Genomic DNA, 60,948 nt, shown 5'->3' with positions numbered 1-60,948 from the left:
ACAAACTCAGAATGAACTCACCACCAGAGGTGACTATAAAAATTCAGGTCACCGTATCTAAACACCTATGCAATCCTTCTCATGTGCAATTGTCTAGAACAGGCTGTCATCAAAAGCTGCCTGTTTGCATCTGCACAGATAGTTCCAGGCTGTTTCCATCATGCAGGGACTGAACAACCTTGAACTTGCACCACCGAAGTAAACATGGGCAGGATGGTACCAAAAAGCTATTCATCTCCTCCAAACAGAGCCCTAGAAATTTCTGATGACCTGATTTTCACACTTTGTTCTTCTTCAGAGATAAAGCAGACGGAGGCTAAGGAATCAGAGTTTCTCTAGATAAGAAAGACCTGTGGTTCTGCATCAGAGCCCGCATCCACCCACCCTGTCCAGCGTACCCTTTGGGGAGCAGCCATGGCCAATGCAGCCAGCAGAGCCCCTCTTCAGGTGATGTCTGGTATTTACTGCCAGTGTGAAGAGTTCTTCATCTTCTTACCACTGCTTAGAAGTTCACTTTTGCTCAGAAGCACAGGGGTTTGTAGACAGCCCTTCTCAGTCTCACAGATACTCTCAGGGGTAAATGCTGGATTTCAGCGTTACTCACCTCGAATTTGGGTTTGAATCTTGTTAACTTAACTGGTTTTGGTGAAACCCCTCTGCTAATGAGTGACCCCATGCCAGGACCTGTCCTCTGGACCTCAGTCTTGCCACGTCAAAGTCAAGACTTCCTTGGTTTCCAAAACAGAGTGGGAATAGTCCTGGTTTGTTTGACACCCGAGCTGCTCCCTGGCATTGCTTGGGTCAGCTCTAGCTGCTACAGAACACATCCCTGCCTGTACCTCTCCCAATAAATTCAGTGCAGACATTAGAGTTTCAGCTGTGCCCAAGCTCTCTGGCTTTCATAACAGGGATGCACTTTACAGTAATAACACAAGGAAAAACACTTGAGCTTATGCACACTTGACTCTCTGCATCCTCACCACCAGCTGTAGGATATTGGCAGTGTCATTGGATGTACGATGCTATAAAGGATCAGGTACAGTCCACGGCCCAGAACTTGACAAGGGAAAAGCTTTGGGATGATGCACAGGATGGGGGGTTTAACCTGTCTGAAGAGTGTAGGCGCAAGGACATGAGCCATCAATGTGCACTCACAGCCCAGAACCCACCCGTGCCCTGGGCTGCAGCCAGAGCAGGGGGGGCAGCAGGGCCAGGGAGGGGATTCTCCCCCTCTGCTCCGCTCTGGGGAGACCCCCCTGCAGTGCTGGGGCCAGCTCGGGGGCCCCCAACAGCAGAAGGACACGGAGCTGCTCGAGCGGGGCCAGAGGAGGCCACGGAGATGCTGGGGGGGCTGGAGCAGCTCCCCTGGGAGGCCGGGCTGAGAGAGTTGGGGGGGTTCAGCCTGGAGAAGAGAAGGCTCCGGGGAGCCCTTCGAGTGGCCTCCCAGGGCTTAAAAGGGGGGACAGGAGAGGTGGGGGGGGACTCTGGGTCAGGGGGGTGTGGGGGTAGGATGAGGGGTAATGGTTTTAAACTGAAAAAGGGTAGATTTGAATTAGATGTAAGGAAGAAATTCTTCCCTGTGCGGGGGGTGAGGCGCTGGCCCAGGGTGCCCAGAGCAGCTGTGGCTGCCCCCTCCCTGGAAGGGTTCAAGGCCAGGTTGGACGGGGCTGGGAGCCCCCTGGGCTGGGGGAATGGGCCCTGCCCGGGGCAGGGGGGTTGGGACTGGATGATCTTTAAGGTCCCTTCCAACCCAAACCAGTCTGTGATTTAAGGAAAGCTCAGATAGCAGCACAGGTTGGGACTCATGCTCGGAATTAAAAATGCATATAGCCCAATAAAGGGGGTTGCACTGGCATGTTGGTTTCTGTCCTGTCAGTGCAGGCAGCAGAGCCTGGAAATCAGGAACTCTCATTATCACAGAGGTGCAGCCAAAACACTGAGGAAGCTGGGAACGGGAATAATAAAGCAGCAGATGAAAGACAACGAGTCACCTGTATCGGGGCTGTCAGAGGGCTGGAGGGGGCTGTGAAAGCTCCTTTTTTTTGGGCTGGGTACAGGGATTGAACATGCTTGGAAACATCCCAAAGTGACCCACAACGTCGTATAATCCAACCGTGAATTGCTGCAACTAGGGGTGGGGATTTGAGTAAGGAGGGAGAAGGAGTTCCTGAGAGGTGTGCGGGGAGGATGCTGATCTAAAGACTGTCCCTTCTGCCGCGTACAGGGAGCTGCTCCAGTGCAGAGGAAGAGAAATGGTAACTGGGATCCTTGGTGTGCTGGCCGAGCCTCCGCCGGGGAGCGGAGTTGCCTCCCTTAAGACAAAAATATTTGGGAGATGATCCAGCGAGGAGGGAGGGGGGGTGCTGGGGGAGCGGGGGGAGCTGTGCTGCCTGGCCGTACCCCCGCTCCCTGCCCGCCCCGAGGGTCCTCCCCCCCCCTCTCCCCCCTCACTGCCCCCCGCTGCCCGCCCCGGGGCTCTGACACCCCCCCCCCCCCCATATCCCCCCCTGGGGCTCTGCCCGCTCCCTGCCCGCCCCGGGGCTCTGACACCCCCCCCCCCCCCCCCCGATATCCCCCCCTGGGGCTCTGCCCGCTCCCTGCCCGTCCCGGGGCTCTGACACCCCCCCCCCCCGATATCCCCCCCTGGGGCTCTGCCCGCTCCCTGCCCGCCCCGGGGCTCTGACACCCCCCCCCCCCCCCCCGATATCCCCCCGTGGGGCTCTGCCCGCTCCCTGCCCGCCCCGGGGCTCTGACACACACACACACCCCCCCCCCCCAATATCCCCCCCTGGGGCTCTGCCCGCTCCCTGCCCGCCCCGGGGCTCTGACACCCCCCCCCCCCCCCCCCAATATCCCCCCCCTGGGGCTCTGCCCGCCCCGGGGCTCTGACACCCCCCCCCCCCCCCCCCAATATCCCCCCCCTGGGGCTCTGCCCGCCCCGGGGCTCTGACACCCCCCCCCCCCCCCCCCAATATCCCCCCCCTGGGGCTCTGCCCGCTCCCTGCCCGCCCCGGGGCTCTGACACCCCCTCCTTTCCCCCCCCCGCCCGCCTCGGGGCTTTACCCCCCCCCCCCCCCCTTCTTGTTCCCCCCCCTTTCCCCCTCCGCTATCGCCTCCCTGCCCACCCCGCGGCTCCTCCCTTCGCCCCGTTGCTCCGCCCCCCGCCCATTTGCTCCGCCCCCCGCCCATTTGCTCCGCCCCCCGCCCATTTGCTCCGCCCCCCGCCCCGTTTCTCCGCGCCCCCCTCCCCGCCCTTTGTCTCCGCCCCTTCCCCGCCCCGTGCCTCCCCTCCCCATCCGCTCTGGGTCACGCCCCTTTCGCCACGCCCCTTCCCCGCGCCCCGCCCCCCGGTGGCTCACCTCCTGCGTGGCCACGCCCATTTTCCCCGACACCGCCCCCAGCCCTTCAATTCCCCCTCCCTCCCCGAGGCGGCGGAACCGTTGTCGCGGGACAGCGGGCCGCGCCGGGCCCTTTTTGCGGCAGCACCGCTTTCCGGTAAAGCGCCGGGCGGGGCGGGGATTGGTCCCGGCGGATCACGTGAGACGCCCAGCATCCGGGGACGGTTGCCCGCCGGTACCGCTCCGCCGGGCGCCTCCGGGGAGCGGCGGGGCCCGGGGGGGGTCGGGCCGGGCCGGGGCGGTTTGACGCGGCCGCTGCCTTCTCTTCCCCCGCCATCCCAGCTCCCTGTGAGAGCGTCGGCCTTCCCCAAGCGCTTTTGTGGGAATCCCACCCCCGCTCCTCCCCCCATCACCCTCTGGGCCCGGGAGACAGCATCACCCCTTGGCTTTGGCTCCTTGTTCCCTTCGGGCACATCGCCCCGGCCTGCCCGCCACCCCCCTGCCCTCTCGGTACTGCAGAGCTTACCCCCAGCAAGTTTTTGCGGGAAAGGCCTCCTCCCCCTTCCCTTTGCTAGCGAGCATGGAGTTCGCCGAGCTGATCAAGACCCCTCGGGCGGACAACGTCGTCCTGCACCGCCCTTTCTACCTGGCCGTGGAGGGGACTCTCTGTTTGACTGGCCACCATCTCATTTTTTCTTCGCGGCGACAAGATAACGCCGAGGAGCTGTGGCTGCTGCACTCCAACATCGATTCTATTGAAAAAAGGTAAGATTCCGGATATCCCCGTGTGCCTAATTCTGTCATGTTATGGCTTGGAAGGTGGTTGTCAAGACTGGCTCGTGCCTTGGCTGTCTCAAATCTGGGTCTGGAGAGGAGAAACATCAGCCAGAGCACAGGGCAGAATATTGGCGTGCTTGGTTCTCATTCTGTTTGGATATTGATTGTTGACTGCTGCATGTTTATTTGTTGTGTATAGAGTCGGAACGTTCATGTTTAAACACCTCTGTCAGCAGCGCTCTGCGTTAATTGTTCAGTGGGTTTCATCAGTAGCTCTTGAAACACTTCACAAAGGACACATCTCAACCACCATTCAAGGGAGATGGAAGCCGAGGCACCAAAGATTTATTTTGAGTCACGCAGCAAAACTTAGGGCAGAAGTGGGCTCTGGACTTTCTCAGCCCTAGATCAGTCTTCAACTGCTCGACAGCATCATCCCTTTACTCCCCCACCTGATCATGGAAATCAATAACAACATACACCTTGTGGGAATGATGTGGTAAAGCTGAGTTGTAGCTGTAGCACTGCAATTTTTTTTTTTCTTGCATGTCCCGTCTTGTTACAGGGACTTCGGAGATTAATCTTCTTGCCAGACCTTCTGTCCGCTTTAGGTGTGCCGTTGCCCTGTCACGCTTCCCTCATTGAATGGCAGTTCCATCTCACCTGGTCATTGTCTTCCACTTCATTACTGTGATCCTTTTTTCAGTTTGCTCATAATATTTCTTTTTTATTAAGTACAAAGTTAATCCCCCATTTTCCTCACCTCTTAAGGAAATCTGGAGAAGTAGATTTCCTTTCTGGCAGCAGGATTTGGAAAATCAAGCAGCAACAATTAAATATCAGATTGCCTCAGAATCTGAGAATGGGTGAAATACTGGGTGCCAGTTAAGTTTGTTCATGATTCCTCTGAGAGTTTCTGAGAAATGCTGCATCTTGGTCTGAGGATGGAGAGGAACAGAGTGGTGGAAACCTGAGGCAATTGTTCCCATCCAGTACTGCTCAATCATCAGGGCAGTTTGGCCTCTTTTTCCTGCTTGTACTAAACCAGCCATAGCTCTGTCTTTGAAATTATTATGGAGAAGCTTTTCTTTATTTTTTATTTTTTTTTTGTGAGCTTAGTTGCAGTTATGTCATAAGTTAATACCAAATAAGCAAGGAACATTTTCAGTTATGGCGGGGGAGTAGCGCGTTGCTTGCTCAGTACATGATTTATAACAGAGCTAGCTACGTTGGCGGATACTCACAGCCCTTATTGCCAGCCCTAGTTTCTAGAAGGTCTCTAGAGTAAACTTCTCCCCTCTGAGAGTAGCTTTGTGTGCATGTAACTGCAGTGAAAATCTGCCACATAAAAGGATAAGAGTATATTCTTCTCAATACTGGAGAGAATGGAACAACAAAGCTCTTAAACCAAGAAAGGTTGTAGAAAAGTCCAGTTTGGCTCTACTTCAGGTTATTAGTGCATAACAACGGTGGCATTGTGCCAGGTTCATAAAATCTCTTCTCCCACTTTAATGATGTGAGTGTCTTTTGTACAAAACAGTGTTTTCTCTAATTACCAGATGGTCATCAAACTGCTGCTTAAATTTTTTTTGCAGTTTTTTAAGCAACTGAAATATTACCTATAGGGTTTGTTGAGAAGTGGAACAGTCTCCTGTGGCGTTTGTGCTTAAAGAAAGGACAGCCCTGGTGATGTGTTGTAGCTGCACTGTGTTATTACCCTGGAGATGTGGGAAACAGCACTGTGATGAGGGCAAAGACTGGCTCTGCTGGAATTGCTGAACTTTTCTGTCAAAAGGCCTGTCTGTAGTTCTTCCTTCAGCACTACCCAAACTGTAATTGTTTTTGTGTGTTAACCTTTGTCTGCACAGAAGAAATAGATAATGACCTTTCAGCTGTAATAATAATAATTCCAAAATAAATTACAGGCACCTTTTGTAGCACAGGTGGAGCAACCCAAAGGAGCAGGTCTCGTCCTGGGGCGCGTACAGCCCTGCCCTTGTGCTGATGTGGTTTAACTGAGGGTTAAGGCCATGATGGGCTGAAACTTGGTGCTTGGGGTCGTTCCTGCTGCTGCTTCTGGCATCGCCCTCGGCTGCTGCAAGCACTGCTGTGGTGCATGAGGAGGCTCAGCTGCTTTTCCATAGTTCACTGCTTTGTGAACGAGACTCTACAGCGTTCCTGTGAATGCTGGTGGCTGGTTAACGTAAGGAAAACTCAGTTTCTGTTCAGGCATCATCCTTTCAGGTACGTAAGGAAGGCTGGAGGGGGCGTCTGTGAGCTGTGTTTGTTTTGTAACGTCGAGCTTTTTCTGAGTTCACTTGCATTGTAACCAGCCATGATAAGACCTAAACTTCTCTGAGGTTTGCGGAGCAAATGGCTCCGTGGCACTGCAGGTATCAGAAACCAACCTTTCTTGTTAAAGACAAGGGAGCATAATGTAGCCAGACTGAAATGTTGTTTTAAAAATTAATTTAAACTCAAATGTTGTTAGCAATCCTCAAACTGTCAATGCATTACATTAATAAAACTGGAAACTTCCAGCTGAAGCTTCCAGTACTGTCAGAATATACCTGAACACACCTTTTCTCTTTTATGTTTTAGAGAAAAGGTGGGAGGAAAACCTTCTCTTTATCTTGTAATAATACTTTCACTTGCTGCCATATCACAACGATGGAATTAAAAAAAAAAAAAAGGTGGACCACAACTTGCAAATACCAAATAAAGAGGTGGTTTTGTTTGTTTTGTTTTGTTTTTTTGAAAGATGATATTGCAGACAAATTATTACTAACGGAATTTTGTCATGTAGGCATACGTTGTGGGAAGAGCTGTAATATCTCATTATACCTCAGAAGATCTTGTTCTTAAGAGACTCTTTCTTCATGTCCTGCTGTAGGTTTGTGGGCTCACTGGGTACCATCATTATAAAATGCAAAGATCTGCGAATTATCCAGCTGGATATACCTGGAATGGAGGAGTGTTTGAACATTGCTAGCTCGATTGAGGTAAGAATTCATTAGGATAAATAACATCTGTGTTCTCAGATCTTGATCGGACCTCAACCTTAACAGCTTTTTCTCCAGTTAGGAAGGTTTCATTGATGAAATAGTAATCAGGTAAATGCCACGTAGGATGTGTCCCGTTAGTTATAGCTGTTCAATGTGCACCTTTCTCATCCTGTGGTGTGCTGTTACGTAGTGTAGCCTGCAGAAATGATACTCTGTGTACAAACACTCCAGCTGCATTTAGATTGTCTGTTATAATCTGCTTTTGTTTGTGCTCCTGGTTTTTATGTATGTTAAGCTACCCTGCAGGTAACTTAGTATTTCAAACTTAATGGCTGCATATTTTTAGATGGCTTAAGTTTGCATCACCAATATGAGAGGAAAACGCTATTTGCTGTAAGTTTTTTGGAATAAAATAGCCATTTGAATGAATTAAGTAGCTGTTTATTTCTCTTGCCTGCACAGGCACTTTCCACCCTGGATTCTGTCACTCTCATGTATCCATTCTTCTACCGGCCCATGTTTGAAATTGTTGAAGATGGCTGGCGCTCTTTTCTGCCTGACCAAGAATTTGAGCTCCTCAGCTCAGTGGTAAGTTGAATCTTAAGGATTTGCACAAGCACTCAGATATACTTGTGCAAGTAGTTCGAAGTATTTCACCCAGTAGTATCTGGGCTGGAAATCCTGGATGGTCAAAATAGCTGTCCAGTGCCTGGGTGAAAAGTGAGGGGTGTTCAAATATTCACTCTGTAAACATCAGGCATTTTTGTGATAAATATTCCTATTGAGCACTTGTGTTTCACCTTGTACAAATGGAGCTTTGAGGCCTATTTAAAAGTTACTTGGGAGGACATGAAGGTAGGAAATGTTTTTGTCCTTTGGGGATGGCCAAGAAGAAATTTAAGATTTGTTGTATTGAACTTTGCATCTGGAGTGGGATGAATCTTTGTCAACCCCTTAATTGAAATGAGGCTGTTTTTAAAAAAACTGCTAAGGATTTCTTAGCTCTCTAGGAAGATGACAGTAGGTGAAGATGCCCAGTTTGAAACTCTCAGCTCTAGTTCGTGCTGGAGAAATATTGGGAGGGTTTAGAAAGCAGGAAATTTCTAGTCCCATTCTTGCAGGTGCTGTGAGCACATGTTGATATTATTTTGGTACCTGTAGGGTAGGAATTGGTCTTGTGGCATTGCCTCTTCATCTGTTATTCAAACTTCATTTTAGGATGCTGAATTTAAGATAGTGGGAACTGGCTTGGTTGCAGGAGCCTACCTGTTTTAACAGTGCCTTGGGTTAGCATCTCTGTCTTCATTTCACATTAAATATGTGCACTTGCTGTATCATCGTAGGTTTCTGAGACCACATCCATTAGTACAGCATCAAGGAACATTGATTTTTTTTTTTGTTTATCTGCAACCCAGCTTGCCTGCATTTATCACTTCCTTTTTATGACTAATAACTGAATAATGTGATCAGCTTGACCAGATTCATATGATGAAGTCACTAGAAAATTAAAGTCCAGAGATCTTTCTATTTTTGTCTCATAATTAGAGTGCTCTCACGTGTCCTATCTTCATCTGCTGTCAAAAGGTATATAAGCTGACCTGTTACAATAGCTAGCACCAAAGTTTTGATTTTCATTTCAGCTGGGGAAGTCAATTGTGATCAGTGTTCTCCTGTTTGGAGGCAGAGCAGCAGATGCTTTCCCAGCTCAGCAGAGGAAGGTTGCAGGCATTTCAATAAGAACCAGGAGACCAGAAGCTGAAGTGTGAAGGGGAGGAGTGTGAGAGCAGGATTGAAAGCAGCAGAAGGAAATCCTTTGGAGCTCAAAGAAACATTGCAGGAGATGATTCTGCTTTGGTTCCCTTTTAGCTTTCTATGTGTAGCTGAAATCCTTTTTTAGATTTCAGGGCTCAAATCGCTTCTGACAGTTGTATTTACCAGCATGATACAGGTGCTAACATGTATCCACTGATACCCTGCTCTTATGTTTTTTCCCTTTTCTTTCAGAGGTTTAAAAATGCATTGCTTGCTTATTTGTGAATCTCTGGGCTTTCTGAGCCTATGCTCCTTGGAAGGCTTACGTGTAAAAACCAAATTACTTCATAGAGCTATGTTTCAAGGGCAATAATTAATTTCTTTAAAATATGCATGTCTAACAGCTGTTGATTAATTCTTGGCTTTTAACCCAAAAGTTCAGATGTAACTCCTTTTTAATAAAATGGTGACAAAAGCCATGTTCAAATGATTTGTGTTTCCTGAAAAACAGAAAAAAATACTGTTGACCAAATATTTCTTGTTCTGTAATTAAACCGTCTTATGTGACAGGCTAGAACAAGTAAATGGCTGATTTAATTTTTTTTCTCCCATAAGTCAAATGAGTAGAATTCAGAAGGTTACCTCCTTCTCCATTAAATCATCCATCTGGATCTCTTATGCCTTACCTTCCCCAATATGGTAACAACCTGTCAAAAACTGCATTTCACCCACACTGCAGCTCTAGTGATGTATTAATTCCACGTTTGTCTCCTATGGGACAGTTGTTTTAAAACTCCGACACATTCTATAATGGCAAAGTAAGATTATAAAAGTTAAGATTAACAAAAAAAGCAATACATGAAAAATTTAGATAAATTATTATCATACAATGTCTTTATATGTTTATCTTGGCATGTGTTGTGACAGATGTGTTTTTCTCCCAACACACATATTCCCTGTGTGATTTTACTCCACTGCATTGATCTGACAAAGTGTCGTCTAGCCTTGCCCCTAGAATTTGGTAGCAAACACTTAAGCACTTTTCCCCTGCAGTTCAGCTCCAGGATTAGAGAGGCTGCTGTACTATCACAACATTCTTGCATTTAGTCTGTGAAGGTGTTAAGGGAAGAACTGTCACGACAAGTGACTTCATTTGATCTAAAGAAATTGGAGGAATTAAGTTGCAGTGGGCTGTCGTTTGCTGATAGCTGTTGGGGTGTGTGCTACCTGTTTATTTTCTTGGGAATAATCGACAGCACAGCAGGGCTTTTGTCAGGGGCCTTCCCATGAACTGCTGCTGTGATAAATCCAACGTAGCGGAGTAGTTCAGCTGAGAATTAAGTCATATGAAGAAATGAGCTCCAGGTTTCACTGAATATCGCAGCAGAAACTCCACAGTGCCTGCAGGCTCCAAATGATTGTGCTGCAAGGTGAGACTTCAGAGATAGTATAGGCAAATACATGAATGGAGTAAAAGATGCACAGCATATTTAACGTTTGCTCATCCAGCTTTTGATTGTGTTGTGGTTTTGCTTGAAGCACTGGGTAGTACATGAGGCCTGGATTGGTTAGAGTTATGTCAGGTGAAATGTGTGTAAAAATTAATATTCTTCACTGCATAACTAGTGAGTGGCTGAATGGAATTATACTCAAGGCATTTCATAGTTTTTGAGGAGTCAGAGAGGAGCTAGTAGGCTTCTCTTCTGCCAAATTCTACAACTGCAGGATACTGCAAACTAACTCTGGAAATTCAGTTTCTTTGTGAAGTTAAGTGTAGAGGCCCTGAGAAGTTTGTGCACAAACGGTATAATTAATATTTCACTACCAGAAAATTTCCTTTCTTAATTCTCTTTTTTAATATTTTTTTTTTCCTTCCACTTTGTTGCAGGAAAGAGCTCAGGGTTCTGGACAGTTCAGCTGTGATTTATCCTCTGTACCATAGCTTCTTAAAAAAAGCCGAATTTTCTGTTTTTAAACTCAGTTTGCAGTGATGTGGATAGCCCATATTTTGCTCTTATCAGACAAGCATCAATCTCTGCTTTCATCTATTGTTCTGCTTCTTGTCCACATGCAATCTGTTATTAACAGAGCTTGTTGCCTTCTGCCTCTTCCTTGGAAATGGCCTGTCATTGCTGCTTTGCAGGATCCTTCAAGGTCCCTGCTGGTTTCTTGACTTTTCTTTTGGGGCTTATTAGTAGAGCTTGAATTGTTTCACACTGTTTTGTGGAAAACAACCTCTTCTAGCAATTAGTTTGGGGAGGAAGGATAACTGTTGTTTTAGCTTTTCAGTTACCTTTGAAAATCAGTATCTCTAAACAACTACTAGGACAAGAAAAGTAGAAATGTAAGAGTTAATCCTGCATGGTGTTTAAGAAAATACTTCTGACTACTTTCTGTTTTTCTTTGGAGTCCTCTCTCCTTTTTGTTCAACCCCCAGTCCTTTGCTGCTTCTAGCCTTAACTGGAATTAACTTTTTGTCATTCCTTAAAGTACAGATCTCTTGATGGAAGAAGTAAATGTTAACTTTGTACTTTCTCTGAGTTTCATGCAGCATACTTATCTGGTGATGTCTGAAGATGAGGTCCACCTCTTCTTCATCACTGCAGTCCTTGCTGCTTCCTGTATCTCCACCTGCTGCTGCACATAGTTGAATTGCTGTTACCTTGCTGCTTCCAGTTAGTAATGGCAAATTCTTCTTCCAAATTACAGATGTAACCCAAGCAAAAGCCAAGAAGATGCTTGCACTGTTGGGTTTTACTATCATCTGATTCATGTTGGACTATATTTTAGCAGCCTGAAGCTGGCATTGCAGAGGTTAACTGGACCTCTGCAGAAGCAGCTATGCTACAGAAGACAAATGGTGCTAATTGCTGCTGATCTCTTCCTCCTTCCCATGTGACAGTAAATTATATCTGGATCACATAACAGTATCGTCTGTCTCATGTTATAAATGGTGAGGAGAGGAGGTTATGGGCAGAGTTAAATTGCCAAAGTGGGAGATAAATCAGGTCGATACTCTTCCATTCCTTTTCATACTGGTGGTATCAGTGACAGCCAGTCTCAAAGATTTGAGTTCTGATTTTTGTCTGCCCTACATCTTGCATTGCAGTAGGGTATTTTATCAGTTCTACTCTATATCCGTGCTTATTCTTTTTATTGTAAGCAAATTGCACACCATCATATGAAATCTGCTGTATTTTAACACAGACACCCCAAAAAGCTATAAAAAAATATCGTTGTTGGCACATTAAAAGCAAGAGCTGTGATGAGCCATCCTCCCTTATATGATCCAGAACTTTTCATCTCCGCCTATGACGTGATTGCCGGAGGCAATGTAACTGCCTCTGGGTAACCTCTGCTTTTTATAAAATGTAAATGTTCAGAGAAGCTGTTTTGAGGCTAATGAATAATGAAATAAGCTTACAACAGGAACGGTGCAAAACTGTCCAGATAGGCTACTGAATGCTGGTAGCAATTGCTGTTCTTGATGCTGCTGCTGATAACGCACACAAGGTGTACCTTTCCCAGCATCTTTTTCTTAGGCTGCCACCAGAAGGGACAATTTTGCTGTTTCCTGTGCTGTACGTCCTGTGCCTTGGATGATGAATAGTGTTGTGAATCAGTTCGGCTTGTTCATCTGATGGAGAGACTTCATTGCAGGAAAACCTTTCTAAATCGATCCTAGTTTTCCATCGGACCAGTGAGTCATTTATATAACCAGATACCAGCCAGGAGGTGTAAGGCAAGAGGCAGTAAGGCTCTGGAAGAAAGAGGAAAAAAGACCTGATCAGAGCTGTGTAACTAATGCAAACTACACCAACCCTCCTGAATTCACATGGGTTGTTGTGTATTCTGTTCCTAATTTAACTGTCATGTTTTTTTCTTACTTTCTGTGATACCTACTTTATTCCCCTACCTTTTTGTCTAGCTGAAACTTTGAACACAAATGAGTAGAGTTTTTTATGGCATCTGTATGAGGTCTCTGCCTGCTGTGGTGGTATGCAAACGCTTCCCAGTCTGTACTGAAAAACACCTCAGCTGAGCAGTTCTTCAGCTCATGTTTGCTTTCTCACATGTGTGTCATGTCAGTACATAGGAACTTGAAAAAAAAAAAATCCACAATGAAAGCAGCTGCCTGTTCCTCTTCAGAAGGTTTTTGTATTTCATTTTAACTTCTTTGTGTCTGGAGCTTTTACAGGCCAATTTGACTGCTATTTTGCTGCTACTTATAAGAATTTAATGCTGCTGTTAAATTAAAACATGTAAAGGCTTCTGCCAGCAGGGTTTGTTGGCCGTAAGGAATACAGGATAAGGATGCACTAGTTGAAGATACAGCCCAGGCAAGCCACCGACCTGCTATCAAGGATCGTGAGCTCAGTTCCCTGCTAAACTTTAGCCAAGGTTCTGCTATGTGCTATGTGCCCTGGGGAAAAATAATGCCTCGTGGCCATTTGATATACCCAGGTGGTGCCCTTAACACAGCAGGCAGTGGTGTGCTACCAGCCCAGAAGCAGCAAGCCCTCCATCAAAGCTGGGCTCCTCTGAGGCTGCAGTTGGAGCAGTGTCAGCTCTTCCAGCCTGGACTTGAATAAATGAGGATTCCTCGTCAGTCAGGCCACTCGTTGACCTTTGGTTTTGCCTGAGATGGAGCCAAGTCCTGTGTCTGACCCTGGATATCCGATAGCCTGAGTTCTTATGACAAGTGCCTGTGAGGGTGCAGGGTGCCAATATTCAGCACTTTCCACAGCGTTCGTCTGCTGGAAGCTGAAAAATTATATAACAGGGGTTCATGGTGAGGCCTTTGTGCTTAGGTGCTGTGCTGGTTCCAGGAGGTGCTTTTGGAGCTGTAGTGCTTTACATAAAGCAGAGCCCATAGAAGAGAACCAAGCTGGAAATGTTAAATTGCAATTTTAACCTCAAAGCAACTTCATAATCTGGAGTTAGTGATCATTCTTGCCTTTCTTGGCTACCACTGTCTTGTGGACAGTGTTGCTATCTCTGCCCTCAGCACAGAGGGACGTTTGAGGCTGTGTTAGCTGCATCAAAATTAATGTTTTTGTCCTCTAACTCCGCTGATGTAGGAATATATTTCTGTTCTGGGGTCTCCCTGAGACACACATACACCATGCTCTTACTTCCTATGAGATTGAAGCTATCTGCCAATGCAGTAAGTTATGTTGTAGTGCGTACTGCAGACATGCTGTTGTCTGTGCCTGTGAAATAATTAAAAGCCACAGTCACCCATTTCTGACCACGTGGGCTTACTTTGTCCTGTTTGAGGATGTGGATCAACCAGGTGGGGAACCATTGTTCAACAAGTCCTGCACCTCAAGCACCGGAATCACTGGATAATTTCTTCTGTTGCTTATGAACTTTATCTGCATGCTGGGTAACGAGCTGCTGCAACAAGATACTGTGACTTCAGGCAGCATCAAGAGGTGTGGGGAAAAAAATAATCAGTCAACAGACCTGTGAATGGATACTGAAAGGACTAGGCAGGGATATACTTTCTAATATCTGTCATACAACGTCAGAGAGGAAGGGGATGAAGAGCGCACTGCAGATTGGCCAAGCTTGTTTGTTCTTGAATAGCATCTCTTTTGCTACGTTTTTGTTGGAGACAAGATATGGTGCTGGATTTGATCTGACCAACTAGGATAGTTATGCTATTACAGGGGGTCCAGATTGGATGAACAAAATTGATGATGCCAATAGTGACAACTGAGCTTTCAGCTGTGGTGCAGATGGAATAGATCACCTATATTACTCTGTGCGTGCTTTATTCTGAACAGGGAAGTTCTGCTTCCCTAGTACGTTATGCAGTAACTCAAAGCCTGTGTTCTTGGTCCTTTTCAGACAAATGAATGGCGTCTAAGCTGTATCAATAAGGAATTCTCTGTCTGTCCCTCCTACCCTCCGGTTGTCATTGTCCCCAAATCCATCGATGACGAAGCGCTTCGGAAAGTTGCCATGTTTCGCCATGGCAGTCGCTTCCCAGTCCTCAGCTATTATCATAAGAAGAACGGGATGGTAAGCTGCACTTGAGTAATGGTTGTATCTGAAGGAAGTGTGTGAATCTGGGTTTTTTTTGTTTGTTTGTTTTGTTTTTTTAATGCAAAAACAACCTGTGCTCTAGACTTAATACAGTTCATGAGACATTCGCTTGTTTTATTTTCCAGCTTGCTAAGTGTATACAGTGAAAATGGTTGTGGGTGATGGAATGTGTAATCTCCATCCTAGAAATAGCAATTAATCCGCTTGTTTGGGGAGCGTATGTGGCGTGAGCTTGCTCACAGCAGTAAGAGCAAGATGAGATTTGTAAAGCCACCGCTGGCACCCTTACTTGCTTTGTTTGCCAAGGGGCTTCACGCTGAAAGGATGGCAGAAACCACATTGTCCTCTTTGTGGGTGGTGGGCTGTCTCCTTCGTAATAGTCACGATGACAGCGAGCGTGCCCAGAGCCAGCACCACTTCTGCTGTGTGACTGTGGAAGGAGCCATCAGAACAATCTGTTCTCCAAGCCTGTCAGAATAACGTGTTTCAGAAGTAGCAAATTCTTGGTGTTCCACAGACTTTACCACCTTTCCACAAGCCAAAAATCTATCTGAGGGACTGATATGCTATAATTAAAAAATGCGCTTTATGGAATCGTTGAGTAATTCTTTGTATCTCTTGCTGATGTAACCAGTTCTGAGGAACTTGGGATGTCTGACCTGTGCCTTGTAAACTTGATCCAGGCTTTTGAGTCAAATTCTCTAATGTGTTCACACCACCTATTGCCAAGATCTGTAAGCCCTGAATTAGAGGACGTCAAGTCTGACTTAGCTGCATCTTTGGGCTTTTCTGCTTTGCTTTAAAATCAGCCATCCATCAACTTCGTAACAGTCGTGCTTTCTGCTTTTTCTCAGCTTCACTGAAAACTGTTGAAGGAAGATTTGCTCAATTATCTCTCCTAACTGTGCATGTTTCAACTGTGAGGAATAGAATAGCATTTGGCACAGAGTGCTTGAACTTTTGACAGTAACGCTGTCTGTCACGTTGCTCTCCTGACTCGGAGTTCTCGAGCGTAGTTGGGGTTGCTGACTGGCTGCCCTCACATTTTAGTTATTTGAGCTGCTGGGATGCTTTCTGAATTGAAAGGCATTTACTAAAGAGAAATCTTAGCTCATAAATCTGTGGACCTAAGGTTTATTAGTCTAGCCACTGGGTAAAACTGTACCTAGGAGGCATCTTTAACACATGAATGACTCGAGTGTTTTAAAAACAGTGTCGGGAACAGACTTAATGATGAGAATCCTGAAAATGTTGGTTTATAAAGGAGCCATCAGCAGGAAGCCAGTTCAGTGGCTCACAAAGGTGGTATTACAGGAATAATTAAAGGGATAAAGCCTCTAAGAAGATGTCTAATTTAAAAAGTGGCCTGCCAAATGATCGCTCAATTCAAGGATTTCTAGTTTGTTTTTGAAATAAATTCAGTCCCTGCAAGGGCTTGCACTTAAAAGAACTGAAGGATCAGGGCAGGGGAGAACAGCAGCTGTAGGAAGAATTAGAGGGATGTTTCTGTGCATCAGGCAGCACAGATCAGGGCGTTTGCTTGTCTGTGTCCAGGCGTGGTGGATGAAACTTGCAGCAGATGGAAGTGGGAAGTGCAGTGGGGTGAGAGTTGCACTTGCTGGTGCAGCTCTGCAGGGAAGAGCTGGAGATCCAGGAGGGCCCCACTTGAATTTTACCCCTGAAGTGATGGAAGAAGCTTTTTAAGGTTGAGCTATCTCACTCCTGTAAGCATTCTTACAGTGACCTGAGTTTTTACGGAAAATAGGAGTATTCTGTATGAATTTCAGCAGCACACTTCTCTAGAGAGCCAATCTCCACACCGGGTGTTGAGATCCAGTGACCTAAGGCATCGGTTTGCAGTCTGTATTTACAGACCCCTAAGAAATCCTCCAGCGGAGGGTGTGTCCTTTGCGTAGTGAATTTAAACCTTCAGTTCTCGTGCTGGAGCTCGAGGGGTGACGTTCAGTCTTAAGTCTCTACATTTCCAGTGCCTAATTCATACTTATGTGTTCCCACAGGTCATGATGCGAAGTAGCCAGCCTCTTACAGGTACAAATGGGAGACGGTGTAAAGAAGACGAGAAGCTTATTAATGCCACGCTACGGCCTGGCAAGCGCGGCTACATCATTGATACGAGGTCCTTGAATGTTGCCCAGCAGGCCAGGGCCAAAGGAGGGGGCTTTGAACAAGAAGTGCACTATCCCCAGTGGAGGAGGATACACAAATGTATTGAGAGGTGGGTGAAATCACGCGGGCTCTACTCTGTGCTTGGCTGCGTAGGGTTGCACTGGCAGAGCCAGGCTAGCACCGTAAAATATTTGCTTCTGTAAGAAATGGCCGTGTATCCTGGTTCCTGTCAGCAGAGTCAGGTTCCTTTTTTAGCAAAGTAAGGTTATGTGGGTGATAAAGTTATTTGGCTTTAGGTAGAAGTGTTTGGTTCCTTGTTCTGAACAACCTGCTGCAGGTGTCAGACATCAGACAATCTCCCTGTGCCAGCTCTGAGCGCCTACAGCTGCACCCCAGCCTTCCTGTGTTCCCCTTTGCAGTGGTGCACAGGAATGAGCAAGTCCCTTGCCAGGAAATTTCTGCAGATGAGGTTCTAAGGCAGTCACACTCCTCTTATCCAGTACTCTTCTCTGAACATCTAATATTGTTTGATCATTTGGAGACAAGTTACTAAATTAAGTAGGCTTTTTAGTCTGACCTTGTTCAACTGCTCTTAAGCCTTAGTTTTGGGGAATCCTTCTACATGAGCACACAGTAATGTTACTGGAGCTATTGGAAAGCAGCCAGTCTGGAGCAGCTCCCCTGGGAGGCCGGGCTGAGAGAGGTGGGGGGGTTCAGCCTGGAGAAGAGAAGGCTCCGGGGAGCCCTTCGAGCGGCCTCCCAGGGCTTAAAGGGGGGGCAGGGGAGGTGGGGGGGGACTCTGGGTCAGGGGGTGGGGGGATAGGACGAGGAGTAGCATTTTTAAACAGAGGGGGCAGATTTAGAGGAGATCTAAGGCAGAAATCCTTCCCTGTGCGGGGGGCGAGGCGCTGGCCCAGGGTGCCCAGAGCAGCTGTGGCTGCCCCCTCCCTGGAAGGGTTCAAGGCCAGGTTGGACGGGGCTGGGAGCCCCCTGGGCTGGGGGAAGGGGGCCCTGCCCGGGGCAGGGGGGTTGGAACTAGATGGTCTTTAAGGTCCCTTCCAACCCAAACCAGTCTATGATGATTTTAAGATCAGTGTATTTCTGTAACCATGTTGTCCTGGTTGCTATATTACTGGTTATGTTTTCAATACTATTTTGCTTTTCCCAAAGGTTTAATATTCTGCAGGAAAGCCTCATCAAACTTGTGGAAGCTTGTAATGACCAGTCGCACAATATGGACCGCTGGCTCAGTAAACTGGAAGCTTCCAACTGGCTGACTCACATCAAGGAGATCCTAACTGCAGCTTGTCTAGCTGCTCAGTGTATTGATAGGTAAATCTTTTTCAGAAAGCCTTGAGTTTCTCATTCACTCATTACGGATTGCTTGTTAAATACTTGTATTTCCACTTTAAGTATTAGTAACTGGCCACCTTGAACTGGCTTACTTGTACCCAGGCAAGATACTGTTTCATCGTGGTTAAGGATTGTTCCTCCAGTAAATCATGCTTGTATTTTTGGAAGTACAAGCCTGAGGGAGGAAATCTTGACTAAGAATAGGTATTAGATCATCTAGTTAAGGCATAGTCCTATGCCTGATGCAACCAATCTAGTTTTATTGAAGGTTTAAGTTAGAATGTGCCCATCTGAAATGCTGTTTGGTAGCCTAGTAAAGTGAGAACACAGAGGGGTTTTTTTCTAAAAGTTCTTTTTTTTTTTTTTTCAGCTGAAAGTTTCCAATATCCCACCTCGCTTCTAGAGATTAAAACAATGGCATTTCCTTGTTTTCCCCAGGAACTGGTCCAGTGCTTTTTTTCTCTTGAAATTTTTATCCTCATAGTCCTATCTTAATCTAATCCTGTTCATCCTTTATAAGTCTCATGACCTCTTTTAACCCAACATTTCTTTAATAAATACTGCCGTCTTGGTTAATTTGTCTTCAGACCTCAGGCTAGAGAGTAAAAGCTAGCTGTTCAGGTGCCACGGTTTGTAAGGTCAAATGTGGGGGTCTAAAAGTGATTTCTTTGTGGCTCTGAGAGGGGAAGGCCCTTCTCAAAACCCAAGGAAAAACCTTTTCGTACCAGCTGGGGAATGTGTTATACAGATACACACGAGTAGGCTGAAATGCTGTTTTACCAGTAAGACTGCATTACTGCATTAAAATACGAGCTGCTCTGCTTTTTAAAAGCACTGATGGTGCCTGTTTTGTTATTGACTGTGCCAGAAAATGATTGCTCTTGATCAATAGTTTTATCTGTAATTCTTTCCTCTGTGTGTATAACGAGAAAGATGGGTGACGAAACTCTTCTGGCTTGTTGGGACGGTGGATAATTTCATCATTTTTAACCACAGCTTTGCTTTTTCTGTTTACCTGGAGCTAAGGCAGGCCAGCTCAGCGTTGGTGCCTGGCCTGCCTCATTCAGAGCCTGTGGATTGTAGCTGAGCTGACGAGGATGGTTCAGCGATATTGGCTGTGGGGAGGGAATGGCTGGGACAGATCTTGCAGCATCTTAAAGGTCTGGGGCCCGAGAGATGAATGGTGAAAATAGTGTTATCCTGGTGTGCCCCACTTTGAGGAGTGCATAGGCTTGCAGCTGGCCTCTGCATTTGTGCTTGGCTGTTAAGCAGCCTCTTTATCTGCCACTGCCTGGGGGAGGAGGAGAGAAAGTACCTGAAGATTATCTATACTGTAAAGGCACTGGGTTTGTTTTACACACAGGACTATAGACAAAGATGTTGCAATGTTTAAAGTGTAGATTTTGATTCTTTTCACTTCAAGAAGCAAGTAATGTGTGCAGGGTTACTTGCTTGGTAGGTGGATTTTTCTTATCCATACTTTGCTCTTTACCTTGGATCGCTGCACAGAAACAAATACACCCTGTAGTTGATTTCCTTTCTAGGTGTAAGGATGTTTGCAGAAGTGAGATATTGGGTCAAAGTTTGGGAAGAGTAAGGGAAATTAATGCCATTTAATACCATCCGGTCCTTCCTTCAGGACTATATGGATGAGGTTCTAATTTTGTATCCAAATACAGCCTAGGATGGAGAAGAGGGGAGGGAGTCAGCTGTCCTGGACAGTCCCCACTGGATTGTGGGGAGTGACAGCATACAGGCCCCTAGGAAGGTACAAAACCTTCCTGCCCCAGACTCCCTGAGCTCCCTCTGCTTCTCCCATTGTTCTGCTGATTCACTCGTGCTGGCTGGTGAGCGAGGAGCCTTTGTGCTTGGCTCTTTGACAAGCTTCCTTGCTCAGCACACTAACTCTGCTGCCTTTCTGGAGGCCAAGCTCTGCCTTTTCTTTCTTTCTTTCTCCTGAACTGACTTACTGGCTTATTTTTCTTGCAGTAAATCCCAGTTGAGACCCAAATGCAATTAGGCCCAGGTTTGAGCAAGAATCTTAGATTATTGTTTTGCAGAGCATCTGGGGGGATGATACATCTTCACTGCGGTGCTTATAGGAGTATTTCAGACAACTTAGCAAAACAATAAATGACACAAGGAAATTTTGAGATGCATTTCCATGTTATAACTCAAAGGGGTACCAATTCAACATAGAACCACCAAAGAGATCTCACTGTGCTTCTTCCATCAAAAAAAGGGTTGGGATTTCTAGATTGCTTAGCAAGAAACTAAACCTTAAGTGATGCAGAACTCTGGTTAGTGTTGGTGAGGATCCAGGTGGAGAAGGTGATATGCTTTCATATGGGGTGGGGAGGGAAGAAGGGGTAAAAAGCCAGCAAAACTTCAGCATTGTCAGGGTAGCGACACTGGTGTCCATGGGATGTAATGGCATCCTTTGGGATGCATATGTCCTTGGGATGTCTTCTGCTCACCAATTCTCTTATTCCTTTCCACTTTTTTCTTTCACAGGGAAGGTGCATCAGTGTTAGTCCATGGGACCGAAGGAACTGATTCGACACTGCAGGTAACCTCTCTGGCACAGATTATCTTGGATCCAAGGTGCAGGACCATACGTGGCTTTGAATCTCTTGTTGTGAGGGAGTGGCTGCAGGTAAGAAATGCCTATGGACAGAACAGCAATCTATTCCAATTGTATTGAGAAATAGCTTGAGAGGTAGCAAACAGGTTGGGCCTTGTTGCAGCCCTACTTAGTGTGAATGGCCTCTGTCCTAAGAGCAACATCAACTGAGTCATTTGTACCTCTGGCACACCATGGGGCCTCTGCCTCTCATGGTAGTTATTTTCTGGTTTCAGGGACCTGCCTGTTTCCATGTGCTCAGGGTGAACATCTGTTTAGCGAACACTGTTCAGACTAAACCACAAAAAACTTAGTTCTACCTAGTCATTGTACTTTTGCAGCTGATATCCTCAGCTTGGACCTTTGGTGTGCCTACGCCAGTTTGTTCTTGGTAAAATTCTCTGATCGAATACAGGGCTGTTTACATAGCCTCAAAAAGGCAGCAAAGTTGGTCGTGGTTGCTAGCAGTTTGTTACTGGATGCTTGATGAAATCACTCTAGTAGGAAAGAGTAGTAATGGCATAGTTGCATGGGCAGAACTAGTTCTAAAGTCTTTTTGCTACACGTACTCACATCCCATTACTTTGTGTGTGATGCTCTCTCTGATTCTTATGTATAGGCTGGTCACCCTTTTCAGCAGCGATGTGCCCAATCAGCCTATTCAAATAGCAAGCAGAAATGGGAGGCTCCAGTGTTTCTCCTCTTTTTGGACTGTGTGTGGCAAATACTTCGTCAGTTCCCTTGCTCTTTTGAATTCAACGAACAGTTCCTCGTTATGCTCTTTGAACATGCTTACGCTTCACAGTTTGGGACTTTCTTGGGAAACAACGAAAATGAAAGGTTGGTGAGGGTGCTTGCTTTGAACCCTTTACATATCGAGCTGTACCTGGAAAAAAAAAAAAAAGGTTTCTTGGTTTGGAAAAGGGTGAGGGTGCTTGGGCAGTCTCCCTTAGCACAGCTGAACTTGTTGCAGTTACATAGCCTGATGCAATGTTAGGGAGCTTGTCCCTCTTACAAGTGAGACAGTGCGACTTAAAGAAATTTGCAGCATGGTCAGGGAGTTGAATTTGTCTTCTCCAAGTCCAAGCTAATACCTTAGACTGTCTTTTCTGTTTCCCTGGATGGCCTTGAAAAATCTCCACCCATCACCAGTTTATGTAGTCTCCTACGCAGAAACTCTTTCCATTGAAGAACAAACAGCTAGAGTTCAACAATGGCGTGAGTCATAGCTGTGGGAAGCGAACTTGTCCATGCAGAACTGGAGGGAGAAGCTCAAGGCAGAGGCCGAAGCTGGAAAGTCTGTTTCTTCCCTTAATTATCAAGGAGTGAAGCATGACACTGTAGCTTGGTGGTCCTGATGCCCTCAAGAAAGGAAGGCTTTTTGGGTTTTGCCATTAACCATTGAAAGTCAAAACCATGAAAGATGTCCTGTCAGGAGGATCTGCCTCACAGTCACAGCTTGGCAAAAGCTTTACTTGTTTGGTTCTGAGCGGCACGATGAGGTTGGAGGTCTTTGTGGCCATGCAGTAGTACAACTTCAGCAGAAGGACCAAAAATCCCTCCAGCCTTAACCTGTGGCTTGGAGAAGTGTGATTGGCAGTCTGCACTGGCTGAGGTTCTGAGCGAATGCTGTGACCTCCTAGATGGATGCTCGTGCAACTCTGAAAAGAAGCAGCCAGGATTGCATTTTGATGGGGTCTACCTTGTCAGGTAACGATAGTCTGTGCTGAGCTTGCTTATGAGCTTGTGGCCTTTAAAGGCACCTGAGCAGACCAACACCTGGCTTCTGAATCCTAGCCTGGGTTTAGATGCTGTGCTGCACCAGTGGGGAAGCTCTGGGCATGCCCTGAGTAAGGCCGCTGGGAGTAGTTAACAGGGTGGGGCCGGGGAGAATGGGAGCCTTGCAGGGTAGTTGGCAGCTGCCAGTGAGGTTTGGATTCCTGTTTTGAAGTTGGCAGTTCTGTTCTCTGGATTCCTGACTCCAGTAAGACCATATCTTGCGGTCTCCTGCTTAACTGAAGACCACTGAATGAGTAGAAATGACAAACAGCTGATATTACAGAGGAGGAAAGCAATTTAAAACTTCCTATAAACCTCTCTGCCCTTAAAGTAATCTCTGCTTAGAAGAGACTCTTCTGTCTTCTGCAGGGCTGCTGAACTGGTCATCTACAAAACCAAGTTAGACTTGAAACCAGTAAGGTGAAATTTGAAGGAGTATTGAATGTTACATGTAATACCCTGCCTGTCACATCTGAACATGTCAGCATGTGAGCACAGAAAATGTGTGAAGTCTGATGTTAAGCTTGTGCTGCCTGAAGTATTCACAGGGACAGCAAATCTCCCTGGGTGGCAGTTCAATTTGCTAGTGGCTGCAGAATGAGGCTTGCCAGAATCTAAAGAATAGAGACCCCTATGTATCTCCTGGAGGTGGGTTTCACCCAGGAAAATGCTGCCTGCCACCAGAGGGACCTAATCAGACATGCCAATTGCACAATTCCAGCAATAGTACTGCTTTAATGTACTCTGAGAATTGCACTACAATCCTTCCTTGCTGCAGACTACCACGCCTCTCAGCTCTCTCTTAACCCAGGAGCTCAATCCTTTTCAAAACCTGGCAGTCAAACCACTTTGGGGAGGTGAATGATTCTTCATCAGGACAGAAGGCAGCTAACTTCCACCCAACTTATAAGTGGCATTTCCCTGCCTTGTCTTCAAAACTAATTGCAGTCGGCCAGGTTGAGTAAATTGCTTGAGGTTTTAGACCCTGTGCCCTGATGGTTAGAGGTATTGAAGGGATTAACCTGAATTGTCTGGGCTAGTAGCACGTGGGAAAGTTTGTGGCATTCTAGTCTACAGGGTTCTGATTAAATACAATGAGTCTTTATAAAAGTGAAAGCTAACGTGTTCCTATGGGTTTGTTAGGTCTAAATTGAAGCTGCCCCATAAGACTATGTCCCTGTGGTCCTGGGTGAACAGGTCGGAAGAGCTGAGCAAATTCCAGAATCCCCTTTTTGAGGCCAACAGCCTTGTCATCTGGCCCTCAGTCGCCCCACAGAGCCTGCAGCTCTGGGAAGGTAAGCCAGGCTTGCTTTTTCCGTTACAGGCAAGATATATTTTTGGGCTACTTGTAAAGCTTCTTAAACGTTCACTCGTGTTGTCTCTGCTCCGTGCTTAGTCTGTCTCAGCTGATGGTGATCTCACTCCCTTTGAAATCTGTTCCAAAATATTTTTGGCATGAACCATCCCCAGAGGCATAATTCTTTCTCCTTCTAAGGTATGGTGACACGCTACTCTGCCAGGGAGCCTTCCTAGTACCACTGAACTTCTTAGTGCAATATTTCTGCCGTGATAATGCCTAATCTGTAGATGTTCTGCAGATATCCTGTATCAACCAGGACTTCCCTTTCTCCATTACCGACTGTGTTGGCCAGGCTAATCTGTGTGCAGTAGGTCCCCTGCTGCAGAAATTCTCCATCCCATGTGTGCTGAAGGGTTAAATTACACTGAAGCACGTAGGCTGTCACGGCAGGATGGAGACTGAATTATGGATTCATCGGATTGGTATATAAGAAAAAAGGAAGGAAACCCCCTCATTTTTTCTTTATTAACCTTGTTTAATAGAATGGTGAACTTGGAGACGAGGGTCAGTCTTTCTGAATGCTATTTAGGGGGAAGGGTAAGGAAAAAACACGTCAACTGTGTGCACGTTATTTAAGAGCTGATAGAATATGAATGTTTCTTACTTGTAACAGAAATCCCTTCTGATTTGTGCTGTCTCTGGGCTTTCAGGTGTCTTTCTCCGGTGGAACAGGCCTTCCAAGTTCCTAGACGAAGCCCATGAAGAAATGATCAGTATTATAACATACAACAAGAAACTTCAGGCGAAGGTTAATGCATTGAGGAGGCAGTTAGCAGAGATGGAAACAGGTGATAGGGTGCAGGAGAACCTGTGAGCTGGCAGGGCTTTGCCTCAGGTCTTTCCTTTCCAGTCCCCTTTACATTAAAGACTAAACATGGAAAGTGCATGTGTCGCAGAGCGCTCCGGGTACACTTGACCCTCAGTCCTCCCACTGCCGAAACCTTCACTTCATGCTGTGCCCCTCCCTGCTTTTTGGGAGGGATTTCCGTTTTGTTTACAGAAGACATCCACAGCTGGGCATAGTGTCCTCTCTTGGCAGCTCTTCTGTCTCGAAATTGTGTACAGTGTCAGCGGAAGATGGAACTCTTACCTCCACCCAACTGTATGGATGACCAGGATGGGCCAAGGGACAGGATGTTTCAAATTTATTTTGGACTTTTTCTGGTTTTGTTGAACTCGCAAAACACTCAGCAGGATTAATATACGATGGTATGTACAGGCAGGTCTGTGCATTTTGTCTGAAAGCACCTTTTCTCTCCAAGAGCAAGTGAGGCAGATTAGTTCTTCAGTTTCCTAGGAAAACTAGAAAATGGTATAATCTAACTACAAGTTCTACCAGTCTACATGATACTCTCAGTAGCCTTCACATTTAACATTTGGGGTTTTTGTGTTAAGCATTGGCTTGGGAGCGGTAAGTTGAATACCAAGCCAGAGCAAGACGTTTCAGTGCAATACAGAACTGAAGTAGGGATTCTGCTGCTAATGTTTAAGCCATGACCTTCAGGTGGAATTGTCCCTCATGCACAAATATCTCCTAAGGAATAACAACCTTTTTTTTTTTTTATTCTACCTGGAAAACAAAAAGGTTAAGTGGTTGGTGGAGGCATTCACTTGCGAAACAGTGGCTCAGAGATGTCCTTTAACTACAGCCAAGCTGCCTGCTTGAAACTTCAGACTGCACTGTTTTTGTACACTTGAACAGGTTCCCAGCATTGCTAGGGTGCAAGAGCAGCACTTAAGCTACAGTTCAACAAAACACTTTTGCTCCACCTGGTGTGACTTTTTCCTCTCATGGTCTCACTATACATTTTGTGAAACCTCAAAAGGAGAAGTTGGGAGTTAAGGTGATTTAACACATCAAGTAGCTGCTGCAGATTAAGAGGCCATCACACTACAAAAATGCTGATAGTTTAGATCCTTTGTAGCTGCAAAAACTGCTTAAATACTTTTAGGGATAAGCGTTTTTCCAAGTAACTTTGTATTTTGTAGCTGATCTTTGTTTCTGTGACTGCAATCTGCTTTTATAAAATCAGAGTTTTTGCTAGAGACTTTTTTGTTCTCCTTTAAAAAGACAGATAAGAACAGGTCTGGAATACTAACTCGCCTAGGCATTTGTTCAGCTTGATTCCATTGGTAGCTGTACATGACTGAGAAAAGACTTGAATTAACAGCAGCACATGTGGCTGGGGTTACCTGAAAAGGCACTTGCTGTTAGCCTGTTTCTGCTGAAATGGACGGAGGCTGTGTCAGGTCAGTGTTGATCTCTTTGGAAACTGTTGAGCTTCCTTGACACTTCATGCTGTTTGGGAGTGAAGCTGCCTTTATTTAAAAGCCACTTTGCATAAAGATAGTTATGTGTGAAAATGCAGGATCTTTAGTTTTTGTAGGAGTACCTGGAGAGTAATCTTCTGCAAAAATCATGTAACCACTAAATATATTCTAAGAAAAGTTCTATAACCAAGGAAACTATATAAAATTATGTGATAGTGATTAAGTGCTACCCTAATGCTTTTCGCTTCAGTCCTTATTTCCTTAATTATTTTCATCTTGACTAACCTAAACTTAGTCTTAAAATCATCTGGCTTCAAAAATAAACAGAGCCCTCTTAAACTGTTGTTCACTTAGGGCAGAAGAATAATTCCCCCTACTTGCAATACCAGTTTGGGTTTTTTTTTAAGTTTGGAGAGCGATAGTCTTGTTTGCTAAATCAAGTCTTGACGTGGGGAATGCTGCTCGGGGTGGCTGGTGCCTTCCACCTCCAAACGGTGGCTTCTGGAGCTGCCTTCTGGGTTTATTGCAAATGTCAGCCCTTAAAATTCTCACTCGCCCTTTAAAATTATATCGGTGGGATCTGCACCTGCCTGGATGTTGCATCCTTATCCAATTCAGAATTTCTGCTGTTCCTGTACATCTGAAATACATTATCACTAGCCAGATGGGAAGGATTCAGAAGGCACTATTTTCCCCATAATTGACTATACATAAAACACACTTAAAGGTTATGTAATTTCCTAACATAGTAATTATATATTGAGCTAAATAATAGAGAAGCAAAGAGGGTTTGGTTTTGGTTTTTTTTTTTTTTTTTTTTATCTAATTGCTTGGCTGCTCTAGTCTCTCATGCAAACTGCAGGCATCAGAGGAAATTGTGTAACCAGCTGTGACAGCTAACAAAAGGCAGAAAATTCTTTCTGAGCTGGCATTTCATCCTCGGCTTGTGTTTCAGGACTGAATCCACACCCAAGTGCTGTGCACTTGCCCTGGTTTAGTGGTAGTGTGGATCACAGCCTTCCTGTGAGAATGCTAGGGCGGTCCTGAGCAGTTTCTTCCCCGGTTCCTCTGCTCGGCATCACCTTGAGGTCACTGCAAAGAGCAGGAGTTAACCTGCAACCTTCCTGCGACCTTCCCTGGCGCAGTCCTGCAAGGTTTTGCACGTGATGGAGAGTTCAGACAAGATGTGTGGACCTTTGCAGGTCCTCCTGGGAGCAGACAGTTCACCGACCTCTCGTGTCAGGCTACTTGCACATCTTCTGTTAACCTTTTCATCCCTAGGCTCCAGTCTGGTGGCCGCCGGTAATGCACCGGAGCATTCCAGTGCTTGGCTTACCTGCATGTCCACCAGCTTTATTCACATGTTTAATATTGATCAGCTTGCTTCCTTTTAGAGGGAGGTGTCCGCTGGTCTCTGCCACATGAAGTCACTGACGCCCTCGTTGCAGGTTACCTGTGTCTTCCTTGACCTGTGAGCACCGTGGCAGTGCCCAGCTCTGGCTCCTCGGTCTGACACCGCCTTACACTCTTGCTGACACCTCTGCTTCTGCTCTTTTGCACGTAGATATTTGCGTAATAAGCTGGATACTGAGGGCCCCCTTCCCCAAACTCTGGGGTCAATCAATGCGGACACTCCGCCATTTACCAAAATAAAAAAAGGGAAAAGAACTAACTTGCACAGTTTTCATAAGGGAGTATGTACCTTCAATATTTTGATTGTATTGATCTAACTCTTGAATGTGGCGGTTTAAGTGCACTATTGTCCATGTTGCATATGATATAACTTAAATTGCACTGTACAGCATATTGGTGTCTAACGTATGCTTTGCTAAAGCCTTGGAAAGTGCTACCATGTACAGGTTCCTGTATGAAGGGAAAATGTCTATACTAGCACTCCCTTTTTTGTAACGGTGTGACACTGACTAGCACTGTGTGATGTGTGCTATGTATCTGTTAACTAGTACGAATTTGAAGTGATGAGTGAACTTCTGTCCAGACTTCCGGAATTGCTAATTGGACTTGGCTGCTGCATCAGTCTTGATTTTTGTAAAATGAAATAAGTAACAGGGCTGGGAGTTGTGTGCTATTGTTAGATGTATGCTGTATGTGTACAGAATCCCAGCCACTGTGGTGTTGAATATATTGCAGAAAACCCAAAAGTAATGAATCTGAGAAAAACTATCATGGCTCAAATTGCTTAGACATCTGGGGGGGAGAAAAACAGATACAAAGTCGCTGTAAACTTTGCTGTAGATATGTTCTCAACATAGTAGAAATGTCTGTTCAAATTAAAACCTTGAAGACTCTAAAAAGTTCTTTAATTACAGAGCTGAATCTTCTTTATTCGTTCTGCCTTCTCTTTCCATTGGAGGGATGCGTGTGTGTGACTTGGATGTAAGCTTTTCCCCAAAACTTTGATTCTTTTTCAGCTCGTGCGTGTTTTCTTTTACAGCTGAACACGTGCTGTGATGGTAGGAGAGGGGTTTGTGCTGCAGAGTTGCATGGAAAGGAGAAGGTGGAGACCCTGAGTCTGTGTGTGGCTTGCAGAGCTCTGCTCCCATGGTTTGGTCCTTTGACACCAGCTCTGCACATGATGGATAAATAATTCAGTTAGCTGAGATTTTATGCTTGTGTTGAGCTCTCTAAAGGAAGGCAGGCAGATGTCTTCAGAGGGAGAGTGGTTCGGACTGAAGCAAAACCATGCAAAAATTCCATCAGTAGACCTGGGGTCACGGTTACCTATTGTCTTTTGGGGGTGCTGGGGTACTTTGGTGTACTTGTCAGGGAAACAGGCTGTGACCCGTGGAAAGTCCTGGATCTCTCCTGGCTGGTGAGTCAGTAGGCTACGAACCACTGGGCTGATTCCCTGCAGCAACTCCTGGTGTCTGGAAGGTGAATTTCTGTGGCTTTGGGCATTTCAGCAGATGGAGAGTATGGGGGGGTGTGCTGCCCTGCAGCTTGTGCAGGCCCATGTGATAACGCAGTGAAGGGTGCTGAAGGTTTTGGTGGGAAAGGTTGATCTTCAGTCCCCGTTTGCAAAATGTTTGCAAAAGCCCCAGCTGAAACAGAGTGGGTCTATTTTACAATATGTGTAGCTATAATCAGGCAGCCCGGTTTAGTTTTAAGCTTGCTTTTTGGAGGGGAGAAAATAACTATCTGATAAAGAATTGAAATTTATTTAACTTTCCCTCTTACGTTTTTACTTGAGCATGGGTAAGAGGGGCATCATTAGTCAAACTGTTTAAAACCAAATGCATGAAAGCTCTGGAATATTTAAAAAGATACAAAGCCCTGTGTTGGATTCAAACTACAATCGAGATGCCACTCATGAAAACGTGATGCCTTTATAGAGCTTGTATTGTGCAAACAGGCTCTTCGGGGCAGCTGTCATGGGTTTGTTTAGCCTGTATTATCTGCGTGTACAACACGGTATTTTGATTCAATGTGTAGAAACACCTGATGGGAGGGAGGAGTGGAGAAGACAGAGGCAGGCTCTGCTTGGTGCCGGGTCTGTGACTCACTGGGAAGCTAGCCTGGCTTTCCCAGCCTCCCTTTAAGTCACCTGGCATCGGATCTGTCCCATCTCACCCCTCCCTAACCTGCTCACCAACTTGGACGAGGCTCTGCAGGGTGGGGCATAGGAAGGCGACTACGTTCCTACGAGCATCAGGGGAAGCAGCAGCCTGGGCAGGGAAACCAGCTCACCCCTGCGGATGGGATGTCCATGAGCTCCCCTCGTTAAATATCGGGGTCCTCTGGCTGGCGGTGGCCGTGCAGCAGCACCCACATCCCGGTATCTTGGGCACAAAGAGATTTTGAGGAAGCTGAGCAGATCGAGGCCCTTGGCGTTTCTTCCTGAAAACCCAAGTGGTTTTGCTTAGTGCCGTCGTAGGGCTCTCTTCCATGCTGCCAATTTTTCCCCCCCAAGCAACAAAAGAAAACAGTGAGGAGGAACTACTGTTGTGCATTAAATGTAACTCAAGGCTTCTGGACTGCATTGCCTTGCTCACAGTTTGTCCTGCTGTGTAAATGTCAAGACAAGCCTGTGGCATTTGTCTCTCGGAGCCGGAGAGGATGATCCTTTGATGTTCTTTTGTAAGAGCGTTGCTGGTGGCTTTAGATCGCTTTATCTGATGCTGCAGGTCACGCTAACAGAGGGTTTACTCCTGAAGCTCAAAATCTGCTCCCTCAGCATCTTAAAGTACTGGCAGACAGCCTGGCCACTACGCAGAAGAAAACCTGTTTCTCATATAAATACTGGGGGTCTTAGATAATTTTTGGTTGCTAATCTAGTTGAGCAAAATTTTTGCTTGGGATGAAATAATCAGGGGGAAAAAAAAAGACCCAGAGTTGCTGTTGAATTCTGATGGGAATTCACCAGGCTGGTCGCATAAATCCAGTGTTTGCTCCTGCTGCTTTTTAGGGAAAATATACTTCTGTGCTTGTTTACACAAAACGAGTTGAAGCTCGCTCTTCTTTGTACTGCCATTTACCTTTTAGCCAGGCTTGAGCATCGTGGGTGATGGCTGTGCAGGTAAGGCTCTCTGCTCTCAAATGCCAAGGGCTTTTACGTTGCCGTGCAGTGGGCGGGAACTCTGCAAACGAGGGGTGCCATGAGAACAAAATGTTCACTAAACGGACTCTTTGACTTGCTGCGGTAAAATGCATGTTCTATCAGCCTTAAAGGCACTGGATGTGGTTACTAAAATCAGGTTTGTTACTGCTTGTACTGTTACTGTGTATAGAGGATCCATTTGGTTCATAGCTGTACGACAGTGCCAGCAGCAATAATCCCTTTGAGCTACATCATGGAAAACACAGAGCCCGCTGTGTCTTTGCTCCAGGAGGCTGATTGCTGCCCTTCAACTCCGTGTAATTTTGAGTACTTAATCTGAGTAGCTACAAGCTGGTTTGTTACTTGCCAAAGTGTAAAGCAGAAGTTAATAGCTTGGATGGTTCATGCTGATTTAAAGAGTAGCCATAATTACAGCCCCTAGCCTTAGAGTTTGCCAGAGCCTATCTCCCCAGCTACGCTTGGCCCCAGAAGCTTCTAGCACCTACTTTGTCAGGCAGCACTTCACACACCTGGGATGGCCTTGTTTGAAATGGTTCGGAGAGCCTGAGCTTGGCATGTGTGTCTAGGATGGAAATCTTCACACAAGAAATACGCATGGGAGGAGGAGAGCCTCCTGCGAGAGGAGGTGGGTGGCCAAGTGTCCGGGGGACACGCGTTGGGAAGACGCAGAGGCAGGGTTTTCCCTGTACTGGGTGTGCTGTGCACACCCCAGTTGGAAGTGGTACCACACAGGGTAATGGTTTCAGGGTTGAAGGGTGTAGGCTGTGTGGAGCTAAAAAGGCTCTCATCCATTTGGCAAAGTGGTTAATTCAGAAGTACAAGAGATACGGGAAATTTGCTTCCCGGTATCTCTTTCCTGACTTGAAATAAATTGTTGAGAAGCCCCAGCAAGGTAACTGCAACATTTCTGCAGGATATTTTCTGGTTTAGCCATTTTGTAGTTCCTTGATGGTATGAAATAAAAATTTTCTGGCAGTTATAAGGGTGGTTTCAAAGTTAAGTTTTTTTGGAAGATAACTGCTTGCCTTTTGTGTACTGTGCTTCATCTCTTCAGATACCATCTTTTTGTGGTGCTTGGAATATCTACGCTGCCGTGGCCATATCCTCAGTGGACGTGGAGTCTTCAAGTGTTAACCAGTGGCTTAGATACGGTATAGGAACATCTTTGAGTAAGCACAGCACTTGGTGCAGTAGACTGAGACCTCCCTACTCGACCTGATCCTCTTTTCCCTGAAGACTCGATGACATTGCTGCTAGAGCAAAGAGGATTCTCTCTATTTCTTATTTAATCGGTTGTTTCAGGGAGAAAACAGCAATTTGGACTACAGTGGGGTAAGTACAGGCCTCTAGTTTGTATATTTCCCTAGGTTTGGGAAGGGAAAAAAAAAAAAATATCTGTGTCTTGCTGGGAAAAAGGATTTCTTCCAAAGATCCTTAAGAGACACTTGCGCAACATCAAATACATAAAGTATTTTGGCTGCGTTGCCAGCAGTTGGCAAAGCTGTCATTTCACAATGGGGAAGGCTTTGGCAATGCTGAATTTAAATGTTGCTGTTCTCCTCCACCTCTTTTTCCTTCTCACTCGTGCTGGTCCAGCTGTTTGTGATTCCACGTGGCACACTGAATCGGAGAAACTGGTAAGGGTAAGTAACCCAGCCAAAAGGGAAAAGCCCTGGAGTCTGAGTCAGTATTAGTGGTGTTAAACATTGCAATGATGCTTTTAGTAATTAACTTACAGGGAAGATTTGTAAGGTGGCTTAATGGCTGTGATCTAAGGCTCTGTCGCTGCAACTGGGTCCTCATGTAGACTGGAAGGATGATTAGGATGATTGATTTTTTTTTTTTTTTTTTTTTTTTTTTTTTTTTTAATTTCAGGCACTGGGGTGGGGTGCCACAGATTGCTCGTGTCGCCTCAAGTGAGTTACTTCGTCTGCGTCAGTCTTGGTTGAAGAAGTGCATGTTCTGAAGGAGTCCAGGCAAAATTCCCTGTTCTCATGTGCCTCGTGTGTTTACTCTTTGGGTCAGAGACTGCTTGCCTGTTGTACAGCTTCGATCAAAGCTCGAGGCACTAACCTGGGTCTGAGCTATCACGTAGTGAAACTCTGTTGTGTCTCCAGGTGTCCTGAAAAGCCGGGAAGAGCTCCTTTTGCTCAGCTATCTGAGAAAAAGGTGTGCAAATACAGGAGTGGGCAGAGAAGGGGAGCAGGGACGAGATCACAAAAACCCTGTGAGTGGGAGGGAGATTAAGCCTGGGGCTCTGGGAGAGGCTGTTGCAGAAAGCTTTGAACAAGAGGAGCACTTCTGGGTGCTACATGGAAAAGGAGAAGGCGGCGAGTGACAAGAGCACTCTTGGAGCCATCAGCTCCATGGGACCATGCTGCTTATGAGAGGATGGACAGTTCTTGTCTGCTGCTGGAGATTCCCAAGAGCAGAAGTCATTCCCAGCAACCCGGGTCCCTGCTCTGGCCCTTTTGGCAGCGTGCGAAAAGCTGTGCAAAAGATGCTTCAGAGTTTGCCAGCTTATGGTGTTTTAATAATCTGTTCCTCCTAGAAGAAGGGAATGGTCTGTACACTGCCATTGCTTGGGCTTGTGTTGGACCTGAGTGGCACAGTGGTAAAACGGTTCCTTTTTCGGAACTGTTTGTAGTGGGGAAGAAAAAAAAGGATTAATTACTGAAGAATCAGATCCCTTAGGGGCTGGCTGCATACATTGCTCTCCAAATCAGGAGCATCCTTAAATCTGTAACTCAGATGCTGTTACAGGATGGTGCCTCCTGTATGAGTGAGGAAGACAGGGTGCTGTGCTATGAGAATCAAGCTGTCCACCTTCCTGAGTTAAAAATCAGCCTTTTGCTTTCCTCCCTCCCCTTTTCCAGCTCCCTGGATTTCTGTCTGATGAGAATGTTGTTACAACACCCAGCCCAGATCTGACTTTGCCTTCCCTGTCATTGTGGCCTTGAGAGGCAGAGCAGCTTGTTGGAACATGTCCTACTCTCTTCTCCTTGGCTCTTCTATTTTGCATTTCCAATATTCCTCCGTTAGCGTGTTTCTGGACTTCAGACTAGCTTTTCTTGTTTGCAGTCTCTCAGACATGGATTAAAAAACAAAAACAAAACAAAACAACAACAAAAAAAACCACCAAACAAACAAACAAAAAAAAAAACCACAAAACCTTAAAATCCAGATCCCATGAAAAATATAAAACATACAAGCTGCTCAAGAGTTTGTAACCTTCCCTCTCTCTCCCTGGAGTGCTTTTTGGAGCACCTTTTGGCATGCACAGAGGCTCTGTGAGCAGGATACACACAGCTGAGGACTAATGAGCCACAAGTCTGTGCTGACCACTGAGAAAGACACCCAAAGTGGCTTTGCTGCCCGGATGGGCGTTTGCCAGGTGGGAGGGTTGGCCTTGGCTGCTTGCTGGGGTGGAACATCCACGCTGCTGAGATGCCATCACCCACCTGGGGTTGGGTTTTCTCACCTTTCGGATTTTCTGCCCTCCCGTGTTGAGGTTTTCCCTCTTGCACCTTTGAGCTGCTCCCCATCATATCTCAACAACCCTACCTCTGTCCTTGGTTTTACCTTTCTTATCTTGCAGGGCTCTGTGCTCTTTCTCACAAGTTGGCAATCTCTTTGGCTCTCAGAGCAGGGTTATCCAGCTGGGCCGTATCAGGGAGGCCTTGGATTGCAGCTGAACCTGAAGGACAGGGTGGTTTCAGGGCCAGCTTGCTGCAACCTCTATCTAACTTGTGTTTGTGAGAGTTTAATGCTCCAGATGGTTCCCTCGGTGCTGGGAGAAGTAACTCGGTTATTAAATTACTCCTGTTTCTTTGTCTGTCTGGGGGATCTGCCGTCCTGGCGCGCTACTGGTCTAGAACAGAACTTTACATTGAGTCAGCCTAGCAGATACAGTAAAACCACCAATGAGGAGCTTCAGGTGTTCCATGCATCATCCTTCCCAAGCAGAAAAAGACATTTCACTCAACCGCATCTGTATATCAGGGCCCTGGAGACAACAGGATCTTTTGGTTTTGACCTCTGCAGCATGCCAGGCAAGGTCTGTTTGCCCTCGCTCCAAGGCTGGATCCTTGGTGCCCTTCCTGAGAGCAGCCATGGGGTCATGCTAGAGGCTCTGCTCTTCCTTTTTCTTTCGTTTGGTGGCAGGTAACAGCCCGGAGAAGTGATTGCTGGGGTGATGATCTGATGGAGATCGAAGATATAGTGGCATGGAGAAGATAAGGAACAACAATTTGCTCTGCCTTGTACACGAATTAAAGTGTGCCAGATTAAATTATCAGGTGGCTGTTGAAAGCAAAGGGGATGCTGTTTGGCAGGGTGTGCGGTGTTCAGCTGGGGAGCTCAGGGCCATGGGATACCGGAGATGCCAAACACGATAGGGGTTCAAAAAGCAGCTAAACATGGGAAAGAAAAATCCGTTAAGGGTTATTAAACCCTTAGGTATCAGCTGTGACTCCAAGTCCCCGAGCAATATGGTATCAGGATGCCAGGGAAGCATAGCTGTTATGTTTCCCTCCACGTCCTGTGCCCTGGCTGGCTGCTGGTGGCCTTCGAGACAGCATATAGGATTCAGATGACCCTTTAGTTTGACTCAGTTTGCCGAAAATGCTGCACAGTCTATAGCAGATGGAGTGATACTGCCCATACTCCCAGAGCTTTGCTTCCCCAGGGGCTTTAAATGCATTTTTCAAGGATGTGCAGTTGAACAAGAGTCCTCTGTGTTTATTTTCCTACTGTAGCTCTCCCTCTTTTAAAGAGAGACAGCTGGTTTTGTGAATGGTACTTAACAGTTCTTTCAAACTCAATTAGGCACTTGGGAGCCAGAAGTTGTGAGCACTCAGCTTCTAGAGCAGAGCAAAGGATTTTCCCCCCTGCAGCTTCTGTTATACCATGATTTTTCTAAGATGTGCACACTTTGAGCTGAGTTTTTAAAAACTGGCCATTTGTTAGTGTCTGAAAACCTTGGAAATAGTGGCCAGTCCTGCTTTGTTTTCTCTCCAGACTTTGAAATGCTCGGAAACAATTTCATTCATCACTTCCCTTCTAAGGGAGGAGGGGGAATATTAGAAAAAAATCAGGCTCTGTCCCAACCCTGAACTGACTTGAATCTTGTATTTACAACAAATGCCATGGATTTTGTTGGCAGGCTTGACAGCAAACCATTCTTGCATCTGAAATGGCTGGACAGTGAAACCAAAGTGCTTTTTCCTTTTGTTGTAAGTGCGTATCAGGGCACCGTGTTTTGTATAGGGTCTTCTGCTCATGCCCTGTAGCTGCACCCACGTACTACCCAGCCAGGCATTGAGTGATGTGATTAATAGCTGTCACATGTGGTTGATTCTGCCTCTGATCTCTAGGCTGGGGAGATCTGTGTGTGCAGTGGAGGGTTTTATTTTGCTAGGGGAGCTCTGTGAAAGGTTTCCCTCTCAGGAAATTGTTTCTGCTACTTTAATGTTGGTCTTTGTCCTGGCTGAAAATTAAGACCTAAAAAAAAAAAAAAAAAGGAAACATGCCTATTTGTATGACACTTTTTTTCTTTATTTAGTTAAGCTTGCCGGAGTATTTCCTTTAGGTACCTTTAACAAAAGCACTTGAATATTTCAGGATTCCTTTTTGGGCTGCTGAGCTAAAGATTCCAGCTCACTGAGCTGTATGCTCAGAGGGCCTGGGATACTTTATATGTCATGTTTTCATGCTCTGGACTGCTGCCCAGACAACATCTCCCAAGAGCAGGCCACTGCCATGAGAAACAGAGCTGAGCTGGCTTAATGCAAGCACGTTAAGAATGACCATGCTGGTCAGAGTGAAGGTACAAGCATCATCACGCTTGGTCTCCAGCAACCATCATCAGTGGATATTTAAGGAGAGAATATAGGGAATGGGATATTTCCCAGGTGCCAGTCATAAGCGGTTCAATGACTTCTTGAGGCAGAAGTTGTAGCTGGATTGTCATGTTTAGTACTCAGTATGGAGCTGTCCTCTGCAAATTGCTTCTTGAATCCATGTTCCCTTTGGTGATCAAGCACTGGGCTCTCCTGTTTATTTTGGAAAGGGTACGAACGTATGGCACCCAAAGCTGCAGTTCCAGCAGGCAAACAGCAGCCTGAAGTCATGCAACTTAACGCTGACATGACATGAAATACTTCGGATTTAGTTCAAGAAAATGCTGACTTTTCATTTAAGGGGAATGAAAAGAAATTGGAATGATTTAGGCAAAATCCCCTTTTTGCCCCCAAGGACTTTTTTTTTTATTATTATTTATTTTTTTTCAGCTGAGATTGTTCTTTCTGTGGATGGAAAATTCCCAACCTGCTTGAGTTGGCAAGCTCTTGTTTTTAGCTAAAGCATATGCTGATGTATGTTTGTATCTTCCTCCAACAAAAAGCTGTGGATAAATAAAGAGCTGAAGGCAGCATGCAGTTCCCTTCCCCATTCCAACAGTCTTCATGTTGCCAGCGGGTGGGATGGAAAAATGTCGACTACGGTTCAGTCTGCAGGAATGACAGCAAAATCATACTAATTTTAAAGCATAAAATATAATTCCAACTCTATCACCTGCCCTACAGGAGACTTCACTGTAAATGCAGGAAGATACTGAAAAGTTGATCTCCAGCACCCATTGCCTGAGAGATGACAAATGAGAAGATGGAACAACCTGCCTTTATTTCAATAGGAGGACTATTAAACTTCCAAGAGCAAAGTTTGTAGGCTCATCATGCTAGATTATAAAGATTATCTAATAATTCTGTATGGAAAATAGAGTTCTTAAAGGCTTTTGCCTCTCCCTAGCTTGTAACGCTTTGCCTTATTACCCTCGAGCAAAGGCAAGAAATGCTTAAGCTGATTTTTCACTGACATTCTGCACGCTACTGCTGGCTGCTCTGCTCAATCTTAGCAGCTGCGAGAGGCTGGCGAGTCTGTGGGAAAGGTGTCTGCGTGTTCTTGGACACATCAAGCTTGCTCCTAGTACTTGACGAATGATTTCGCAGCTGTGGCAGCAGCTCCGTTTTGCAGAGCTGGCCATTTTAGATTTCGTTTTAAGCGTGTTTTAACTTTTCTGTCCTGAAGTTTCCCTCTGAGGTTTATCTGCCAGAAGTCCGCTTTATTTCAGAGTGAAAGTTCTGAGGTTAATTGAACAGGGCACTCCGGAGATGAGGGATTGAAGTCCATGAGACCTTGCAGATTTCATAAAATGCACTGATACATCTTTAGCAGGCATTTCTCAGGTCAATTCATGGAGGTTACACTCTTCAAAACCAACGAAACCCAGTGTTTCCCTGGACTGTAATGAGCTACACTAAGCAGTTGTGCATCTACTCCCAGATCTGGCAAGTCAGGGTTTGAGCTCCTGACAGGGAAGCTTTACGTTACGTTATCAGCTGAAATTTGAGTCCTTTTCATAAACCCACTACTTTTTCTCCAAAGCCAATTTACAAATGCACTTAGTAAATAAGAGTTGAGAAAGTGGCTTTAACTTGATTACAGGCTTTTCCTCCTCTGCTTTGTTCCCTTGCAGCAAATGACTCTGATGAATGGCAAGTCCTGTCAGCCTGTAACTGGCCTCAGCCAACTCCGAGCCAGTGGGGGCAGTGGGAAGAAAGGAGGAAGAAACAATTATGTAGGACTCCATTAACATCTGAATATTTCACAGCAAACAGTTTTTGGAGTATTCAGTGCTTCAAGGCTGCTATGTGGTGTTCAGCAAGTTTCCATCTCTCGGGCAGATGGAGGTGATTTTTCCACCCTTCTTGTCCCAGAGTTGCCTGCTCGGTCAGTGCTGCGATTTCATCCCCTGTAGTGTTTCAACACTTGCCCCGCCACGCTGCTGAACCCAACCTCTTCCTACCACGAGAGCGCAGGAGGTGGGTTCTCGTCTGTGTGGCAGTGCTGTGTGTTTCTGCTAAACCCAGAGGCTGTTTTGCACCAACTGGTGAAATAGTCCAGGGAGATCACGTCTACAGGGGGGCTGTGACATCATCCTTGCACTGAGATGGCATCATCAGCTCTGCTGCTATAAGGTAGTGGATGGCCTTGTCACTCCTGTACAGCTGTCTGTGAGGGAGGGACTGGGGTGATGCAGAATTTTTGCCTACTCGATAAATGTAGATTGTAATGATAAGTGTATTCATTGCCCCATTCATCTGACAGCTGTGTGTTTACTGGGTAAAAAACCTGTATATACTGATGCATTTCTCAAGGAACTCTAATCCCTCAGCACCGAGGAAAGTAAACCACCACACAGACGATGGTAGACCATTCCTTTTGGATCAGATGGTCACTTCCCGTTTCCTTGGCTTCTGAGCTTCTTAGGAAGATGCATCGTTGCACTGACAGTGAACTGAAGTTATGAAAACTGTGTCCCAAAGATGTTTTTCCCAATACCGTCTGGTTTGCATTCTGAGGTTTCCAAATCTTCTCCTCCCCAGCACCACGGGATCCATCCGTACACAAAGGTTGCTCGAGTGGCCTGCTGCTGCTTCGCTGAGCATCCCAACAACTCCAGTGGTTGCCTCGGTGGCACAACAGACACTGCAGGTCTCAGCTGGACACTGTTTGGATTGGAAAGCCCCTTCCATTGAAGACTCCTCATGGGGCTTGAAACCTCCCTGTGTTTTCAGGTATGCACTGAACAGCCCACCTATTACCCTGAAAGGCCAGATCCAGATGAACCTTGGGAGAGGAGGACGATTAAATTAACAGTATTAATGACCACTGTTCTGTGTGGTCTGTGATAAACTTAGTGTGAGGTTTTGTCTGAGTTTTTAAGATAGTCTGGTTTTCATGTCTCACAGGGTACGCTCCTTACAGTATTGCAACATCTGCTCACCTCAAAGGCCTGTGTGAGCTTGTTTTCATACCAGGTTGTATGTTGTTTGTAAGGATAGAGACCTTTAGGAAAGCAGGCCATGATTTACTGGACAGAGGAGACTTACTGTGAACAAACTCCCTTCTGCTGGCCTGAGAGCTGTTCGATATGCTGCTCCTGCTTATACTGGAAACTCATCCTTGTCATTAGCTGCTTTAATTACGCATCTTGTTTCCATAGCCTACTTGAAGTGAACCAACCCCTGTGTGGAAACCTGCACTGTCAAGGCCAGTAAGGAAGTAAGAAAAAACGAATGCTGAGTGCACGCCAGAGACTGTTAGTGGATCTAATTCTGCAAAAACAACTGCCGAGGGTAGATAACATTACCCTTCTGCCTTTGTTTTTGGCTGTGGTTACTCATGTTTGGTATAGGGTGAATGCATTTGGCCTTTATAGAAGCTGTGAAGGGCAGGGAGGTTGGTTGGGACTTACTGTTTCTGGTCTGAGCCTGCCCCGTGATGTTCTCGGTGTGTTACAGGAGCTCTGCTGGAAAACTGGGAAAGTCAGCAAAAGAGAATTGCAAGTCACTTTGAATTAGAGCACCTGTCCTGCCCCTTGTGAGCTCCGTGTATCCACTCTGAGGTGTGAAAAACCTCCGTTTAAGGGCAAGAACCAACTTGCTGTGGATTTCTTAGCAACGTTCTGGCCATTGGTCTTTGGTGCAGAAACCAATGTAGGGGAGACTCTGTTCAGTCAAGAGGATCTTCACTGGAACAGGGCAGATAGGAACCATGATTGCGTTATCTGCACAGCCAGACAGTTACGACACCGTGCTTCAAAACTGGAGATACACCCTATCAGTGCACACACTCGTGTTCACAGCCCCAGCTGACAGCTGTTCAGCAAACTCCTGTGCAGCTTCTACCGTATCACAAGAGAGAGGCTGCTGGCTGATTTTGTGCAGGAGATGGGCGTAACTGTTCCAAGAAGAAAACTCATCTTATCAACATACTTGATCTTCTAAGTAGGAGGTCATGTAGAGAATAAAGTTAGTGGACCTGCATGTCCACAGCACAGATCCCACTGAGTGCTAAACTCTGGGGTAAGGTTAACACTCAGGTACTCTTAGACTCTACAAGTGAAAACTAAAATAGTCTTAGCTAGGGAATTTACTTGCTATCAGGTATATTGAGCTGGGAAAGGATGGCATTTTCCACTGGAGACATTTCTTTTTATGCTGTTTTGGAACACGACTGGTGAATTTCTGTACAGGACAAGAGTGCAAGACTGAATGCTTCATGGGTTATTAACCTAGGTTCAACATTTTTGGATCTCAACCACAGGAATATGTTCTGGGACCTGACAAGCCTTCTGAAGAAAATGCAGTCTTATGTCTTCTCTTCCAATGTCCTCCAAAGCTATTTGTACTGAGGTTTTGGAGCTGTGTTTCTCGCTTACAAATTCTGCCTCTTCGTTTTCCTTTCTGGCAAAATGCTCTTCACTCGAAGCACCTGCTCGGGTGTTTCACATCAACAACGGAGAAAGCAACTTCTACAAATCCTTTTCTTACCCTTCACTGTAAAGTGGGTTCTGGGGTACCAGGTCAGTCCCGCACAGAGAGCCATCTGTGTGCAAGGCCTCTGGACCGTCTCCGTTGTCTCAGGTTACAGTTTGCATCATGCAACGCTGATCTCCTTTGCACTTTTGCACTGGTGTTTCTTCTTTTCACATGACTGGGAGGTGCACAGGTAGCTGGTGCAAAGGGCTCCCTTGGGGCTAAAATGGGGGCCCAGAAAGCCTCCCTGTGAGTGCCCTCTGGCCTGGGATTGAACACCTGAGACACCAGGATCCCTGCTGATGCTTCTCCGACTGGTAGCCTGACAGGAAAGGAGCAAAGCCCGTGGTGACCCCTCCTGGAAAGGCTGCTAAGACTCCAGTGAGATGTGACTGCACGCAGCAGTCATTTGGGACCCCTGTACACTAGTTCTGCTCATTTTATCCAATGCTCTGCTTCGCTCAGTCTCTCCTTAGCTTCTCTGCTCTCCTTTGCCTGCCTCAGGGTTGTGAGTCATCTCCCCTTCGGTTTCTCAGCCCATGATGTGCTGCTTGTTGCCCCCCATCTGTTGTACTTCTCCCCAGCCCACCTCTGCCTGGTTTACTCGGCGTGAATGTCCTGAACTGTCTTTTCTTGTTTGCAGGCAGCCTGCTGAAGGGCAATCCCATCTGTTGGGGCTGATACACAGACACTCTCCAAATCGATGTGATAATACCGTAACACCGTATGGAGGCAGCGAGGACGTTGCACATTTCTTGGGGGGTACCGACCAAACATCCTTCTAGAGGGGGGCCTCACTTGGCCAAAACTGCAGAAACCCAGAAACTTGACGTGGTTTGATGCAGTCCAGGCCCTCCTGATTTCCTACACAACTGGTAAAGCCGTATGTAGCCGGAAGTTCTTAATGAGCAACCAGGAGGGATTAGAGAGCCTGGAGCAGTTTGTGCAAAGCATTTGGACTTAAATCTGATCCCGTGTCACACTTTCTAAAACTCTTAGCGGCGTCCTGGTGTGCTAGGTTTTTTCAGCCTAGGAAGCAGGGCTCGATATGGGAACCCCACCCCTAAATCAAATTTCTCCCGCTGTTCTGGGCTGAGTAGGTGACTTTGACAGCATAAGGTGCTGCCAGCACGGGAAGCTTGTGTGTTGTTCCCCTTCTCATGGGAATATTTTGACTATGTGGATCAGTAGGATGTCCTCTGAAGGACAAAGGAGACAAGCTGCTGGCAAACAGGACACTGTGTTTGATGGATCATGGAGCTGATGGACCATGGCAAGCCTTAAACGGGGGATGCAGCCAGCAGTGCCCACTTTCAGACAAAAGTTGATTGAATCCTCCTTTCCCTGAGCCAATCCTCAAGTCTTCTCATTGCCAGCAGCATTTTCACAAAGAGCTTCCACAGCTCCAGACCCTTCTCCTTTCTTCTGCTCAGCTGTACGCCTAACAAACGTTCGTTTTTTTTTTTCCTTAATCCAAACATCTCTATCTTTTACAACTATAAACAACATTAACTCCGCAAGCAATCTTGAAGAACAAAGGCTTTTAGATAAGATTAGCTTGCAGCAGAGATATTTGTAAGGTTTTTTTTTCCCCCTTCCCTCCTGCTTATGAATTTCACCCGTTGGCAGGCAGGTTGGGGATTGTTATATAACAGCTCAGCTACATATAATTAGAGGACACGAAATTATATAGGAAACAGACATATTACTCAGTGTGGATACTACAAGCTTACCTGAGTTTCAAAAGCACATGGGCGAGCTTGTGAAGAAGAAAAACATTAATGACAAGTGACTGTAAATATATGGAATGTGAAGGTACCATGTCTGGCTCAGAAAGTCCTTCAGCTGTAGATCAGAGGTCTGTGAGAGTATTGTGGGGAAAGAGCTGCTGTTAGAGACAAGAAAGCTGGACTAGGATGATCTTTGCTTGATTTGCTGTTGTTGCTTTTATGTTCTCAGTTCAGTTCACTGAGTGATGAGCAATACCTGCCTACCCACAGCAAGGAGCAGATGAGGACCTCACAGAGCTTTTCAAACTAACTACTCTTTATAAAAATGCTGGCTTTCAGGGCCATTTATTATAAGCAGAACACTAAGGCATAAGGAAGCTAAGTGCAGTAATTACATTTGTATGGGTCTTTCCTGTTGGCTGTACCCACTAGATTTTTATTCATACAATGGAGTCATTTTTGTGTGGTTTTCTGCTTATCAATTTCTGTTCTAAAAATGATTAGCGCTTGAGTCATGCTTACCCTCAAAAACTCTTAGTACTCTCTGTGTTTGAAGGTGCTCCTGAAAGCAAACCAATCTCCTCCTGGGACTTGGATTTCTGTTGTGACGCACTTCACTTGTAAAAGAGAAGCAGCAATATGTTTATTGATACCAAACAGTGATTTGACAAAGTTGGATAGTAAACATGACAATGGTTTAACACGATTCGATGGCAAGGTTCACTTGGTATTTACTGCATAGAGGACAGGGTCAGACAAAACTGTCAGGTAGACTCTCCTGTTAAGTCATGAGGTTCAGAGTGGACCCTCTTGCTTTCTAAATTCCTTCCCAAAGAGCAGTCTAGGTGCAGCTGGATCCACTCCTAGTCCCAGACTTGGTCAACAGTTTATGTCTAAAGGATTATATGTGCACAATCAATCCTTTATATCACCTTGGTTATTGTGTTGTTATCTGTCTCCCTTGAATCCACTTTGAGTCAGATGCAGCCATCACGACCAGAGACCAGATGCATCCATTACCATCACCACTGGTGGTTATCACTTGGAAAGGGTTACGGGAAATACGGGTCGAGGTGGAGGGTGGGGAGGAGCACACTGCCACAATTTCACATTTAAACATACCTTGGTAAAATGTTACCTATCTTTTCTGAAGTTTATTGTATTTCACAGTGTTTTGCAGATTATAATCTTTCCATTTTGCCTAATTTCTGCCCATAAACAGGTCTTAAACTGTTCGCAGTGGGGTAGAGGGGTGATAAAACACCTTTCAGCTTTCACTTTTTCGTCTTCCTCCATGTAGAAAGTCTAATACTTTAATTATTCCTGAAGTCTTGCCATCAGTGTTCTGCCATTAATTACCCCAGAAGATATTTACTATGGTCTTAAAGGACTTTCCCTTTCTATCTTTTTCATGATGGAGCTCCTGATTTTTATTTATTCTGAATACTCAAAAGCCTTCCTGGCATTTTAACTCTGACAGATGAACCTGCTCTTGAACCTCTGTATGAATTCCTAGAGACGGAATAACTCTCCATCTGCATGCTGAAAATCAGACTGATTCCCAAGTACACAAATCCCGCAGAACTCATCGATTTGCCACACCGCCCTCAATAGTTGTTTAATCGAAAGGTTTTCCCTGGCAAAATACGCAGGTCACTGGTCCTTCCTCTCACCCAGCGTGATTATCAACAGCAGCACCCATCCTGCACAAGGAGTTGGGTGTGCAAGGGTCACCCAATCTCTGAGCGAAGTTCCTTCACCGTTTCTTGAACTAGCCTTGCCCTTTCCACAGCCAGAGGGGCTCTGTGACATTTTCACCGGTGCAGCCCAGCACTGAGGATGCTGTGGACGTCAGAAATACTATTTTGGGTGGAATTTTCCAAGGGGCCACCGCAACTCCCCTCGCCTTGGCCCTTCATGGCGGTGCACACCCCCATTTTCTTTTTGCAAGCCTGGCCGTGGCCAGCGCCGTGCTGTCAGACCGGCGGCTGCTGACCTCGTATTTTGGGGGAACCTCCTGTATTGGCGCTGAAGTGCGGAAACAGACTTCACAACTCACCAAGAGCTCTAAAGCAGGTGTGTTTATTGCAGCGCCGGGTGCAAGGGGGATCGCTCCTCCTAGCTTGCACACCAACAGCACACTTTGCCACAAATTTATGCAGTGCAGGGATAGATATTCATGGGATTACACAACACAGACACACATATGCAGAAGCGAGGCGGGGTTAGTTTGCACAGGCTCAGATCTGTCTCTGGTGGTCGTTTACTTTTTCATGGGTCTTATTTTCCTCTTTTGTCTTTTTGATGAACTTTAGCCATTCACGCATGCTCTCTTCATACTTGGTGATCTTAGTAGCCTTTTTATATCCGTTTTACGGTCAAGATGACACCGTTATTCTTGTTATCTCCCCCTGCCTCTAACACACAGTCCTTGACGAATACCAGTCCCCGATAAGCTTAGGCACCAGTCTCTAATAAAAAAAGTTTCAAAAGAACATTCAAGGCAGCAAAATAACATTCAAGGAAAACAGGATCGTTAAGAAATTGCAAAGCAGTTAGCTCCCTATATCAGCGCTTCCTCGGTGCCACCGAGGCTCCGTCCCTCGCGCCCAGGCCTCCGTGATGGCCGCCCCCCCTCACCGGAAGGGCGCGCCTCCCGCGGCATGACATCACGCGTTGCGTGGCGTCGCTCTGACGTCACATCACTCCCCCCCCCCCCCCCCCACACACACCTTCCAATCTCCTCCCCGGCAGGCGGTGACGTTTGGCTGCAGCCCCGCCCTTCCCCAGATTCTCCCCCAGAGGCGCGGCGCCGGGCGAGAGGCAGCGGGAGCGCGGCGGGGTGCGAGCGTGAGTGTGGGGCCGTGTCCGTGGGGTTGCGGGGGTGTGGGGCCGTGTCCGTGGGGTTGCGGGGCCGCGGGGTTGTGGGGTGGCCCCGCTCCCCGGCCCGTCACTTAATGAATGAGGTGGGGGGGGGCGCCGCGCCTGTAACGGCTGCGGGTTCGGCGGGCGCCGCTTCCCGCCCTTCAGCGCCTCATCCGGGCCCGGGGAAGGAGCCGGCTTCCCCCCGCCGCGCCCCTCCGCCTCCTCCCGGGGCAGCGGGGCTGGGTCCCCAGTCCCCTTCTCGGCCCTTTGGCTTCTCCCCAGAGGGCTGGCACGGGCTTCAGGCTCCATCCTGGAGGCCCTTACCCGCCCCAAGAGCATCACGCTGTGCCGTAGCTGGTATAACCTGATTCTCTCTCTCTCTTTTTTTTTTTATTTTTTTTATTTTTTTTTTTTTTTTTTCGGTTGCTGAGGTCAGATTTCTAGTCGTTCCCTCGGGCTGACGTTGTTTCTTGGCGGGCTTCGCCGGGGGTACGGCGGGCGCCCGGCGGTCGTGCGTCACCTCTGTAAAACGAGCCGCCGCGGCTGTTGCGTGCCGTGTCAAGGTTATTTTTCAGGGAGGTTGGCCAACAGCTGCCTGCCCGAGAGATCAGCGCCAGCACGGCCACCCCGCTGCCCTGCCCTGGCACATCCACCCCGCCAGGAGACACAGGGAGGGACGCAGGGACCCCCTTACCCCAGTTTGGGGCTCGCCGAGCCCCGGGAAATGCCAAGAAGGGACGTGCGATGGCTTTAGCCCGTCCAGCTCTCCAGCCTGCGCTCACTGTTGGTTGAGCTGAGAATATCCCCTGGCTGTTGTGGCTTGAGCTCTCCCAAACGCGGTGATCCCATGGGCTTTCCAGTTGGCAGCGGCGGGGTGCCAGGGAGTAAGGCTTTCCCGTGGGACGGGAAAGGTGGCATGTGCTTCGTCTTCTGGATGCCTGAGGCGGGCAGTAACTTTCCACTCACGCCCTTCTTAACTAACACAGCTGGAAAAAGCGGAGGAGCTTTCCAGTGCATAAACACTTCTTCAGGTCAGAAGCAGAAACTGTGTGGCTTTGGAGACAAACGTGAGTTGGGAATGATAGCTTGGAGTTTAGTGCGCCGGTGTGGACCATATGCCTGAGGATGTTGGCTGTTTTCAAAGTACTAGTGGTTGGGAATCTGCAAGATCCCGAGCCCTAGAGAGCATCTTCACTTTCTTTGAAGGAAGCAAGTTTGGGACAACTCTGGTTAGCTCTGTGGAGGAGAATCCTGTGGCATCTCAGCAGCTGTGCAGCCTCCAGAAATGCTGCGGGAGATTTGGGGTTTGGTCCTGACCTCTCTCTCCTCCCTCTTTTCCATTTTCTTTGAAGCATACTGTTGTGAGATTTTCCAGACCAAACCCATGACTTTCTTATCTTTCTTATCACCGTAATGTTCTATTAATAACTAATACATAAGAAAGTACTAGCTTCTATAAACATGTTTTTGCCTTTTGTATGAGCAACAGGTGCTTATGGCTTATATATCACTTTGGAAATCTTGCAACAGAACAGCAGCTGGCAGTTAACTTGCTAAATGTCATTTTATAAACTTTTTTCTTGTTTTCCCATCTTTTCCTTCTCCCCATGCTTTAATCTTCTTACAAAACTCAGAAATTTCCTGCTATCCAAGGAAGATTATTGCTTTACATTTGAACACCTGTTTGCTTTATACTAAGCCTTTGCACTGCAAACAACTAGTTTAAAACCCATCCTTCAGAGATGACCCTAGGTTGTATGGTTCTGTTAATTATAGGAGCTGGTTGCGTAGTTTCAGTGTTCTCTGCCTATCACAAACTTACAGACATTTCAAAATCAAGCAAACGTGAACGAAGTGATACCCCTGGCTGCTGCTGCTCTCAAGCGCATGTTTTTTTTTTTTTTTTAAGGTGTGGGACAACTCCTACTTCCTGACAGCTTTTGATTGGCTTTCCAAAGAGGCAGTGTCCTATAAATTGCCATCCCCACTCTGCTCTATCACCACCTGAGGGACAGGTGAGTACAGAACAGGAAAAATTTTAGCGTGTATTGCTTAATCCTTGAAATCAGCGTTGGTTGTTAATTTAAATTAGTGGGGTGGAAAAAATAACTTCCAAGTTTCAGGATAAAAATTCCTCATGTTACTTGATCTAGAACAAAGGAAAGAGCTAGTTTCTAATATTGGTTTGGGTTGATTAGTAAACCCAGTGACTGAGGAACTAGTCAGAAGTTTGGGGGGGGGGGGGGGGAGATTTGAGAAAATATATATATAAAAATAATTTTTGTTTATTTCCAGTTCCTAATTGTACAAAGTATTCCTCTTTGGGATAGTAAGAAACAGCAATCTATCAAAAAATTTAAGGTGTTTTACATCAGTTAAATGAGTACTTCTTGCGTTCTGAGCTGTTAACGACTCCTTGAAATTATTTAAAATGGAGAGCTCTGATCGAGCAGAATGGGCTTCTCTGTCCAAGTTGTTTGGGCTGCCTGTATTTCATGGTTGTTCTGGGGAAGTGTTTTTAAGGTGTGCTATGAATTTCTTTATATATTTGTGCATTTGTTGGCAACTTTAGTATTTAATAGCTCGTGACACCATTTTTCTCCCCCTTCGTATCTGAAATAGAAATAAAAGTATGTAATAGGTGGGATTTTTGCATGCAGTTGTGCTGCTTGGTGAGCCGGGGGTTTTTCAGTGTCTGGTATAAAATGTGTTTACTCTTCTCTTGACTCAGCCTAGACTTGCAAGTAAATTCTCAGCTTAAGCCTGTGTGGTTTCACTGCAGGTGTGTTTGGAGAAACCAGTCCTGTAGGTGGGAAACCAATTTGATCCTAGCATGGCATTTTCAGTCGCAACTAATTTTAGTTTGTACTTTGTTCATGGAGCTCAAAATGACTCGTTGGGTCCTTTAAGGGGAAATTTTCTGCAACAGAGACTAGTGAGTCTCCCTTAGTGCTGTAAGAGTTGTTAATTATTCCATTCTGAATCAAGAAGGGGTCATCATGGCTCTTTAAAGGGCCAGCACTGCCCTTTAACACTCTTACATTGGTTTCCTAGGGAGAAATATGTCTTATGAGGTTGAATTGTCTGGATATGTCTGCCTGTTGCCTACTTCCCTTGCACACCTAACGGTTTTTGTACCTAGTGGCTAGTTTCAAGTAAGCTAGAGAGGGAGTGAGTCTCAAAAATAGCAAGAACATGTCTGTCTTGTGAAGGTGAGCTTGCAGGGGAGGGAAATCTCATTAGTGCCTTGACTGAGCATCAGAGAATGGTTGTGATTGGAGAGACCTGGAGGCCATCTGTCCAAGCCCCTGCTCAAGCAGGGCCACTGAGAGCCAGTTGCTGAGGACCATGTCAGGATGGCTGTTGAAGATCTCCAAGGGTGGAAACTCCATCACCTCTCTGGGCAACCTGTGCCAGAGCTCAGTCACCTTCATGGCAGAAAAGTGTTTCCTGATGTTCCAGGGGAACCTCCTGTGTTTCTGTGTGTGCCCGTGGCCTCTGGTCCTGGCACTGGGCACCACTGGAAAGAGCCTAGCTCTTCTTTGTGCCCTCCCTTCAGGTATTTATATACATTGATTATATCCCCTCCTTGAGCCTTCTCTTCTCCAGGTAAAACAGTCCCACCTCCCTCAGCCTTTCCTCATAGGAGGGATGCTCCAGTCCCTTCATCATCTTCGTGGCCCATCAGCAATATAAGCTGAATTGTACTAATTGACACTAGAGAATCAAGATAGGAGAAAGATGTTATAACCTCTTAGATAGCAGTTAGTTACCTCTGAGATTGGGTCCTCAGGAAATGGGGCTTCTTCACTTTCAGTGCTCAAGGAATGGTTTGTTTACTTGAGTTTTGTAGGTGGAGTTAGATGGGGGTTTATAGGGTTGGTATATAGCGAGGAGTTGCAAGAGACTTGTGCGAAGCCTTGGGAAGATGGCATGATTGCTTCTGTAGCACGGACAGGAGAGATGCAGCTGTAACAGATCAAGCCTGTAATCAGGGAGACTGATGCCTCTAATGGGTTTGTGGCTGTGAGGTGCAGCAGAGGCCTGGCTAATTCATCAGGATACTAATTGACCATGCTCCTCAAGGCAATAAACAAGTCTAAGGCAGGGAGGACAATGCATCTCAGAATAAATCTCTTTGACTGGTTTAAATATGCAAATGTGCTTTTTAATAATGCAGTTTTTTTAGGGGGGGGTATCTTATTAAGCATGTGATAGGTAGTTTAGCAAGTCTTCTGTATTTAAATAGCAAGAGCCTCTAAAGTGCCAGAAAATTCTCAGCCTTGTGTGTTGCTGTAAGTGAAAGGACCACCCACATTAATTACTCGGTTGCTTTTCTATACATACTAGAATTGGTAGTGCTGGAATTCATCTGCAGCAATTAGTTGCCTTAATTTCTTCTTGTGGCCTTTTTTCTCCCCAACTTTCCTTTTTATAATATATACCACAAGAACTCATCTGAGAAAGGAATCGACAGGGTAATCTCAAGCAAACTAGTTTGAAATATATTTTCTTTTGGGGATTTACTTATTCTAGCATTTCGGAAAAGAGAGTTAAAAGTTATTAGAAGGGAGATAAGGAAGAATTTAAGTGATCGTGCCTTAAGAATTGTATTTGAAAGAAGTAAACTGGAACCTCAGAAAAGACCAGTTGTGGGTGTATGTGCAATTTACTTGGGGTACATTCTTCTCCCTTTCCTTCCCCAATATGAAAGATTTGGAGAGAAAGAAAACCAAACTTGCTCGGGGGGATATTTTTGTAATGTATTATGAGCAAATGATATCCTTTTTTCTTGTGAAATGATTGGGACATTTTCATGAGTACTGGGTAAATACTATTTCTCCTTTGTTTGCTCCCTGGGTACTGTCTATCATGCGTGTTAGATCTGAGCAAAGCAGTCCCCTTTAAAGAGATTTACTGCTGCCTCTGGTGGCTTAGCTGAATCTTGCTGATGCAATACTGAGAAGGCTTGCTTATTCACGGCAGTCTACAAAACTTTCTCTCAAAAGTACCTACAGTGAAGCTGTGTAATCATAGCAGCTGAACTTGTTGAATTCTGTATTTGTTGTCTTTTGCGCTTGAAATCGTGGTTTCTAGTGACGGTTTTAAAAAGTCTTAAACTTGAGCTATATTCTCACAGTTCATTATACTGAAGTCTGTGCTGGGGCTGTGGATGTTTTCCAGAGCTCACTCTGGTGAATACATTACCTCTGTTCGAGTTAGTTGACAGGCTCCTCCTGCTAGATGTGGCTTTCAGTTGTCATTTAGGACTTGGATTGCATCATGCTTCTCAGCAACCCTCCAGAGTTTTCCAAGGAAGTGTTTAAAACGTTCCATACGGTTGAGTCATTTGTGACTAATCTTTTCTCTTCTCCTCACAGCCTATTTGAAGGAAGAAGATGCCAATTGTCAAAAACGTGAGCAGAGCTGTCAGCCAGCTGCTCCAGAGCTCTGGTTGTGGATGTGGGATTTCTGTCGTGCCCGTTCGCTGCATTGGAGTCTCACCCCGCCAGGTGGCCTCTGATGCCAGCTTTCACTCAGTTTCTTTCTCTGCATCTGATCATCCTCGGGTGCTAATTACAGGTCAGCATTCTTCTCATAACTCTATTCCCTCTCCAGCTTCTCAGTCGAGTCCCCCACTTCCCCCCTCCTTCCCTGGTGAGCAGAATACTGGAAGCAAAAATACTCAAAATATTCTGGAATTGTGATGATCTTTCCCATATGGTGTTAAGATTGGAGTCCCATGTGAACTTGCTTACTATTTTTATCCCAGAAGTCTACTAAAACCTGTTCATTGGGTTTTCCTTGAGAAAAATATAAAAGCTTTCTGACTTGCCGAGAGAAATAGTACTAATTTCTGATGTGATGCATATGATGATGGAACTCCGTGTTTTGATATCACTTTTTCTCTGATTTTTCTCTTGTGTGCTGCCTTTTAGGTGGTCTTGGCCAGCTTGGAGTGGGACTTGCTAAGCTTCTGAGGTATGTCATGATTCTCTGACTTGCTGTTAGTGAGGAATTCAAGCTTCAGCCATCACTTCTAGAAGCAATAAGTTTCTGCAAAGTTGTTTATAGAAAAATCCTAGTGACGCCTGCAGATTCTTTTTTGCCTCTTAGTTTTGTAAATATCTTTAAATTTTCACCGTATTTTTATTTTTTTACTCCTGTGCTTGGTTTAGGTTCACTGATGTACTTTGTCTGTACATTGGTTACAATTCCCAAAATAACATAACTTTGTCTAAGAGACTGGCTTCTGAGTTCAGCTTGCTTCCAGTTAAATGGAACGATTGAGAATCTGTATCCTTAGAGGGTGGTCAGTTTTCTTTTCCTCTTTTTTGGTCTAGCCAAATAAGGCTGAATTTGAGTGCTCCATAGAGACCCAAAGGCTGTGATTTTTATGCAGGTACTACAGGAGGAAAACAAGTACAAACATCTACTTGAAGAAATACATAGTCCTTTGTTAATTATCCAGCTGTTGGGCTTTGCAACTGCTGACTTTTATCTCTCTGAGAATTTCGGTTAAGTAACTTCAGGAGTAAGCTGCCCTATTTAGTAAAGTACAAACAAAAATGAAGATTAGGATACAAAATCTTGAAGTTTTTATGATTTGGTGAAAGATGAACTGATGCAGCAGAAGGAGTAAATGGAAAATGGGTTTCTTCTGGCTCTTTCTGTTCCCCAGCCTCACATACACATTTACCTTACTTCTTCCATGGTGTCTTTTAAAGAAATGTAAAATGCTGCAAGAGCTCTCTCTGGTCCATATCGTTGTCTGTATCCACGCCTGCTCAGCTCCAGAGTAGCATTTGCACACAGACAGTGTTTGTTGGAGAGAATTTGGACCATGACCAAAAGTGAGCAACACTGTGTTGCAGTTTGAATGTTTTCTACCAGTTTTATGATATATTTTAAAATCATCCAAATAATGGAAGGCTGGAATGTACTCCAATGCCATCAGACTCGCTCTCTGCGATAGCGTTGTGCAGATTAGAAGAGCACAAGGCAGAGATTACTCAGTTGTATTTATTTTGTTGATATAAAAGTAGCTGCAGTTACAGCATGCCCAGTGGCTTTTTGTTGCCTGCAGGGGAGTAGATTATCTCTGGGTAAGATTCTCAAAAAGAAGAGGGTAAGAAGGTCTTTCTTCTCAACATACTTTTGTTTTCTAAAAGGTTTGTCTGTCCTTATGCAGTTTTTCACTGCTACTAGAAGTAGGATTGGTGGGGCTTTTTTAGTGTAATAACTGGTTTTATTGTGGAAATTATTGCTCTAATATTGCTTCAGCAAAACAAAATAGCAACATAGCAACTCATGAACTATCTCGAACACTCTCGATGAACTCACTGTACCATGTGGGTATTTTTACACAGGAAACGCTTTGGAAAGAACAATGTGATCTTGTCTGACATTAGAAAACCTGCGGATAATGTTTTCTATAGTGGTAAGTGACTGGAGAAGCATATGGAAAAAAAAAAAATCTTAACTCTACCTCTGATGTTGATAGACTAATTACCAAAGTCTAAATGACAAGTGGATTAAACTGAACAAGCTGCTGTTCGAAACTTCTGGATAATGCCTTCCTGCTTTGAAGTCTTGCCAAGGCATTGACTACTTCTGTCTATTACTCCCTTTTTCTAAACATTTTTCTTTGCATTTTTTCACTGTTGCTTTGCCACTTTGACCAGAATAACTACTCGAATCCAGTTGAGCTTGGCTGTTGTGCTCCTGCTGTATAGAGAGATGCATTTATTCTTTTGGAGGGAACAAGTTGGAAATTAAATTTGTGCTTTCTTTTTCCATGCTCAGGCAACTTGTCTGAGATGAATGTAGAGTAGGATTTTTGGCTTCTTTTCTTTAGAGACTTGCACAAGTTTTTTTTTTCTTTGTCATTACTATTTAATGATGCTTTTAGGGATTTGAATAGCATACACTAGCTGTTCCCTGCTTTCATGCTGTTGACTGGATAAAACAGGGGTTCTTGGATCAGTCTGTTGTTGAGGTAAAGGTAACAGTTTATCTTAATTTCTCTGGCTTATTTACTGGTTTATTGACCACTGCTGTTAGGTGTGCATTCTGCTGTGCAGTCAAATCCTGCACAGAGGTACGATCAAGGAGCAGCAATTTGAGTTTCATGTAGAACTTTTCTTTACATCCGCTCTTCTTGGGATTCAATTTCCTACTGGTTCCATTTCTTCTAGGTCCTTTTATATACGCAGATATCTTGGACTACAAGAATTTACGTGAGATAGTGGTGAATAATCGGATAACTTGGCTGTTCCACTATAGTGCTTTGCTGAGTGCTGTTGGAGAAGCAAACGTGCCTTTGGCCAGAGCTGTAAATATTACCGGTATGTGACAAGGGTTTTGAGTTCATGACTCGTGCAGAGGCTTGAGAAAGTGCAATGTATGTTCTGACAAATGCTGTTGTTTGTTCCAGGTTTACACAATGTTCTGGATATTGCAGCTGAGCATAATTTGAGACTCTTTGTTCCAAGCACTATCGGAGCTTTTGGACCCACCTCTCCTCGAGATCCAACTCCTGATCTCTGCATTCAGAGACCAAGGACAATCTATGGAGTCTCCAAGGTTCACGCTGAGCTCATGGGAGAAGTGAGAATTTCTTATTTTATTTATTCCATTAAAGTTCTGTGAGAACTTCATTACTTTTGTAAGATTCTTCACTGCAGTGTTCTTTTCCCATTCTGTCCTTCCTGCAGGATTTAGTACTCAATAGTAGTCTGAGGCAGCTCTTTAGGACAAATATTTTTTGAGTAGGAAAAAGTACAAAGAATTGGAAACTGGCACACATCTAACTTTCAGTATCGTTTCTTTCCCTTGTTCTTTTGACTTTGGCCTCTTTGCCTCATCTGCCAATATGAATGGCATTGCATAAATGACAGTGTACAAAGCCTTGCGAAAGCATGGTAGACAAGGATGACTTTGGCCCCTCCCAGCCCTCTCCCCACATTCCCCCCCAAAAAAGGACTGTAAAGTCAAAGCTGTGGGAGTCTGTACACGCTCAACTTCTCTTGGCTTTGTAGTTCTTTATAAACTAATCGTTAAAGCTGATATTTTTACATACTGGTTCCTCACTTGAAATTTATGACAGACAGTGGCAGGTCTGAAGACTGTATTAACTTGAAATGTCTCACAAACTTTGGAATCTTCAGTTTCTGGACACTAGGTCTAGACCCTACATTACAAGCCAATCCATATCACGAATCTGTCTCTACTGATGTGGGTGTAAACTAGAAAAGGGCAAGCGGGGAGATCAGCTACCTGGTGGGGAATAGAGACTGTTTAGTAGTTCCTGTTCTTTCATCCCTGTCACGGGATGGCTACAGAGCTGAAGATTCATCCCGTGGCAGATTTTCTTCTGTGAAATCAGTTGTGTGGTGTAGTCTTGATGTGTAAAGCTACATTTCTCTCTTCCCTCTGTAGTACTACCATTACCGGTACGGCCTCGACTTTCGCTGCCTGAGGTATCCAGGAATTATATCTGCTGACTCCCAGCCTGGTGGGGGAACAACTGGTGAGTGACTTGTGTGTAGTTCTCGGTATTGCAGGCGAGAACAGCAAAAACATAAGCCAATACAGTAATTTCCAATGTGTCTGTAGAAATTTAATCTGTGGCAGTATAGAGCATGACTATAGAGATGCTGTTTCAACAGTGTTGTAACAGTTTTTGGCCACTCCAGCCTAGGGCATAATTTCGTAGATACTTTTTAAAGGCAAAGACTGAGAGATTTTTGGATGAATTACACTCATTGAGACCATTTCCTTTAAAATATTTTGAGCTCTGCTGTATTGCTGCAATATCCAAATGCTAGAATAGCATTGAGATAGTTCAGAACGACTTATACTTCTCCTGTACAACGTAAATAATACATGGCTCTGCTGCTAGATTTTAGACAGGAGGCTTTGGGGGTGGTCTGTGGTTTGCTGACTGTCGTGAAGGGAACAACAGGTTGAGGCAGATGAGTACACACACCCATTGTTCTTTTCCACAGATTATGCTGTCCAGATTTTCCACGACGCCATAAAGAACGGCAAATTCCAGTGCAACCTAAAGCCAGACACTCGTCTCCCTATGATGTATATTGATGACTGTCTGAAAGCGACTCTAGAGGTCATGGAGGCCCCTGCAGAGGCACTGAGCATGAGGACGTACAACATCAGTGCCATGAGCTTCACTCCTGAAGAGCTGGCACAAGAGGTGCAGAAGCACGTTCCTGAGCTCCAAGTGACCTACAATGTGGATGAAGTCAGGCAGGCCATAGGTTAGTATCGGCTTTTTTGGCAGTGGGTGAGAAAAAGCATTAAATTGCTATACATTAAAGGCAAAAGAAAGTTTCTTTTCTTTTTAGACACTTGTAAATTGCTCCTGTACAATTCAAGTCTGACCGCTTGAAACTCAGCTTTAGTAGTTCAAATGGCCAGCAGTGATATGTCTTGAAGTTTTAAAGAAGTTTTTCTTAAACCTCATGCTAGTTTTTTCTTCTCTCTTTTCCCTATAGCTGACAGCTGGCCAATGAACTTTGATGACAGGAACGCCCGGAGGGATTGGGGTTGGAAACATGATTATGATCTCCCTGAGTTGGTGACTACGATGTTTAGCTTCCTTGGGTCTGACTCCAGGATTGCTCAAGCAAACTGAAATACTTCATAAGATGTTTCCAGATTTCCACAGAGGACCAGGAAGAAATGGCTAAATTAGTTTATGATTTTCTGAGTCTTAGAGCATGTCAGTTATTAATTTTCATAAGTAGCAATAGAGTTGGGCAGAAACATACTGTAGCTGGAACATACTGCAAGATAAACAACATCATTTGGTGCTGTCTCTAAGCACAGCACCAATGACAAACACAGAATTCTTGAACTTTCACACTTAAGCAGCTAGAAAAAAAAAAAAAAAAGAAAAAAGGCACTTACTCCTGGCTGATGACTCTCCAATCATTCCTGCTGCCTGCCTCTTCTTTGGCAAACAACGTGGGACAGTATTGTCAAACCTGGCGTTTTGGGCGTATCCCACGAAGTTAACGACAGGGTTTTCATTTTCCTGGTGGAGGATGTTAGATAGTAGTAAGATATCCTTTCTACTCTTTGCTTACAAAAGAGAGATCAGAAGAGCTACTTCATGTTTCCAAATTGCAGGGGTCGTTGCAATTGTAGTTTGAAATCAAACTTTGGTTGATAGTTCCTATTTATGTATATATATGTATAGCTGTATAAACATACACTTTTCTATACATATGGCATACAAAGTAGCGTTATTCTTATAATGCTTGTAAATGTGAAGGGGAATAGGACTTGAATTCTCATTGTGCTTTAAAAAAACAGGGTTTACAAGCTAAGCTTTGTCCTGTTCTTTGAAAGTGCTGCTGCCTTCAGTTCAATCTCAGAGGCAGACCTGAAATCTGAAGAGCTGTTACGTGTATGTGAATCTGGGGTGTAATTCAAGAAGGCAGTGCCCAGGTATGGGTTTATGGTTAATTAGCACTACTTTTGGTTGTTACCCAGTTGTTTGCCGTGCTAGCACAGTGACGTACTGCCTGGAGCAAGTGTTCAAGGTGGGCTGATGATGGAGCCTTACGGCAGAGTCAAGTCAGCCTTTGAAATCTGTTCATGTTCACTACATTTTCCACGTGCACTGGAAGTGTATTTGTAGATGCTATTTATGTCTAACTGTCATACGCTTTTATTCTATAGAGAGGGATCCAGAAGCTGAAGCCATCTTCTAGCTACAGTTAAGGGCTGTTCTGCACATTGAGTTTCGTGCACGAGAGATTCTGGGATTAACAAGGAAGTCTTAATAGATGCATGCAAGGAAGATACGTCTATTCAAAAGCTACTTAGGAGACTTTGAGAAATGACAAACTGGAGAGACAGGAAAGCCATTTTAGGTAAAATACCAGTTTCTGTGGATGTGAATCTGAGCCATCAGCTACTGTAGGTGTAGCTTGCCTTGAGAAACAGCATCTGGGAACTTTTGATTTTATTTTTTTTCAAAGAAAAAATATCTTTCATTTTCAAAATGACTGGAAATTCCCTATATGAATCTCTCCCTCTTTTTAGCCTTGTATACTCTTAATGTAGGAAAACACATTCAAGTATTTTTTTTTTTTTTTTTTGCCTACAACCTGTTTGCTGTGTTTTCTGTGACCATGCTTTGGTAGTTGCGAGTCTGTTACGCTCTCTGTAACCCTGCAGTGTTCCCTCACTAAGTGGTTAACTGACATGACCAGATTTCTGTCTCTTTGTGAAAGAGTCTACATGCTGCAGGGAGTATGTTTTCTCATGAAAGTAACGTTCAAATGAAGATTCTGTGGTGAAACCCAGTTATTTTAAACATTTGTTAAACTTGTATCTCTTGTTTTTTTATGTCTTACTGTTTCATCTCTTGGCAAAGTTATGTGTTTCCCAAGTATTTAAGCTCAAAAACCTCTAAGGTTGTGGCCTCTTATTGAAACTTTTTTTTTTTTTTATATTGTTTACGTTTCTGAAAATACAAGTTTTTAAACTTTGGCCGCTGTTGTAACTATCACATTGTTCAAGTGTAATATTTGGCCCAATGGGCCAGCAAAGTTGGCCCTCTGTTCGCACCTTACAAGGAAAAACTGGCTCAGGTTTTGTCCTCTGCCCTGCCAAAACAGGATTATCTCCTAGTAAACTGTCACACTGTGTCATCGTCTGAAGGGCTTTGGTATGAAAGACTGGAATGAACAAGACACTTCCTCTCGTATTTCAGACCCTGGGGCCTCCTCATTGCATCTGTTGCACGAGGCATGTGAAATAGTTGTTGAGAGGTCTCACTCCGTTTCTTTACTTCACCCAAAGTCATGGGGTTTACTCCCCTCACCCTTGCTCAGAGCTCCAGTTAACACCAGCAAGAGTGAAGAGTGAGAATGTTCTTCTGAAACGCACTGTCCTTGGCTGTGGCATTGCATAAAAGCTTTGCATAAGATGTTACAGTGAAGGTGAAATTCAAACCTATGCTATTTTGTTCAAAAGTTTGGGTTTTTTGTTTTTGTTTTTTTTTTTTCCCTCCTGTCAAAAGTAGCTGACATGTTTTAGGAGCAGCCATTTAAGAAACTTCTATTTTTCAAAATCTAAAATAAACCATATTTCAGTAAAGAGTCGTTTGGAGGTAACAGTGTGGTGATTATCAGGGAGTGTGATTCGATGTGTCGACAAGGTCTGAGTCCTGTTTGAAATTCTGCTTTTCAACCTGTGACCAATGATGCATGTCTTTTTTTTTTTTTTTTTTTCCATGTCTTCCCCATTAACTTCTTTTGTAACTATGTTACAGTATTTTCTGTATTAAGCCAATTTGATGTGGTACAAAACATCTAACTTTTGCTACTAGCCTGAAGTTTGACTTCTGGGTAAAGACTTCTCTCATGACATTTGAGCATTGTAGCTGTTACAGTACCTATTCAGGAAAACAAAAAAAAAGTTGTTAAGAATATTTTTTCAAATATTTCAAGTTGTGGATGATACCTCCTTTAATAAAATCCTATGCAGATGTATCCTTGTTTTGTCATCCTTGTGTAGGGCGTGCACGAGCAGGGATGGAGGATGCCAGTTAGTGCCGAAGCCTTTTCTTCAGCCACAGAAGTGGTGCAGGACTTGAGGCACAGAGAAGGGTACGGTCCCTGCAGGGACTCTCAAATATCTGTGCATGTGTTTAACTTCCTGCTGGCTGTTCCAGAGCCACCAGGGAGGTGCATGGGTTGTGCCTGTAGATGGCAGCCACCCAAAAAAGTGCTGGGTTTCCAATATTCCTCTGTCACTTCTAGATTTCTTAGCCCTTTCGCATGTGGAGAAGCCAGTCTCCAGCCACGTTTCTGACTTCCCTTATACCTGAGTGGCTCTGAAAGGAGCAAGGATGGGCCGAGGGAGGAGCTTTAAAAAGACACGTGCCAGGAATTGAAGATTGTAGGGTCCTTGTCTCTGCTGCTGTGCAGACCTTGACTCCAGCCCTTGCACAACCCCTAGAGTTGCTCCTCAGGAGTTTGTGCAGACACGAGTGAGAACCAGTGTGTTCCTCACAATTTACCGTGGACCCACCCTGCCTCCATGCTTCGTGAACACACGCTGCCTTCAGGTTAAACAAGGCCTTTCCCTCCTCCTACTCCCCGACTTTCTAATGATGAGAACTTCTTGTGGAGGAAGCGTTCCACTTCACCACAGTTGAATGACTAATGCAGGCATTATGTTTCTTGCAGAACAGGGGAGGGTGGCACAGTGCTGTGCTCTTTCCAGCTAGTTCACTATGATAATTAGTTTGACTCTTGTTTACACATGCTCAGTCTGGCTTCTGTAAGTGCTATAGATGACAGTGCTTTATCCAAAGCTGCTGTAGCTGAGGAGAGCATTGCCATTACCCTTCAGGCCCTGCAGAAACAACTACTGCGTTTTTCTTCTTTTCCCTCCACCCTGTTCTTCATAGACTTTAAGAATAATAACCCTGTAATAGAATCACAGGATGGTTTGGGTTGGAAGGGGCCTTAAAGATCATCCAGTCCCAACCCCCCTGCCCTGGGCAGGGCCCCCTTCCCCCAGCCCAGGGGGCTCCCAGCCCCGTCCAACCTGGCCTTGAACCCTTCCAGGGAGGGGGCAGCCACAGCTGCTCTGGGCACCCTGGGCCAGCGCCTCACCCCCCGTACAGGGAAGAATTTCTGCCTTAGATCTCATCTAAATCTGCCCTCTGGCAGTTTAAAACCATTACCCCTCGTACCAGTAACAGTACCTCAGCCCCCTTTAAGCCCTGGGAGGCCGCTCGAAGGGCTCCCCGGAGCCTTCTCTTCTCCAGGCTGAACCCCCCCAACTCTCTCAGCCCTGCCCCCCAGGGGAGCTGCTCCAGCCCCCCCAGCATCTCCGTGGCCTCCTCTGGCCCCGCTCGAGCAGCTCCGTGTCCTTCTGCTGTTGGGGGCCCCCGAGCTGGCCCCAGCACTGC

At 45.5% G+C, this 60,948-nt stretch overlaps 2 protein-coding genes and 1 long non-coding RNA gene across 5 annotated transcripts; all 3 read left to right on the top strand.

Moving 5' to 3' along the window:
• Positions 1–3,523: 3,523 nt before the first annotated feature.
• MTMR9 (myotubularin related protein 9) lies at positions 3,524–28,751 on the top strand. Of its 2 annotated transcripts, none has more exons than XM_032993863.2 (10): positions 3,524–4,103; positions 7,009–7,117; positions 7,583–7,708; positions 14,729–14,902; positions 16,945–17,162; positions 18,224–18,385; positions 20,921–21,062; positions 21,649–21,869; positions 23,952–24,103; positions 24,819–28,751. In XM_032993863.2, exons 1-10 carry the CDS (start codon positions 3,919–3,921, stop codon positions 24,980–24,982), a joined length of 1,653 nt encoding a protein of 550 aa, XP_032849754.1. In that variant the 5' UTR covers positions 3,524–3,918; the 3' UTR covers positions 24,983–28,751. The 2 variants fall into 2 exon arrangements, with proteins under 2 accessions (XP_032849754.1, XP_042659285.1); XM_042803351.1 differs by lacking the exon at positions 3,524–4,103 and adding an exon at positions 6,124–6,359.
• A 4,147-nt stretch (positions 28,752–32,898) lies between these two features.
• Positions 32,899–43,827, top strand: LOC116961807. 2 transcript variants are annotated; one of them, XR_006166420.1, is made up of 3 exons: positions 32,899–33,184; positions 37,600–39,651; positions 40,080–40,785. It is a non-coding gene; the product is annotated as an uncharacterized LOC116961807 (long non-coding RNA). The 2 variants fall into 2 exon arrangements; XR_004407161.2 differs by lacking the exons at positions 32,899–33,184; positions 40,080–40,785 and adding an exon at positions 42,038–43,827 and having other exon boundaries at positions 36,527–39,651.
• A 2,061-nt stretch (positions 43,828–45,888) lies between these two features.
• Positions 45,889–59,518, top strand: LOC104358034 (L-threonine 3-dehydrogenase, mitochondrial). The gene is made up of 10 exons (XM_032993867.2): positions 45,889–45,974; positions 47,899–48,004; positions 51,371–51,572; positions 51,929–51,971; positions 53,360–53,430; positions 54,188–54,337; positions 54,427–54,599; positions 55,431–55,521; positions 56,000–56,269; positions 56,507–59,518. The coding sequence occupies exons 3-10, from the start codon at positions 51,389–51,391 to the stop codon at positions 56,644–56,646; spliced, it is 1,122 nt and encodes a 373-aa protein (XP_032849758.1). The 5' UTR covers positions 45,889–45,974; positions 47,899–48,004; positions 51,371–51,388; the 3' UTR covers positions 56,647–59,518.
• Positions 59,519–60,948: the final 1,430 nt, after the last annotated feature.

Source organism: Tyto alba, unplaced genomic scaffold (assembly GCF_018691265.1).
Source record: "Tyto alba isolate M040663 unplaced genomic scaffold, T.alba_DEE_v4.0 Super-Scaffold_40, whole genome shotgun sequence".
NCBI lineage: Eukaryota > Metazoa > Chordata > Aves > Strigiformes > Tytonidae > Tyto > Tyto alba.
The sequence above is the reverse complement of the archived record's forward strand: the minus strand, read 5'-3'. Positions and strand labels throughout refer to the sequence as shown.

Coding starts and splice junctions, on each gene's coding strand:
- MTMR9 (XM_032993863.2), top strand. CDS start 3,919: ATGGAGTTCGCCGAGCTGATCAAGACCCCTCGGGCGGACAACGTCGTC. Junction 4,104..7,008: donor ATCGATTCTATTGAAAAAAG/GTAAGATTCCGG, acceptor GTCCTGCTGTAG/GTTTGTGGGCTCACTGGGTA. Junction 24,104..24,818: donor GAGCCTGCAGCTCTGGGAAG/GTAAGCCAGGCT, acceptor CTGGGCTTTCAG/GTGTCTTTCTCCGGTGGAAC.
- LOC104358034 (XM_032993867.2), top strand. CDS start 51,389: ATGCCAATTGTCAAAAACGTGAGCAGAGCTGTCAGCCAGCTGCTCCAG. Junction 51,573..51,928: donor TCCTCGGGTGCTAATTACAG/GTCAGCATTCTT, acceptor GCTGCCTTTTAG/GTGGTCTTGGCCAGCTTGGA. Junction 56,270..56,506: donor TGAAGTCAGGCAGGCCATAG/GTTAGTATCGGC, acceptor TTTTCCCTATAG/CTGACAGCTGGCCAATGAAC.